This window comes from Ursus arctos, unplaced genomic scaffold (genome assembly GCF_023065955.2).
Source record: "Ursus arctos isolate Adak ecotype North America unplaced genomic scaffold, UrsArc2.0 scaffold_31, whole genome shotgun sequence".
NCBI classification, from domain to species: Eukaryota; Metazoa; Chordata; class Mammalia; order Carnivora; family Ursidae; genus Ursus; species Ursus arctos.
This window is the reverse complement of record NW_026622997.1, coordinates 18,681,726-18,753,814: the sequence shown is the minus strand read 5'-3', so window position 1 is coordinate 18,753,814 and position 72,089 is coordinate 18,681,726.

The window sequence follows — 72,089 nt, the reverse complement described above, 5'->3', positions numbered from 1 at the left end:
CTGAGATCCTGACCTGAGCCGAAATCAAGAGACAGATGCTTGACCAACTGAGCCACCCAGGCAGCCCCCCTTTTTTTTCTTAAAGATTTATTCATTTATTTTAGAGAGAGAGAGCACAAGTAGGAGGGGGCGAGGGAGAGGGAGAATCTCAAGCAGACCTCTGAGTGTGGAGCCCACCTGGGACTCAATCTCAGGACCTGGAGATCACAACCTGAGCCAAAACCAAGAGCTGGGCACCCAACAGACTGAGCCACCCAGGTGCCCTTCCCCCCAAACATTTCTCATACAGACAAGGAAGTGGAGTCTGACCTCAATACACCTCTCTTTCACTGTGTAAGTATTTCTCATTGGTTTTTTGAACACTTCAAGTGTTTTTGCTTTGCTATATTTCCTTGCTGGGCCTCAGTGGATCATCTTACACATATTCTGGGCTGTAGGCACTTTACTTTGGAGACCGCTACATGGTTTTTAAACCGGAAGCATGCAAAGTCCCAAGGGTGTAAGTAATTTGTTCTGCTCTTATTAATGCTAGGGAAGAATTATTACTATAGCGGAAACTATCAATTTACTTACACCGAAACCTACAACAAAGTATAAGAAATATTGTAAATATTGTATAGGAATTATCCAAAGCTGTTTTTTTTTTCCCCAGATGAGTATTACGCTGGCAAAGTGACAAGAAGTTGAACACGTGCATTGTTTTCGTTGTATTTCTCATTGTATACACTTGTTTACTATCACTGGTAATCATTACTGCATGTAAACTTCCAGGCTGGCCATGTTACCAGCAAGAAGACACGGAAGATCTTCTTTCAGACTCTGTTTGATGGCAAATGAACAAACGTGGTGGGACCAAGTCATGGGGTTACTTGCAAGACATTGGATACGTAATCCTCACGTGGAAGAAAAATATTCCAACCTTTATATGTGTATCTATGTGATATTAATTATCTGTGCTCTAGGAACTTCTCCAGATTTTAGACGTTCCTAGATGCAGCCTTCCGCAGGGAGACCTCCTCTGACCGGCACACGGTCTGCTTAGATGTTCCATGACTGGAGTTGGCCTTTCTCGGCTGCTCCCCCAGTCGTGTTGGGAGGATTAGTGTAATTAGAGCCCGTGCTTATACAGCACGTTGACATTCTCAGATGAAAAGTGCTAGATGAGCGTAAAATTTTATAACTGTAATGGAATCCAAGCAAATAGCATTGTAATAAATGGGTCTTGCTGCTGATACTGCATTTAAGAGTCCCCTCTTTATTATCTCATGTTTACTATATGTGATGAACCGAGGTGATTAATAACAATGTTAATAATTACTCCTACAGCATTTTATGCTTTCAAAGGGCTTTACAACTTGTTCATTATGTAATCTTTAATCTTCACAGTTGCTACTGTGCTAAGTCAGTATTGTTTTTTTGTTGTTGTTTGTTTCTTTAAACATTTTTTCATAGAAAAGGAGAAATCTGAGAATGAAGCGTTCAAGTTCACACAACAAGGCAACATGGAGCAGCTCGATTTCCATTTGCAAAGTAAAGATGTCTCATGAACTCCAAGAGAGAGGGTGAGGCGGGTCGGGGAGAAGAGGCGGACGCCGGACGGGGCTAGCGGGCAGATCGCTATGCTCCAGGTGTAAGGGACTCAAGCAGGGGTGTTCGGTAAGCAGAAACAAAGGGCAACTTGAATCAGAATCTGGAAGTTGAGGTTCCCACCCCCACGGCCCCCGCTGGTAAGGCCTCGATGCTCCAGCAGAATTTCTGTGGTGGCCTGTGTTCCTTCAGCTGGTACTTATCACCTGGTCAAGGTTGATCAAGGGGAGTAGGGCTTTATGGGGCCGCTAATTGGGTGCTAGGAGGAACAGACCCCCAATCTGTAGTGTCAGCAACTGTGCATTGCATAATCAGCTGCTTCGAATGCCCGCGGGGGGATTAGACCGAGATAAGCGAGTGCTGTAGGTATCTGTAAGACAAGCAGTGTGTCAATTACACCGTGGACGGCCAGATTTATGTGCTCTTTGGCAATGCCATGGAGCTATTAATCATGTCTTGTGGAACAGGCCCCATGTAAACCAGAAGCAAATGGCACATCTCGTGGACCGTCCCAGCAAAAAAAATAAATAAAATAAAAAATAAAAAAATTAACGTTTTCTCCTCTGTCTTCCGCGGATGTCCGAGGTACTAAAAATCAGAACAGACACACAGAGGCATGAAGCAGTAATCAAGTACGACCTACCCATTTCTTCCTTTTCTTTTCTCCTTTTTAAGAAAGGAAGACCTAACTATGTTTTCTGAGCTGGGGAGACCAGCTTCCTAGTCAGCATCTGGAAATGGCATATTTCACATAAAAATGCACCCGTTCCAACATTTTCTTCTAATGACAAAGTGAGGTTTTCATGGCTTCCTTCTACTTTTATTACGATGTCGACGAGATGGGCCATACATGTAGATTTCCTATCACTTGCTGAGCTACGTATCTCGTGAAGTCAGTACATCTAATGTCATAATTAAATGTCGTCGGGCTAATGTGTATGAGTGTTTTGAGCTTTATCACTAATTGCTGTGTTAGCATGAATTAGACAGTGAAGTAATTAGATGCCGAAATGCATCTGTGTCTTGAGGCACGAGTGCAGTTTCTGGGGTGGGCTCTGTGTTTTGTGTACGTGCGAGAGAACGTATGCCTGTGCAAACCCGTGCTTCCCTCTTTCCCCTTGTTCCCGAAGGCCTCGAAGTGCTTGCTGGTCTCTCCTGTCTGTGCAGAAGTCTCTGAAATGATGTCCAGAATGGAAGCCATTGTCTCTAAGAGGGATCCCACTTGCTTTAAATAAGCAATCTTCCGTAATCAGTCAGCAGGGAAAAAGCTTCCCTCTGAAAACCAGAATTAATGCCAGACAGGTTTTAGGGTTTCAAGAACGCATGTTTATCTTCGGGACAGATTAGTCAGGATCCTGGTGTGCGTGAGTGTCGGAGGGAGCTGTGAGTTGGATGAAGCAGAAACAGGAAGGCATTTGTTTTCAGCTTGAGATCCTCACTAATCTTCCCGCATTCGTCAAATCCTCAAGGATCCATCCTGCTGACCATGTGACAATTGAACTTTTCCTCTACCTCTTCCCCTCTGCCCTCACTCCTTCTTGGCTTGGTACTAAACAGGAGTCAGAGGAGAGGCCTGTAAAAATCATGTTCTGGCTTCCGTCTCCCGTCCCCTCCCAGGGGGAAGTTCCAGACACAAGGCGAGGCCTTCCTCACGAAGGCCCTGAGTCCAGGAGAGCCCTTGACCTTGCCCTGGCCTCCTCCAACGCGGGGTTCCTTTGCAACAGTCTCCAGTCAATGGATACCTTTCTTGTGTGTGTATTAGGGTGTGACTGTCTCCACCCTGCAGCCGGTTTTAATCCACCGTGGAGCTCAGCAAGACAATGTGACAGCCTCAGGGAAAAGTCTATCCTCCAATAACTTTTATCTGCCGGCAGGCCATTACCACCTGCTTGATTTCTCAGGCCATTTTAATTCATGGCTGCCCGGCGATAGGAAATCTAAGAGACAGTCCTTCACTCTATTGAGTTACCCCATAGGCTGTTCCCACCGCCCCAAGATACACGGTGTGCTTGGCCGGTACCTGTTTTATTCATCGAGATATTTTTTTTATATGACGGATTTATGCGTCGGCCCTGCTAATGTCTGAGCAGCTTTTCACTGTGGTTTTAGCTCTTGTCCTGGAAGGATTGGCGTAGCCCACGGAGTTGTTCCCCTCCTCTGGTAGGAACAGAAGAATGAGAAGGACCCTGCTGCTGTCTGACAGCTTTGACAAGCCTTGTCAAATTCCCATTCCCAAAGGTGCCTCTTGTCCATTAGGAGGCTGATTGCTACGGGGAGTCTCCTGAATTCCAACAGAGACAAGATCAAGGTCTAATGTGCCTCCTGCACGCGGGGCCTCCCTCTCCTTGACCAACAAATTCTGACAGAATGGCTTGTCAACAAATAGGCCTGGGGTAGGAAGATAAAGAGTTGTCATTTAGAAATAAATGCTGTTATTTCTCTGCACAATTTGTAACCTCTTTTTCAACTCTTTCCCTCCCCCTCTCTTCCGCCCCTCCAGTCCTCCAGTCCTGCATCTTGCTTACCAGCAAAATGCTCCCACAGCTGCACGGGGACGGGGACTAGCCTCATGCTTCCCAGGTGCGCACCGGTGTTGGCTCCTGCTGTGGGTGCTTCTCGCTCCTTACCTTCCTACACAGCCCCCTTCCCACTTTTAAAACAATTCCAAGGCAGTGTGAAAGCAGGTCAGAGGCAGATCACAAGACCCCCACTGTGGTACCTCTAAGATGGGTAAGAGGTATCTTTCGTTTGTCCCTCTTTGCTTGGCAGGCGATGGTCACCATTCCTTGCATATTTAGTGATTTCTAATTTAAATCACTTATATTTAATACAATAGTATGGACTCTTCTTCATTTGGCTATTTATCTGTCAAGCCTCCAGTGTCGAGGACTTTGTGTTATCTCTTCTCCCCCCCACCAGCGTGCTCACCACCTTGTGATGATTTTGGCTGTTTTCTTGTCTATATTGGCACATAAAATTACAGGCTTCAGGAGGGCCGGGACTACGTCTGTCGTATTCATAGTTGAATGCCATCTCTAGCATCGGACTTGGTGTACACATGATGCTCAACAATGTTAGTTGAGTGACTGCATGAGTGAATGTGTGCTTTGCTATGCATAAGACCTTGTGCCAAGTTGCTGACCCTTATCTTTAAAAATTTATTATGTGGGGGACACCTGGGTGGCTCAGTCAGTTAAGCATCTGACTCTTGATTTCGGCTCAGGTCATGATCTCAGGGTTATGAAATTGAGCCTGGGTCAAGCTCTGCACTGGGCATGGAGCCTTCTTTAAGATTCTCTTCTCTCTCCCTCTCCCTCTGCCTCCCCTCCCCCTGCTCCCTCTCGTGCACACACACTCTGTCTCTGTTTCTTTAAAAAAATGCATTATGTGGTAAGGCAGATGAGACCCAGGTTTAGAAATCCTGATAATAGATTAACGAGTAAATTACAAATTTATGAGAGAATAAAACAAACATCTATGTTGGTGGTAGAGAAAGGCAAGAGGGGATCAAGAATGTTCCTTGGAAGATGCAGCATTTAAGTTGGGCCCTGAAAGATGGGTGGGGGTCTTGACAGGTAAAGATGGGGCAGAATAGAGGTTGGAGGAAAAGGAGGGTGTGATGGGCATGTGTTATTTTGGGCCATCCACATGCATTTGCCTGACTTTTAGCAATGGCTCTTGGTTTTCTTTTGGGTGTCACAAAAGACCCCCCCCCCCCCGCCCGCCCCTCACTGGGTCCAGTGGGGCCTCGGAGGTAGCCAAGGATCAGAGCTGGCCAATAAGACTTGTGAGACTCAGGACTAAATATTAAAGATGAGGGACTGACACTTCACAGAACAAGAGATAGCAATGGCAAATAAGTAGGTGAAAATATGCTTTGTTAGCCTTTGGGGTTATGCGGATTAAAGCCAGTGAGGTGCCACCACACAGCTACTAGAACAGGAAAAATTAGGGGCACCTGGGTGGCTCAGTCAGTTGAGTGTCTGACTCTTGGTTTCAGCTCAAGCCATGATCTCATGGTTGTGAGATTGAGCCCCGGGTCGGGCTTTGCACTCAGCACAGAGTCTGCTTGGGATTCTCTCTCTCTCTCTCTGTCTGACCCCCCCCCCATTCTCTCTCTTTCAAATAAATAAATAAATAAATAATTTAAAAATTTTTTTAAAAAAAAGATTGTATGTATTATTTATTTGACAGAGAGAGAGAGAGAGAGAGAGCAAGAGTACGAGCGGGGGAGCAGCAGGCAGAGGGAGAAGCAGGCTCCCCGCTGAGCAAGGAGCCCGGTGTAGGACTCGATCCCAGGACCCGAGGATCACAACCTGCGCCAAAGGCAGATGCTTAACCACCTGAGCCACATAGGCATCTCAATAAATAAAATCTTAAAAAAACAAAACAAAAACCAGGTGAATGGATAAATGGAATGTGGTTGTCCATGCATTGGAATGCTCTTCAGCAAATAACAAGGAATCCAACAACTGGATCAATCTTAAATGCTATTTTGCATGAAAGAAACCACATACAAAATAATACTTGAACCCATTTATATGAAGTTCAAGAACACACAAAACTAATTTAAGGAGATTGAAATCAGAATGATGGTTGCCTCTGGGCAGAGAGGGAGATTGATAAGGAAGGGCCACTGGAGGACTTGCTTGGGTTCTTGGTGTATATATATTTGGGTCAAAATCCACTGACTAGGGGCGCCAGGGGGGCTCAGTCATTAAGCATCTGCCTTCGGCTCAGGGCGTGATCCCGGCGTTCTGGGATCGAGCCCCACTTCAGGCTCCTCCTCTGGGGGCCTGCTTCTTCCTCTCCCACTCCCCCTGCCTGCGTTCCCTCTCTCGCTGGGGGTCTCTCTCTCTGTCAAATAAATAAATAAAAATATTTTTTAAAAAATCCACTGACTGTACACTTAAGATCTATGTGCTTTATTGCAGGTAAATGGTACCTCAATTTTTAAAAGCCAGAAAATGTACAGAAAGTTAAAAGAAGAAAAACATTTTAATAGTTCTACCACCCAAAGAAAATCACTATTGACATTTTAGCACAGTTCCTTCTAATATTTTAATTTTTTGTTTGCTCATTTAAAAAAGAGTTTTAGCCATATTTATGTCTAATGTTTTGTTCCTTTTTCAGTGAATGTGACATTATAGGCATTTCCCATGTTACAATATGAATTTCAAAACGCACGCTTTTTCATGGCTACGTGCTTGTGTGAGTGTTCCCATGGCTCACGTCATCAGCGTCTCTTGCTGTGTCCTAACTGAATGGTGTTCCCATTTCTGGCTTCAGCCACCAAATCACTGCCTTATGACACATTCCCAGAGACAGAATAGCTCAGAGAGAACGAGCACTTTGATGTTTCTTGATACACTTGTACCTTCAACATTGGTTTTAGCATCTTAGGAAGATTCCAGCACACATGTCCAGGGCTAAAACAGCGAAGGAGCGTCCATACTGTAGTTTTCAAATGGCTCTTCTATATAAGTCACTAACCCAAATTCACTTCTGGATCTCTAGTTTGCCCTTGTTGTCTATACTGGAGCCAAAGGGACCCGGGTGCATCGCGAAGTGAATTATGCGTTGGCATGTGTGGGTCTACCTCAAATGCTCGCACAATGCTCTCAGTCTCGTTTTAATTTGTGGAAATAAAAAAGTAGCCATGTCGAAGCTGTTGGATTAGCATTCAGGAATCCCCAGTCGTCCTAGAGCTTAGCGCTCAGCTTGACTTCTGTCTTACTGAGCTGTGTCCCCTCTGCTCACAAACCCACTCTGGGGACAGCGTGTGACCTGGAAGCCCGCCCTTTCTTGTCTAGGGCTCTTGCCTGCTTGGCTTCCCAGTGTCAGTTCTTCCACATCCGGGGACTCCTCACTCCATCTCACCTGCGGGGAAGGTCATGGCCGACGCCGGAAAGGGAAGGACTGACCCTTTATTCTGTGTCACCCGCTTTACATGGATTTTCTTATTTAATTACCACAAGCAGCCCCAGGAGGTGGCTGTTGGGATTTCTCTTTTACCAGAGAAGAAACCGAGGCCCAGAGAGTTCGATAAGCGGCTCATGTAGAAAGTTTTGTTCAAATAACCGATGTTTATGGTCTGGAGTTAACAGCAGCAAGTCAAATCTTGCACTCCCCCCCCCCCACAGCCCCTCCCTGGAGAGGCCCCGAGGCTCCGTGCGGCCGGAGATAAGATACCACAGCTTCCAACAGACCCGCACTAGCAAGAGCCACGTCAAACACCAGGGTGTCTGCCGGGTGGGTGTTCGAGAACAAAATATTTGTGGGGCAGGCTGAGACTTAGGCCCCATCTTCGCTAGCTGCTCATGGCGGCCCCCTCTGTCAGACCGAGGTTCCGTCGAGATGGCTGGATTTCCACGAAGTTACTGTGACACCGAGAGAGAACAGCTGCCCCCCCAGGTTCTCCCCCGGAGAACCCCCACCGGCTTCTCTGCCGAGCTGCCCCTTCACAATGGCGTGATTTTTTCCAGCAGGAACTGGAAGAGTGGAGGGCTGTAGAGAGTGTCAGGTCCCTCTCAGAGAGGGGACGGGACGTGCTGCAAGTTTAATGACCACACCAAGTCTATATTTCGGACTTCCTATTCCATATTTTTCCCAGAAGAGGATTAAGTATCGTTGACTTCTTTTGGACCCCTCTTGGGGTCTTCTGGGGGAGTGTTTTAAGTGACACCTCTATTAAATGATGGGCCTGCCCATTTGCCTCCCCACTTGAGACAAGCAGAGCTTTTATTTATTGTATTTATTTATGTATTTATTTGAGAGAGAAAATAGCACAAGCAGGGGTGGGGCAGAGGGAGAAGCGGACTCCATGCCGAGCAGGGAGCCTGATGTGGGGCTCGATCCCAGGACCCCAAGATCATGACCTGAGCTGAAATCAAGAGTCAGACGCTTAACCAAATCAGCCACCCAGGCACCCTGAGCGTGAGACTTTTGATCTCAGAGTTGTAAGTTCGCGTCCCATGTTGGGTGGAAAGATTACTTTTAAAAAAAGAATCTTAAAAAAAAAAAAAAGTGCCAGCAGAAACATTGCACCTACTGTCTTAGCCTTAGGGTAAATGGTTTTCAGTACAAAAGCCAAGGATAAACTCCTAGGGTTAAGGGATATGTATTTGTAATCTCCCTCTTTCCTTCATGAATTGAATAGATGAAAAAAGAAAGTTTGAACTAACATCCTGGATTTACAATCGTATCTTTATATTGATGGGAATACTACCAGGTGGGGGAGGGGAGAGGGACAGAAAGAGACAAAAGCAGAAGGAGGAAGACAGATGGAGGGAGAAATTGCATTTTACCAGTAATATTCAGAATCACTCATCCATGGATTATAAACCATTGACAAATTTCCCTGGAATTGTCCAGCTTTAAATAATGTTCTGGGTACTATTAACACGAATCCAGTATCTAAGCCGATTATGAAAATTGGTGACAACTTGAAACAATGTGTAAAGAAGGGACATCAGAGTCGGGAGATCTGGGTCCAAATCCCAGCTATGTTACCTGTTGGTTCTATGACCACAGGAAGTTGTCCAAACTTGGTGCCAAATGGGGATGATAATACCCACCTTGTGAGGCTCTTCTGTTAAGTGAGTGAGAAAAGGCATGTGAAAATAATAAGTACATTATTTAATTGGATGTTCAACCCACATAATTCTCTGCAGGGTAGCTTTATTCTAATATGGTCTTGTGCTGCGGCCCTGATCTTTTTTTAGAGAGGGAGGGGGAGGGGCCAAGGGGGGAGAGAATCTTTTTTTTTTAAGATTTTATTCATTTATTTAGAGAAAGCAGGTGCAAGTGGGGGGGCTGGCAGAGGGAGAGAGAGAGAGAATCTCAAGCAGACTTGGGCAGAGCAGGGAGCCCGATGGGGAGCTCAATCTCTCGACCCTGAGCTCATGACCTAAGTCCGAATCAAATGCTTGCCCCCAGGTGCCCTGTGGCCCTAATCTTAACAATGAGCTTCTCTTGGCGCTTTGGTAATTGCCAGAGTCTTTAAAGCAGTGTCCAGAACAGACCTAACTCACCATAAATTTTATACTTTCACAATGAATGTTTCAATGAGGTCTAACTTGACAGTAGAGAGGCTGGAGGGAGGGGTCGTATTTGTAAATGCAGGCAATCTAGGTTGTTCCCACGAGCGTACCTGTTCATTTCCTGTATTCTATAAACGAAAAGGACTCCCCATGAATCGCTGTGTCTCGCCACAGTCCTGGGAAGGAGCCATCAGCAGTCCTGTGTTGCAGAGAGAGAAACTGAGTCTGGAAGAGTAAGTCAAGGGTCCCAGGTGGCTCTGCTAGGAAGCAGAAGAGCCAGGATGCCAAGCCAGCTCTTTCTGATACCAGAGCCTCCCCATTTTTTGGACTGAAAATGTGTACTATTTGAATACAGCCCCATAATGTAGATGTTCCTTACCTTTTATTGTCAAGGTGATGCAGCTCTGCAGTCAGAGGACGTCTTCTCTTCCACGTGCTCTTCAGACACAGCGCGGAGTGTGAAAGCTGAGTACCGGAGACACCTCTCTGGTCTAAGTTAAAACAGAGCCCTGGTGTAAGAAGAAAGAAGAAGGTTAGTAACCTCACCGGAGTCACCACTGTTGACATTTGGGCTCACGCACATTTTTATGTTTCAAACATTTATTTTGTCTTGTTTCAGAGGTGGTTTTTACCATTGATTACCAAGGGGGAAATGGGACAATCCCGATGCTAGAATCTCACAAGCTTCCTACATTTTTTTCCCTTTTTTCTAAGATTTTATTTATTTATTTGAGAGAGAGAGCACGAGCAGGCAGGGAAGCAGGCTCCCCGCTGAGCAGGAAGCCCGACGTGGGGCTCCATCCCAGGACCCCGGATTATGACCTGAGCCGAAGGCAGACGCTTAATCGACTGAGCCACCCAGGCGCCCACAAGCTACTTAAGTCTTGATCCATGATTGGTTTTCTTGTTCCATTCCCAGATGGCGATTGAAAATCTTTCCAGTGCTTTTATTCCTGCATGGTTTTCACCTAACCGCCAACCCTCAACCCTTCTGACCCACCTCCTGGCCTGCAGTCCCTGAAGTGGGTCCATCTTCCCCACATCTGCAGCGAGTTGCCCTCGGGGCTCACAGTGCCTACCCCTTCCTAGGTATCTCTGAGCACCTGTAGGCTGGAATTCCTGCCTGTCCGGAGGAAGGGCATTCCCTTGGCATTTTCTCTTTTGTAAGCCATGGAAACATACCATATATTTTTGAAAAATTCTATTCCAAGCTAATTATAAATGTAAAAAGATTTGGCTTTAAAGAGATAGGTTTTAGATCTACGAAGTTTACTTATGCAGAACATCTCATTCCCAAGAAAAGGGAATTCGCTCATGAGCATGAGAAACAACCCGAGCTTTTGTGCTGCTGGGAGGGTTTGGGAAACTGAGAAACCTGGGTCTGGAATCCTGGATGGGCCGGGACATATGAGGCACGTCCCTTAACCACCCTGTTCATCCATCTTCCAAATGGGAGGTTGGTATGGATCCCACAGAGATGTGGCAAGGGTTAAATGAGATGGTGACTGTAGACCCGGTCCTATGGCTTCAGGCCCCCGCAATTGCTCAAAGGACAGTCCCTTATATAATCAGAGCAAGTAGTTCAGAGGCTGAGACGGGCCCTTCTCTCTGCTAGAGAATACCTGGGTGGAAGAGCCTGAAATGGTAATGGTTCATTATTTAGCTCTCCCTGGAGCCCTGTCCCGCTGTGTCGGCACTTCCCATTTGCTCTGCCGAAGGACGCAGAAGAGTTAAACGGGAGTACCGTTCCTAGGCTGTTGTGGAGTTTTTCCTCTTTGTTCAACATCAAAGTGGGTCCACGGTCCATTTTGCCAGTTTATACATATTGTTGCATTCAGAGAAAGGCTGGAGGAGCTGAGCTGGCTGCCTGATTAGCTGTGACTCCCTTGCAGGCCGGCTCAGGAGGCCAAATGGAGTCTACCCCTGTAATGTTTTAATGATAAGGGGGGGTGGAGGGGGAGCTCCCTCCCTTTCCGAAGGAGACTTTGCGGAGGCCCCGCTAATAAATCATTTGTTCCCTCTAAATGCACTCTCTCATTCACAGAGGCTCACACACTCAGATGGTTCCCACTTGAAATTTCTCATCAAGGGCAAAGAGCTCCCAACCCGGACAGCCGAGCAGCTCTCCAACCTCCTCGGATGACGCGGCTTCAGCTTGTGACCAGCCCCCGGAGCTCGTGAGTGTACAAGCCCCTGCTGCAGGGGGAAACAAAGTCACAGGGCCACTTTGTCTCCCCCCACGCCCCAACCCATTGCACTCGCCTTCCCCCTCCACTCTGAATCGCACTCTAGAAGAAAACCAGCCCCATCAAGGATTTGGAAGCTGGCCCCTGCTGGCCCGCCAATCCTTGCAGTGGCCTGACTTCCCCCCCACCCCAAGCCTGCCCTCTTCCAGGGAAGCCTGCAGAATGAGGTGGGGGTGCCGCAGGTTTGCCCAGGTCTGAAGGAAGTGCAGGGGCTTCGGCAAAAAACGGGGCTGGAAAAAGTCACTGGGCCGGAGAGCTGGGGATTGCACGGTCTGAATGGAATCCTCGCTGGGAGAGCCACGTGGCCACTTGCGGGCCAGGCTCCCCTGGGCCTGCGCCCTTGTCCCTCCTGTCCGGCACCCCGGGGAAAGCTGCTGGCCCGCCCCGTCAGCCGGAGTCATTTGGAGCCCGCCAGGTTCTGCTTCCCGTACAGGTGTGCAGCCGGGATAACCGATGATTAATGCATGTGTCTGGCCGGGCCTTCAGGGTAATTCGATTTGTTTGATATCCAGAGTGATCCCCCCCTCCTTCCTTCCTCCTCCCTTTCTTGCCCTGACTTTGCGGCAGTGTTTACCTTAGTTGGTGTTTTCAGTTGATGAATGACACTTGTTTCTGGCGTTCGTTTCCGCCCAAGTTGTAATTAAATTTTGCATGAGGCTTCTGCAGTTACGGATCGGGGCCTCCCTCCCCCATCGGGCCTCTCAAAAGTTCCCCGGCATTGAGAACTTCCCCCGTTTTCCTTTCCATCCTCCTCACCAAGCAAACCCCAGGGCTGATGGGCTGGCGGGAGGCCCCCCATCACTGTGACCATTACCTCCGGATTCTATGGTTTGTGACGGCAAAAGCCACATCCTGCTCCTGATGGGATCCGTTAGGCTGGAAGGACGAACAGAATCCCAGAAAGACAAGCTTGTCTGCTGGAGGCGAGCTGGGTTCTGCCCCAGGTAAGGGACGTCTGCAAAATCAGCCCTGTGCGTAGATGCTGCCTGGCCTTGTGGGAGGGGTTCTGTCTCTTTATAAAGGGGGAGGCGAAGCTGTGTTTTCTTTTTTCCTTTTAAGAGCTCGGTGGAGAAGGAAGCAGCCTGTGTGCGTTCCAACTGAAAGAATGCCCACACAGCCGAGCCAGCAAGAGCAATGATGAATTCATGGTCCAGGAAACAGATGAACGAAACCAACCCAGGTTACTATCTGTCTGCAAAGTCGAGATAAAATTAGAGCAAGTATGTCTGGTTCAGTTTATGCTGGGTCCACACTGAGGGCCAAGAAGTAAACTGAACATGCTTCTGGGGTTGGAAAAATTGGCTAAGTTTCTTCAAATATATGCTCCCACTGCTTTTGTTTTGGTTTGCCTAATTCCCTCTTAGAAGACTCACAAGGAAGACAGTCTGCATTGGGAGAGGTGAAAAGTTTATTCATAAGAGACTGTTAAGAGAAATTTGAGGCCCGTGCGGATAAGGGGATGGTCTAGAAACACCTTTAGGGTTTCAACGTGGGCTTAGTAATACCATGCTGGGTTTGTGAGGACACACATGACATGGGCTGTGGCCCTTGTCTGCCCCGGGCGGAGCTTCAAACCCTGTTGGGGACAATGGAGACAACCTGGGGCTCCGAAGGAGAGAAAGGAGCTGGTGTTAGGTCGTGGATTCTGTTCCCTCCTCCGCAGCTCATGAGTGCTGGGACGTGGCTCAGGCTGGGTGTCCTCGCTACAAATTAAGGAAGTCGAATGAAATAATCTCCTGAAGTTCCTTAGAGCTTGACTCTTCACAATGTCATTACCACCCCCAGCAGCTCTGTTGCATAACCAAGCAATAAAGGGAACGATGCGGACGAAGGCTGCTGTGAGACGTGTTGGGCGGTAGGAGCGACCACTGCAGGGCTGGGGCTCACACCGGACAGAGAGGTGGGCAGGAGATCCAGTAGAGAGGAAGCGAGGGAGTGTTTGGAGAACAGGGAGGAGGCCCAATGGGTGCAGAGTGTGCGGAGGTGGGTAGTGAGTGAGAGCTTGGAAGTTTAGACCAGATGGGGAGGGTGTTGAACTCTGGCCTAAGTTTTAGACCCTGAGCTTGTGGGCAAAAGGCAGCCGTGGAAGATGTGTTGTACCAGAGGGAAAGCCTGGGCAAAGTGTGTTTGGTGACAGTGTGGAAACAGACCAGACTTCATTTTTTTTTTTTTTAAGATTTTATTTATTTATTTGAGACAGAGACAGAGACAGAGAGCATAAGGAGAGGGAAGACACAGACACAGAGGGAGAAGCAGACTTCCTGCTGAGCGGGGAGCCTGACCCAGGGCAGGGCTCGGTCCCAGGACCCTGAGATCATGACCTGAGCTGGAGGCAGACGCCTAACTGACTGAGCCACCCAGGCGCCCTGGCCAGCCTTCATTTCTTTGGCATAAGTACTGGCCTCTCAGTAGAGACAGAAACTTCACCTTGCCATACTCCAATGTGCTCCAGAACATGGCTCTTGCCCTGCTCAGTGGTGCTCAATCATTCATTGATAGAGGACTGGGTCAGAGAATGGGATGGAAGGCAAGTAGCAGCCTGCAGAGAGTGGTAATTGCATTTAAAAAATTTTTTTTTATTGTGTTAAAATATCCATATCATAAAATTTACCATTTTGGCCACTTCTAAGCACGTAATTTGGTGGTATTTAGTATATCCACATTGTTGTGCAACCATCGCCACCATCCATTTCCAGAACTTTCTCCTCTTCCCAAACAGAAACTCTGTACCCATTAAACAATAAGTCCTCGTTGCTCCCTCTCCCTAGCTCCTGGGAGCCACTATTGTACTTTCTGTCTCTATAAATTTGCCTATTTTAGGTATCTCACACAAGTAGAATCATAAAATATTTGTCCTTCTGTGTCTGGTGTCTTTATTTTTTTTTTTAAAGATTGTATTCATTTAGTTGAGAGAGAGAGTGTACCAGTGGGACCAGTTGAGGGGGAAGGGGCAAAAGGAGAAGGAGAAGCAGACTCCCTGCTGAGCAGGGAGTCCGATGACACAGGGCTGGATCCCGGAACCTTGAGATCATGACCTGAGCTGAAAGCAGTCACTTCACCGACTGAGCCACCCAGGTGCCCCATGTCTGGCTTATTTCATTTAGCATGATGTCCTGGAAGTTCTGTGTTGTGACGTGTGTCAGAACTTCATTCCTTTTAAAGGCTGACGAAAAATCCATTGGAGGTGTAGACCACATTTTAATCTGGTGTAGGTGTAGACCACATTTTAATCCGGTGTAGGTGTAGACCACATTTTAATCCGGTGTAGGTGTAGACCACATTTTGTTTATCCGTTCATCTGCTGATGTTTACTTGGGTTGTTTCCACCTTTTGGCTCTTGTGAATGATGTTGCATCTAAAATTTAAAATCTGGCTGAGAAAAGTCTTATTCTCTAGAAGGTATGCCATGCATTGAAAAACATTTTTCCGTGGAGAGCTTAGAGCAACTGAGATATCCCTCGATGACCCAGGTGGTTGACGTGGAGAACAGGACCTGGGGCTGCAGGGGGTGGGGAACTAGAATGACTTTTTTGGACAGCTACTCAAAACTCTCACTATGGTCATTTGAGAAGGTCTTGGGAGGGGAAGGAAGGCTTCCTGGGGAGACTCCTCTGGAAGGAGGCAGAGAATCAATTTTCTGCCCTCAGTCCCTCCCCCTGTGTCTCTTCTCAGTTTTCTCTCCTACCCTTCAACCAAATCTGCTCATGAGGAAGGATTATTTGCCGAAACAAGGACTAACTGACCTAAAACCAATTTGTCGGTAGAAGTATTTGCCTTTTCAATCTCATCTCTTCTTAGGGAATAAGATTAGAGTTTCTTGTCAAATGGACCCCAGCGTTGGACACTCAGGCGGAAGAGGTGTGGAAGTCTTTCCAGACCTCCTGCCTACCCTGCCATAAATCTTGCTCAGGTGTCCTTCCTCTCATGCACCATTTGGGCTTGAGGAAGAAGGTCCTGGTTCTTTGGGGAAGACTTTGTCCTCACAGGAGAAACGGGAGAAGGAATTCGAAATCCAGAGGGCGGGAGAAGCATCCCCTTGCTTTTGCTGCTTCTTACCATCACATTTGTTAGTGACAATCCAGGCATTGTCCCAGGCGTCTGTGTAGAACTTGGAAGTTCCTGCACTTTTCTGAGATGGGGCAGTTGAGGCCATGATTCCCCTTCTTTGGGGACTCTCTGGAGATTTTAGCATTGGGGAAATTCCCCTTCATTGGTTTCGCGAGGCATGACTGACATGCCTGGATAAGGGACACCCCAGCTGTTTGCATGCACAACTGCAAGTGATTGAACATCCATCAGCTCTCTGAACGCCCGTGTAGCTTTCTGGTGATGAACATCGCCTCAGGGCTCCCTCCACACGTCCAACCCCCGAGACTCACAGGAGGCTTGCGTTATCCCAGGGAACCTCACAAAGATGTGACAAGACTTGGGGTTTTGTGCTTCAGCAGGAAGGAGTAGAAAGAGAAGGGCTGGACGATCAAGCAGCCACCGTGACAGGGTATGCTCAAGGAATTTGCGAAGGGTTCTTTCTCTTTGGATCCCCAGTGAGGAGGACAAAGGTTGTAGCATGGCTATCAAGTATTCAGTCAGCCAGTAACATCAAAAAACATTTATTGAGGAATGAAGCATGAGAGACTATGGACTCTGGGAGACAAACTGAGGGCTTCAGAGGGGCAGGGGGTGGGGGAATGGGATAGGCTAGTGATGGGTAGTAAGGAGGGCACGTATTGTATGGTGCACTGGGTGTTATACGCAACTAATGAATCATGGAACTTTACATCAAAAACTAGGGATGTACTGTATGGTGACTAACATAACATAATAAAAAAAATTATTAAAAAAAAGCAATCCTGAAATTAAAAGCAAATATTTATGAACTGCTGTAGGAATTGAGGCATTTTGTATAAATAAAGATCACATTTGAGTATTAAAAAAAAAACATTTATTGAGTACTTCTTATGTACTAGGCATACTTCTTTTAAGAGATAAAGGAAAGCTCTGTTTTCCGTGTGCACACAGGTCGAGGGGAAAGGCAAGTTCATAATTAATTATAAAGCAGAGAGTAGCAGATTGTATTTCTCCAAAATGGCCATAGTAATTATTCTAAAACATAGTATATTACTAAAAAATTTAACGTATGATAAGGCTGACAGATTAGGAGACTGAAAAGTTTCCTTTTAGTACTGAAAAGATAGTTCAGTTGTACTCACAGATTTCAAGAGGAGGGGGCATGCCGGGGCATGAGGGGCTACCTGGAAAAGCACCAGGATCATCAGGAGAGGAGAGAAAAACTGGGGCAAGAGTCTCCATTGTGGGGACGCCTGAGTGGCTCAGTTGGTTAAGTGACTGCCTTCAGCTCAGGTCATGAGCCTAGGGTCCTGGGATTGAGCCCTGCATTGGGCTCCCTGCTCGGTGGGGAGCCTGCTTCTCCTTCTGCCTGCCTCTCTCTCTCTCTCCTTCTCTGACAGATAAATTAATAAAATCTTAAAAAAAAAAGAGTCTCCATTGTGGTTTCAGAGGGAAGGCACCCACCAAGCAGGGTAGTCAGGCTTAGGTTTGGCTACTTAGGTGATTTCAGTGGGCTCTGAGGCGTATGGACTGTCTCTAGTTGTCTGGGACCTGGCCCTGGGGTGATGAGGGTATGGGGATAGTAGCTCAGAGTGTGACAGACCAATAAAGATGCTGGTTATGTGTGGGCTCTGGATTGGTTGGTTTATATTTGAAAAGTATGCTCTTGGGTAAGTAGTTCACTATCTGTAGGAATTGGTCAACCCCGAGAAGGGCAATCTCTCCAGACATCAAAGCCTTAGGATACAGAAAATAAAAGACGTAGTTCATACATTGGTATTTCGGGTTCTACGTGTTTTCCAGAAACTTGCCATTCCTCCATCAAGAAGGGGAATCTATTTCCTTGCACCTTGAGCTTAGAGGACCTTTGTGACTGCCTCAGTGAATCGACTGTGAAGGAAGTAACACTGTGGCTCCCAAGGTTGGGTCATCAGAAACAATATGGCTTCCACTTGCCTCTTTTTTGGTTGGGATACTTGCCCTGGAAACTTAGACACCATGTTGTGAGGAAACCTGAGGCATGCAGAGGCTACATTTCTGAGTCTGAGTGAGAACCCCAGTTGAGGTCCCAGTTGCTAGACTGTATCAGGCACTGCGCGTATGAGCGAACATTTAGATCCCAGCCCCCAGCCTTTGAGCCACACTGGCTGGTGCCAGCTAGAGCCGAGGTAAGCGGTCCTCAGTGAGCCTGCCCAAGTGCACATTCATAAGCAGAATAAATGATGTCGTAATTTTCAGCCTCTAGTCTTGGGGTAGTTTTTTGCACAGTGGTAGATAGTGGGGCACACAGGAAGATAAGATCATGCTGGGTCGGGGAGCACAGGGTATTTTAGGTACACGTGGGGAGGGTAGGACGGGTAAGGGTGGAGACAGGTCAGAAAACCATCCCAGAGATAATGATAGCCAAATTTGAGAGCTTACTGTATGCCCGGGCACTATTTTAAGGACTTTATGTCAGCTTGAACTATTTCTATTCCCAATACTTCTGGCACCAAATGTGGGGCTTTTCCTCATACCAGCTGGGTGTCCCATAGTTGAAATCAGTTCTGACAGGATCTGGAGTTAGGGCAGACATCACAGGTGAAGGGCTCAGTCCCACAAGACCACTCCCGCCACCCCATCACTGCAGACACTAATTACAAGTCCCACGTTATGATCCGTACTTCTGACCAGGCAGCTATGAACGACCCCCTTCTCATGTTTGATAACTTGCTAGAATGGCTCACACAGCTCAGGAAAACACTTTACTTCTTACTGTTACCAGTTGATTATAAAGGCTAGAACTCAGTAAGAGACAATTGGAAGAGATACGTAGGGCAAAGGATGGGGATAGGGAGGTCCATGGAGCTCCCATGCGTTCTCTGGGCACTCCAGGCTCTCAGCACTGTGAAAGGTTCACCAGCCTGGAAACTCGCAGAACCCATTGTTTATGGGTTTTTATGGAGGTTCCATCACATAAGCGAGATTGATGAAATCGTTGACGGTTAAAGATTGAACTCAATCTTTAGCCCCACTCAACTCCCTGGAGTTGTGGGGTGGGGCTGGAAGTTCCAACCTTCTTACCACAGGTTGATTCCTCTGGCAATCAGGCTTCTTCCTGAAGCTCTCTAGGGGTCCACCAAGAATCACCTAATTAATGTAAACTCACGTATGGAAAGAGTTATGAATAACAAAAGATGCTCCTATCTCTCAGGAAATTTCAAGGATTTTATTTTATTTATTTTTTTAGAATGTGAATTCCAGTGTGGTTGACATACAGTGTTATATTAGTTTCAGGTGTACAGTGTAGGGATTCAACACTTCCCTACATGACTCAGTGCTCTTCATGACAAGTGTGCTCTTAATCCCCATTACCTATCTCACCCACCTCCCCGATGGTAACCATCAGTTTGCTCTCTACAGTTAAGTGTCTGTTCTTTGGTTTATCTTTTTTTTCCCTTTTGTTCATTTGTTTTGTTTCTTAAAGTCCACATATGAGTGAGATCATATGGTATTTGTCTTTCTCTGATGGACTTATTTCACTTAGCAGAACACTCTCTAGATATATCCATGTTGTTGCAAATGGCAAGATTTCATTCTTTTCGATGCCTGGATAGTATTCCATTACTTATACCACTTCTTCTTCATCCATTCATCGGTGGATGGACGCTTGGGCTGCTTCCATAATTTGGCTATTGTAAATAATGCTGCAATAAACATAGGGTGCATATATCCCTTCAAATTAGCGTTTTGTATTCTTTGGGTAAGTAGCCAGTCGTGCAATTACTAGATCGTAGGGTAGCTCTATTTTTAATTTTTTGAGGAAACTACATACTGTTTTCCATAGTTGCTACACCAGTTTGCATTCCCACCATTCCCAAAGGAGGATTCCTTTCTCTCCACATCCTCGCCAACACTGGTTGCTTCTTGAGTTTTTGCTTTTAGCCATTCTGACAGGTGTGAGGTGATAGCTCACAGTGGTTTCGATTTGTAGGAAATTCCAAGGATTTTAGAAGCTGTGCCAGGAACTGGGGAGAAGACCAAATATATATTTCTTACTGTATCCCAGTGCATTTATTCGTGCGACCCTTGGACTAACCCTACGGCGTTCGTACCATTCCTACTGAGAAGGTGAGGAAGCCAAGCTCAGAAGTCACACAGCTAGAGGAGTGTCTAGAACTGGGGTTTCAGTCGGGTAGTCTGACTTCCAAATGTGTGCTTTCCACTGCAAGCTTATGTCGTCTTACTGATTCACAGCCTCTCTCTTTATCACAGAAAAACAGGGACCGCTCGTTCACTCGTTCAATAAACACTTACGGAGTGCCTACTTTGTACCGAGCAACGATGCACGAGCTGATCTGAAGAATGTAGAAGAGTTAGACGCTATATATGTGAATGGTGGTGTTCTAGCAAAAGAGTTAAAGACAGGGGAAAACCTGATGCATTTTCTTTAAACCTTTGTATTTTGGAATTAAGACAGATTCACAGGAAGCTGTGAGGAAAAGGTACAGGGAGGTCCCATGCCACATCAGCTCTCTTGCTCAAAGTTGGCATCTCGGGGCGCCTGGGTGGCTCAGTCGTTAAGCATCTGCCTTTGGCTCAGGTCATGATCCCTGGGTCCTGGGATCGAGCACCGCCTTGGGCTCCCTGCTCAGCGGGAAGCCTGCTTCTCCCTCTCCCATTCCCCCCTGCTTGTGTTCTCTCTCTCGTTGTGTCTCTCTCTGTCAAATAAATAAAATCTTAAAATAAATAAATAAATAAAGTTGGCATCTTGTGCCCTGATAGCACAACACTGCTGCGATGGAATTGACGTTGGTACAATTCATAAGCTATTCGGTCTTCACCAGTTATACACGCGCTCGTGTGCGTGCCCGTGAGCGGGCCAGACTCATCCCCTGTGCAGTCTTGTCTAACTCTCACCACAATCAAGACATACAGCTCTGCCTTCACCACGGGCCTGGCGCAGGGACTGGGATTGGGATGTAGGGTTGGTGGAGTAGAACGATGAACTGGCCAGAGAGGCGGGCAGAAGCCACGTCCTGGAGGATGTCCTCACGTTGGGGGGCTTGAAGATTAAATGGAAGGTTTGAAACAGTGATAAGGGTTAAAACAGAAATACCTTTAAAGAGAGGCAATGGGGGGGGTGGTTCTTATGTTCACCCTGAGGTTGAAGTGGCTTCTGTTACAGCCTGTCCTGAGAGTGGACTTTCGGAGCTGCGAGAAAAGCGAGAACAGGGACAGTGGGGGTCTGTGTGTGGAGGTGGGTGGGTGCAGGCGACCGGCACCCCAACTCATGCCCGGCCCCATGCGTCTTCCTCTGCCCCTTCGTGGTCACTGCCTGCTGAGCTGCCCTCGGGCCTTGGGTCCCCAGGTTCCCTCACCCCACCACCCTCCGGCCCGTCTGACTCTGGAAACATTCGCACAGGATTATTGTGTTTGGGGTTTTTCTGTAATATGGAATGAAATATACAGCACACCTTTACAGCTTGTCTCATTTTCTTCCTGCCACCAAAGCAAAGTGTTAAGAAGAGTAAGTCATTTTACAGTTGCTGTTACTGCTACTGCATTTAGATGAGAAAAATGATTTGCTTGAGCAAAGTGGCAATCAGATAAATCCCAGGAATTTGTTTCTTAAAAAAAAAAAAAAAAACACAAACGCGTTGGCAGGGCTGCTGCTGCCTTGCTCTTTGAGGGGGTGGATCCAGGATTCCTTGGCTTCATTTGGAAGGAGTCCTGTCAGTTCTATCACCTTCTGAGCTGCGTTGGGATAAGAATTATGGAGGCGTTGCAGCCCTTTAGAATCTGATAAAACCCTGTCCTTTCTCATGATCTCATTTAATCCTCCCAACGAGGTAGGTAGGGTAGGGTGGGTTCTATTATCTCCAGTTTATAAATAAAAAAGAATGAGAGATGAACCCACCATCGCACAGCCAGCAAGGAGAGGGTGCGTCTCTCAAGCTCTCCACCTACGGAACAGCCTCGACTTTTTGGATGACCCATTGGAATACATGGGATCCAACCGGTTTTCAGATGAGGCTCACATTCCAAGGAGAAGCAGGGAAAGGCACCGGGCATCGATTCTGCGCTCATCTTGTGTGGGGAACAGAGCAAGCGGGGTGGCTTACTTTTGTTATCTCATTTAATCCAAGATTGGGGAACACTAGAACCCAAAACAAACAGGAAAAGCATTCTCCAGGGCTGGCTTTTAATAAAGCCATGAGTGATCACAGTTGCTTTGGTGGCCTGGGCTTCCCCTGCATGAAGTCTTTCTCTTTCTTCTGGGCTGTATCCTGTCTCTCCCCAGCAGGGAAAGGCACCATTCCCGTGGCTGTTTATTAAATCCGGGTCGAGCTCGCATCCTGTGGCTTGTGTTTCTGCAGCCTAGACATGGGGTCCTTGTTCCTGCAGTCACTCACGCTCATGAGCAGTTATTCACGGGTCCTTGTCCGAACGGATTCGCCAGGACCTCCAGCCTCCGGGGAATCCCCACGAGGTATTTCCGAGAATGCGTGGGGTGTCCCACAGGCGCTACCAGCAAGCCTGTCGGCATTCTGACCGCTGTCCCCATTGGGGGGCCAAGGCTTTGGGTGTCCACGTCTTGCAGTTCTCTGTGGAAGGGGTGGAGGCATACGCCCGCTGCCTTCTGTGTGGCTCCCTGCTGTGGGGTTACCCCATCTAGGCAGCTGGGACCCGTGTTTCTCAGGATTTCAGCAACAAAGCTCTCTCAGCTTCTTACAGCACTCCTGGTCTCCTTAAGACACGGTTACACTGCCAGGTCTTTAGGAGGATTACGCCAACACTGGGTGTGCTTGGGACACACACTCCTGAGCGACCACTGGCACCAACGCAGGACTCAGGGTTCATCCGCTTCTCTGCAGTTGACCATGGCTGGTTATTGGGTCAAGCTCAAGGGTCTGGCTCCCTCTCCGCTCCAGGCAAGTGTTCTCAGGATCATAAGCGAGAGAGGGAGTGTCAGTTATTTACCCCCCAACCCCACCTTAAATACTAAAATGGGAGTCGCTGATGAAAAGCAGTCAAAAACTGTTGATTATCAACACCGTGCCAGCCGGCATGCTCCCAGGTTTATGTACGTGATCTCCTTCTAATCCCAGAATTACCCAGACAGGCCAATTCACTGTGATGGGATCAGAGGTCCGTAGGAACCGGAGCGTGCGCGGTGCCCGTGTTGGAGCCTTACCTTCTTGCACCTTAGTCCCTCATCTAGAAAATGAGACAGACTACAGGTTCTTTGACATATTTCTGACTCTAAAATTCAATTCTGTTGCCACTCTGAGGAATATCTGCAACCCAACAGAAGTCAAAACTTGAAACCCCCCAAAGCCAGAGGACCGAATGTAGAAATACATCTGTATGTTTCTACATATCCGTATATCACTGGGTTCTTATTCTGCGGAGGGAGTTGTTGAAAATGATCAGCTAGGGTTTTTGTTTTTGTTTTTAAATTTGAAGTTAACCGAGAGCTCACCTCAGTCTGGTTTAGAGAATTAGGGGGTCTCACTGGCTCATTTCTTAAAGGTCTGGAGCTGACTGCGGTTTTCCGCTCTTTATGGCTGCAATTTGCCGCTCCTGCCTTTGCCCGTGGTTCCCTTTGTCCTCAGGCAGTGCTCCTTCACCAGCAAGCTTGGTCACCAGCAGGGATGGAGGTTTACTCCCACTGGGGGGAGAAAGCCCTGCTTTCCCTAATCACTGAACTGTTATTCTTTGCTCACTGATCGGCTCATCCTTGAACTGTTTGCAACGAACACAAGGAGTCAATTCTCATGGGCCTAGGTTATTAGCCAGACTTAGACCAGTCACTGCGACAGAGGGGGTGATGTTAGACTGACTGGTACAGACCCATCGGGGTCTATCCCTTAGAGCTGGGGGTAGATTTAGATCTACCTAAGATTGCTTGAGGTGCGGCAGAGTCTCCAGAGGAAATTCTGGGCAGCGTATCTGGTCAGGATAGGGTGGGTTGTGCCACTGTAATAAGCAAGCCTAACATGTTAGTGGTTTAAGACAATCAAGACATTTCTTGTTAATTTTTTAAAAAGATTTTATTTATTTATTTGAGAGAGAGAGCACAAGCAGGGGAGCAGCAGGCAGAGCAAGAGGGAGAAGCAGGCTCCCAACTGAGCAAAGAGCCTGATGTGGGGTTCAATCCCAGGACCCCAGGTTCATGACCTGAGCCGAAGGCAGATGCTTAACAGGCTGAGCCACCCAGGTGTCCCCTTTCTTGCTAATGTTTGATGCAGGTCAGCAGGAAGGCTCTGCTTGTGGTGGTCACTCCTGGGCCCAGGCTGATGGAGTCTTTCTCTATGGCTGCGGCAGGGGGAGAAAGCTGGGGAGACCGACACCAGGAGTCAAATGCTCCCACCTGGCAATGACGTGCACCACTTCTGCTCCCATTGCGTTGGTGAAAAGCAAGCCAAAAGGTGAAGTCTAGCTTTGAGGAGCCAGGAGCGTGCAGTCCGCCTGAGTGCCTGGAAGGAGAGGGGAACGGTGTCAGTGAAGAGCAGTGACATCTGCCACAGCGAGAACAGATGCAGAGAGGTCATCAGCGAATACTCAAGGCCATACTTTTGAAACCGTGACCAAAGGAAATGGCGATGAACCAGAAAGAGTGCCAACTTTGAGTCAGGACATCCAGGTTGGAGTGTGATTGAAATTTCCTAGCTTCGTGTCTCTGGGCGAGGAGTCTCTGAGCTTCCGTTTTCTTAGCTGTAAAAACAGGGATAACGGTATTTATTATGCGGGGTCTTACGCCGTTCGATGAAAGAATGTGCGTGAAGGTCCATTGCATAGTTGTGACTGCTGTGAGTTACCCAAGAGTTATCTTAACTCTTCTTTGATTCCTGCTACTTATATGAAACCTTAATATCAGCCCTTGTCAGTTCTGGAATGAGCTTGGGAAGGCAATTGCTGACTCTGCCTTTGACCTCTGCTCATGACTCTGACCCCACTGTGCTCTCTGAAAATGTAGAAGGATGGTGGGGATGGTCCTGGTTTTCCAGATAGTCTCCAAGGGGAGAAATGTTTCTCCGTCTCATTTGTGCTTCCATTGCACACCTGTGTCAGTGGACTATTTCCTCACCCGCGAGAGGTAGTTTACATTCCCGAAGGGTTTTGCTAGCGTGAGCTTTCTGAACCACTCAGGGGGAGCAGGTGGGCCGGGACATGGCGCAACGGCAACTACTCCTTCCTGAAAATCCAAAGATCTGGGTTCTGCGTGGGGCTTTGCTACCTGTAAACTGCACGGCCCCGGGGAAGTCAACCCACACGTTCAGCCTCATTTTGCTGATTTGTAAAGTGCAGATAAAAATTCCAGCCACATCTTCCACAGAGGGCCTTTGAGAGGATAAAGGAATTAATATCCCCTTCTATATCCCCACATACGCATCGAATACTTTCAAGGTGGGAACAAGGCGCGGAGCCAGGTGCTGAGGGGAGATCAGTTAATTGGATGTGCGAGATGCGTGCGTGCCCGTGGCCTGCTTGGCTCTCCAGGGAGGGGGTGGGGGCTTAACCCGGCCCAGCAGCGAGCGCTCTGGCTATCCCAGGTAGTGCAGACCCGGAGGCAGCATGTGGGGTGGGAAGACGGGTACCCCGTGGAGACCACACTGGCTGCTCCCCTCTAGGAACCCCTCCCCACTTTGGGGGCCCCATCAAGGGTAGCTGGAGGTAGGCGACTGTGCATGAGATAAGGGTATCCATACAAGGGCCCCAGCTGGCATATGGGGTGTACCCCAGGGGTGGCGACTTACCTGCACAAGGAGGAAAGGAACGCTTTCCTGAGCTTTTGCAAATCACTCTTCCGACCCAGCTTCCCAATCCTGAGGGGGGCGAGGGGGAGAGTCTTACAATAGCCTTTTCCGTGGGAGCGGGGTCTCCCCCGCTGCTGGATGGGTGCTGCGCTTCACGCCCTCCCGGGGCGCCCTGACGACGCCTCTGTCCCTTCCCAGCTCTGATTCAGCCGCCGGTTCCCCCAGTGGTTTTGCTGGAGCAGGACTTTGGGTGAGGGCTAATTAGATAATGCCTGTGAAGCACTTGGAGCTCCTTGGAGACGCGCTAGCTCTCGATGTATTATTAATAGTGGTGAGCACAGTGTTTCCAAACAAAGACTCGCCTACTTAAATACCCGCTGGTGGGGGCAGAGGGCGCAGAGGGGAGGCGGGAGAGCACAGCCAGTCCAAGAGCGCCCGTCCTTTGGGAAGGCCTTCAGCCCCATCATGTGCTCTGGGGTCAGGACAGAGGCAGGGCCTGGCATTCCAAGATGGGAATTTGTGGGGCATCCCCTCAATAGGCGGGGGACAATGGGAGCTGGACAAAGGGTCATTCTGGCTAAACCTGTCTGTGACGGTGATGTGGGAACCGAGGAGAGAAATCAGCCGGAGTCCCGGCCAGGCGGTGACCAATCAAGGTTGTTTCCAACCGAGGGGATTGTGCCAGCTTCTAGAAGCACCGCCCGAGCGGGCTGGCGTTCCTGTGAGAGAGGTCAAATGGCCAGGTCATTAAAGGACTAATTTGGGGGTGTCCCCCTGCGTTAGGGGTTGTGACGCTCCTCCCACAAGAGGATTTAGCTTGGAGAACTCACACCTCTGTCCCTGGTGACCCCTGTGGCTGCTGCACCCATGGGCGGGTATCCCCTAAACGACCCAGCGAAGTCTCTTATGGACCGGATGTGTGTATCCCCTCAAAATCCCTATACCGATGTCCTAGCCCCAGACGTGATTATGCGTGGAGGTGATTAGGGTTTGGAGGTGAGGTCAGGAGGGCGGGCACGGTTGTGACGGGATTGGTGCCGTTATAAGAAGAGATAGTAGAGAGCTCTCTCCCATTGTCTCGCCACCATGTGAGGAGGGCACAGCAAGAGGGCAGCTGTCTCCACACCAAGAAGAGATCCATCAATCCCTCACCAGAAACTGAATCGGCTGGCACCTTGATATCGGGCTTCCCAGCCTCCAGACTGTGAGAAATAAACGTCTGTTAGTTCAGCCCCCCAGTCTGTGGTATTTGGTTAATGGCAGCCGCACTGACTGAGGCCAAGTCCTCTCCCCCAGTCCCTCAGGAGGTCTTATTTGGAAATGGTGTTTTCACAGAGATCGATGAAGTCACTGCTTGAGGAGGGCGGGCCCTGATCCAGTGTGATTCTGGTGTCCTTGTAAGAAAAGGAGAAGAGGGACGTCTGAGTGGCTCAGTCGGTTAAGCTTCTGCCTTCAGCTCAGGGATCGAGCCCCCACATGGGGCTCTCTGCTCGGCAGGGAGTCTGCTTCTCCCTCTCCCTCTGCCTGCCTCTCCCCTGCTTGTGCTCTCTCTCTCTGTCAGATAAATAAATAAAATCTTAAAAAAAAAAAAAAAAGGAAGAAAAGGAGAAGAGGGGCACCTGAGTGGCTCCGTCAGTTGAGCGTATGACTCTCGGTTTCTGCTCAGGTCATGATCTCGCAGTCGTGGGATTGAGCCCCTTGTCGGGCTCTGTGCTCCATGCTGAGTCTGCTTCAGATTCTCTCCCTCCAGCTTGCTCTTCTCTCTTTCTCTCTAAAATAAATAAATAAAATCTTTAAAAGAAGAAGAAGAAGAAAAAGAAGAAAAGGAAAGAAAAGAAAAGAAAAGGAAAGAAAAAAAAGAAAAGAAAAGAAAAGAAAAGGAGAAGAAATGCAGGCGTGCACTGAGGGCCGAAGGTGAAGACCCACAGGGAGAACGCCATGGAAGACGGGGGCAGACACTGGAGTGTTGCGTCTCCAAGCCCAGGGACGCCAAGCATGGCTGGCAACACTGGAAGCCAAGAGAACAGCGCAGAACCGATTCTCCCTCAGAGACTTCAGAGAGAGCATGGCCTGGCTGACACCTTGATTTTGGACTTCCAGTCTGCAGAGCTTTGAGAGAGAACATTGCTATGTTTTAAAGCACCCAGCTTTCATACTTTGTGACAGCAGCCCCTCAGAACAAATACTCTGGGGTCTGACGGTATCTGGTTCTTTCCCGCTGACTGCCAACACCTCCATGGCGGAGCAGGCCTCGGCCCTCTTTGTTCCTCTCTTTCGGAAAGTCCCTCCGCTTGGACTCTCGGGTTCTCACACTGAGGCCAGGCCTTGTGCTGCCAAGTCCTCACACAGAATGTTCCCAGATACAAAAGGGCTTAGAAACCCGGCAGCGTGGGGCCGGAGAAAAGCAAAGCCGCCTTCCTGTTTGGTGAAAGGACAAACGTCTCTGAATATCAAAAATCACACATCGTGATTTCTCCTCACGACTCATCAGGTGACATTTTATTAGAAGATCCCCAGATTTCATGTTAGGTCAGTCCCATCACTTACCAGGGGGAAACGGGTGGGTTCAGCATGGGTTAGTAAGACCCTAACACACTAGACCATGAGGCAGATTTGGGCGTTGCGACGTCTTCGCCGTGCGTGGCCATCACCCCTTCGCCCCAGGGGGTGGGGTTTACACACCTCCCAGTGTCCCCTTTCTCCCTCCTCTCCTCCAACTCCCGCTGAACAATTCCCAATCACAGGGCCCAAAATAGGTAACTTTCAGGCACCCAAACCCCAGCTTCTGTTTGTCATGTGTGTGAACAAACCCAGCAAAATAGGTCATGTTACCAAAGCCAGTTGTACCGTGCTATTTAAACTAGTAATTAAGAGTCTTAGAGCTGGCTTTCTACAGCCACTTAACCACGAGCACCCCCTTCCTGGTTCTGGGCAGAGGCGACAGAGCGGCAGGGGAAGCTAGGCCGCAGACACCTGGCATTCGCTTGGGGTAGATCGCCTTTCAGAGTAAGTATAAACCTCCAGCGGCCTCAAGATCAGAATCAACCTCTAGAAGGCCTGTTCAAAATAGCGCCCTGAGGCTTTGCCTTCGGGGAATGCCCTCCCCCACTGGCATCCTTGCCTCGCTGGGAGGGGCTGATACCCTTAACCCCAGGGAAGAAAGCCTTCTTTATGTGGGTCCGTGAAGCTGCCCAGTTGACTCAAACCAACCGAGCTTTCTGCCTCCAGATGTTAAGAGCCAGCACAATGTAGGGGGAGAAGAGATACAGAAACCGGTACGGGAATAACTCATTTTTTCAATTTGGGTTGCCAAAGGCAGAATGGCCCCAAGGCATGACTTTTGGTTATTAAAAATGTTCTCGTTTTTAAAGGTCTGCGGATGCTAATAGAAACCAGTCCCCATGTTAAAAACAAAACACAAGTATTAATTAATGGGGGTAGGTAAGGATTTTATTTAGAACAGGCAGCCCGCGTAGGTTTTTGCTGGTGTGGGCATTGAAAGTATTAAGAGGAGGCATGAGTAAGGTGGGCTCTTGGAAAATTTATGGGTAGGTTAGTTCATTGGGGAAACTAGTATTAGGTAGTTACCGTGGAGATACCTTGTGCGAGGCACTGAGGGGGTAAGCGAGGAGTCGTTCCTACTAAGAGCGAGGAGGCGTAATGACTTTTGTGGCATCCCTTAGACAATACTCTAACTGTATCAGCATATCAAACCTTGATTATTCCCACAAGAGCCGTGGAGTAACTTGCTGGATTTCCGTGGCTGGAAAGGCCCGGGCTGCCACGAATCCAAGTCAGCTTAATTCCAAAGGCCTGGACACGTGCTAGCCCTCACGCAAGGTGGAGTGTGATAACCAGTGTAAAGCCGTCCAACGGAAGCCCAGGGGGAAGGAGAAACCGATTCCAACTGGGAAAGTCAGGCAAAATTCTATGGTGGGGGTAGCATGGGAGCCGGTCTTTCAAAGGTAGTGGGATTATAATAGGCAAAGGTAACTGGGGGGTATCCTTGGTGGACAGCAAACCGGCTCCAGCAAGAATTCCAAAGGAGGCAAGTGCAGGGTTGTGTAAGGCGTGGGAATGACCTGGAATAGCAGGTCTGAAGAATGTGTGGTGGAGATGGTCCGACAAAGGTCATCTTGTCAAGAGTCTTGAATGCTGCCCTAAGGGACTTGGAATTTATCCTATTAAGCAAGGGGTAGCGATGAGATCATATCTAAAAAGGAGGGTGTAATTAGAGCTGTTTTCTGGGGAAGATAATGCTGATAGCAGAATTATCTGATGGGTTGATGGGTTGTCAGGGGCAAGACTGAGACCCAGAAAAAGCAGTTAAGAGGCTGATGCAGTTGGCAGGTGTGAGCTGTTGAGAGCTGGAACCAGGACAATGGGAATGAAAGAAAGGACAGAATCCAGCATAAGTTTGAATCCACAGGACTGGACCACTGGGAGACTGGAACAGGATCAGCTTTGTGGGTGTGAGACTTTGAAAGGCCCTGAGTTTGGTTTGCTGCTCTGCTGTTGTGTTTTGAAATTCTCAGTCATTTTTGAATAAGAGATCCCCACATTTTCATCTTGACTGGGTCCCACAAATGCTGTAACTGGGCCTGTGCCTGGAGATCCCTGCTCTGTCTTTCATAGGCTGTGAGGATGTCAGCGGGTCATATACTTCCTGTCTTCCTCAGTTTCCTTGTCTGTAGAATGAGATTAATAATCATTTTAGGATTCTCAGCAAGACAGGAGAACATTGTGTTAATAACAACCATTTTTGAGTGCTTGCATGATCAAATTTAATCATTACGACAACTTATGCCGTTGGTACCATTTTTATTCTGATTTTATAGGAAACAGACTCAGAGGGGTCATGCAGCTCCTTAAATAATTTTTTAAAGATTTACTTATTTATGAGAGAGAGAAAGACAGAGAGAGAGCATGAATGGGGGAGGGGCAGAGGGAGAGAATATCAACCAGACTCCCCATTCAATGTGGAGCCCGATGTGGGGCTCGATCTGACAACCTATGAAATCATGACCTGAGCTGAAACCAAGAGTCGAATGCTCAATTGACTGAGCCACCCAGGTGCCCCTTGGGTCATGCCACTTTTAAGTGGGGGAGCTGGGGTTCAATTCCTGGTCTGCCTAACTCCAGAGCCTGTGCTGGCCCCATGCTCAACATTGTTCAACTGTGTCATTGTCACTGTAGTTTATATTAATGGGTGTGGGTGAGGAAGGGATAGCAAAGAGGCAGAAATGACCTGAGAAAGAGGAAGGGCTGCCTTTCTCTGCAGAGCGAGGAGAACCCAGGAGAACTCCCCAGTTGGGGTAGGGATGGAATGATGAACTTGGCTTTCGGTAGCCTGCCTTGAGACATTCTGGTTTCTCGTTCCATGCATGATCTCAGCTAGCTCTCACAGTAACTCTAACATGCACATTTTATTTCTGATGGTTCCTAAGGTATGAGCTGAGTCAGCTTCGTGGGTAACGCTTCTAGGGAGACTTCCTGTTACCAGGGTGACCGGGAAGCTCAAAATGCCACCAAGAGTTGGGAATGAGTCCTATTGGTGGAAATGAAGTTATCTTCATATGCCAGGAGACTGGCATGCTTCCCACCATAACCTTGTACTGTGGCTGGTGACTAGGTCTGGCTGCATCTTCCCCCCAGAGACACGTATGAAAAGCTGGATGACTTGTGGAGGTGTCTGCAGGTGCATGGCGCCAGAGCACACAATTCATTTCTTCCCCCATCCTCCTGATTCATCATTTGCAGCTCAGTGGGAGGGAACTCATTAGGTGCCTTCCAGAGATCAGGGTGTGAGCAGCTAAGGGGCATGGGGAGATGGGGAAGTGCCAAACATTAGGGTGTATTGGAGGCCAATGGGGAGTAGGAACAACATCCCACCAGTCAAGGAAAAGGGCCCAGGACAGGGAGGAAAGATGACCTGCTTTCTGACACCACCATAGAGAACAGAGCTGGCCTTTGTGGCTATAGCATCAATGAGTGGAGGGCACCTAAGGGTCTTGGCAGACAGAAGAGAGGGTGCACCCAGAGATCAGCATGTTTGTTCCTGGGCCTTTTGCAGGTGCAGTGGAATCACCCTTCCCTGCCAAGTGTGTTTTTGGATTGCTTAGGACACTGTCAGTCTGAGCTGACTTTTTGCATACTTTTCTAGACTTGTCCAGCTCCTCAGGAGGGTGAATGACAGTATATGGAGGCGGAAGCATTGGGAAGTCCTATTACTCCCAAAGGGGCCAAGTCTAGGAACGCCTGAGCTTTAGAATGGTCCAGAAAACTGTGCTGGAAAAAGCAGTAGCGGGTGCCTGGGTGGCTCGGTCAGTGAAGCATCTGCCTTTGGCTCAGGTCATGATCCTGGGGTCCTAGGATCAAGTCCCACCTTGGGCTCCCTGCTCAGCAGGGGAGTCTGCTTCTCCCTCTCCCGCTGTGCCTCCCCCTGCTCATGCTCTTTCTCATATAAATAAATAAAATCCTAAAAAAAGAAGTTAGATAATAATAGCGACCATTGATTGAGCACTTATATGATCCAGACATAATGCTAAGCACTTTGCATGAACGATCAGATTTATTCCTCCCAAAATCCCTATATCCCCCTATATCTCTAGATGGGGTTTAATGGGCTTAACAGTGAGTATGCTTTTGGCTGCAAGTAATGGCAGACCCAACTCAAAGTGGTTCAAGCAATAAGGACATTTTTTGACTCACACATCTCACAGGAAGTCCAAGGGCAGGATGGGCTTTAGAGTTGATTGGTCTTAAGCCCATAGGAATGACTTCAAAGACCCAAGGCCTTTCTTTCTTTCTTTCTTTCTTTCTTTCTTTCTTTCTTTCTTTCGGAGAGAGAGAGAGCTGGGAGAAGGGGCAAAGGGAGAAGGAGAGAGAGAACCCCAAGCAGACTCCATGCTCAGTGTGGAGCCTGATGCAGGGCTTGCTCTCACGGCCCTGAGATCATGACTGGAGCTGAAATCAAGAGTCAGATGCTCAACCAGCTGAGCCACCCAGGTGCCCCTGACCCAAGTTCTGTCTATCTCTCTGCTCTGCCATTAGCAGTGTGGACTTCATTCTATGGCTGGGTCACGTCTCGGTTGAGGGTTGGTCATCAGCAGCAGTCAGAGCTTCTTGCTTTCTTCTTCTTTAGGTTAAGCCTATGGGAGGGAATTGCTTCTGGAAATTGTCTTAAAGGAACTGCCCCATAAACTCTGGGCCAATCCCCTTGTGTTTTTTTTTTTTTTTTTTTAAGATTTTACTTATTTATTTATTTGAGAGAGAGAGCGAGAGCACGAGCAGGTTGAGGGGCAGAAGGAGAAGCAGACTCCCTGCAAGCAGAGAGCCGGATGTGGGGCTTGATCCTAGGACTATGGGATCATAACCTAAGCCGAAGGCAGACGCTTAATCACCTGAGCCACCCAAGTGCCCCACCCATCCCCTTGTGTCTTATTGTTCTGTTCTGTATCATGCATCATGAACTGAAACCACTCTGATTGGTTCTGATGAATCCAGACCCACACCCAGAGCTAGAGAAGTGGTTAGCCTCCCCTGAGTCACATTGGTGGCATGAAGGAGAACAAAATCAGGACTCTGTCAGGAAAGAGGAATTAGGGACGTGAATGTTGGGTAGGCCACCAATAATATCTACTAAAATGAGGTTAACTAACTTGTCCAAGATTGACCTTGAACAAATCAGTCTTATTCTTAACTGCTGTACCATATTGCCTAATGTCTCTTCCATCTCAAACATTCCACATGTCTCAATCAATTGGAAACATTTCAACCAGTAAAAGGAAAGAGTGTAAATAAATGCTGTTTTCATCCCTGACACATTTAACTTCTCTAGATAGCCATTTTTCAAATACTTTGTGTTCCAGTTAATGCTGAAGAATATTTTGGCATAAGACATCTGATTGTCAGTTTATGAATGGGGTATTTCAGTTTCTAAGTTCCAGATCTCTTCCTGATCCCAAAATATGCAAGTGTACAGGATTTCATTCCAAACAAGTCCTAAAACTAAATAGTTGATTTATAATAAAAGCTGGGGAAACAAAACAACATTTATCTTCCCTTGAGTTCACTTTTCAAGACAAACTCCCCCAATTCACCTTCAGCTGGGGAAAAGAATCGGAAGCAACGTATGAATTAGACAGTTATCAGTTTCAATACAGCAGAAGCTGACTTAAATAATTAATGGAATATATTGACTTGCTTCTACCGAAAAACCCGGAGCTTAGCAAGCTTCCTTTAGCTCAGTAATGTCACCAAAGATCCTGTTTATTTCATTCTCTCCCGTGTGTCTCCTGTGGTTATTCTTTATTTCAAGGCTGGCTCACCTCAGGGTCACAAGATGGCGGCCTGTAACTCCTAGGCTACCTTCCTCTTCACATTTGTTGACAAAGGGTATCCCTCAACAAACTCAGAGACTTCATTCCCCAAATCCCCAGCAATGTCTTCTTGAAGCTCATTGGCCTGAACCGATCTATGTGACCAGGGGGAGGGCATAGGCTGATGTGCTTACCTTATATCACAAACCTCACCATCAGGCTTGATCCTCAGAGGCCAGCCCTGACCCAGGACCTATAGGAAAGGGACAGGGAAATGATGCTGGGAATGTAACCCACAAAGGTCAACTGCAGAGTTTACAGGAGTAAGTGCTTGCCTCTAGTTGATCAACTACCCCTCACAGAATATGCCTCCCAGTCCCAGAAGTCCCAGAAACAGTGTACATGGTGGCATAACAAGAAAGCAGTTAGAGGAGAAGAAAGAGAAAGAGAACAATAACCACATTGTAGGCACAGGTCATTGGGATGTAGCAAGAGTTCTCTGGCCAACCCCTAAGTGTCTGTGGGTGGAAAGTTGAAAATCATGTCCTAACAAGGCTTGCTCAGGCATCTCTACCCCCAAAGCCTCCACCCTCCTCCGTATTGTAGGGCATTCTCTTCCAAGCCTCTCTGAGAGTTTCAAACTCAATTTTTCTTACGTGTATCTGAAGCTCTAGCCACGTCCAGTGAAGGGTGGCTCTTGCCTGAAACACTTCGTTAGAGGACACCCACTGAGGATACTCGGTTCTCAAAAGGCAGGGGATTGGCCCGGAGTCATCTTTAAACAGTGTCTCTTGAGTTCACAGCCAGCTGCAAACAGAAAGACTCCAATCCTACAGGGCCTGCAGCTGTTTGGTTCGTCATTCATTCATTCAAATTCATTCATTCATTCATTCATCCATTCATTCATTCATTCCCTCATTTTACAAGTACTTATGAGCATCTACTATAGGCCAAACATTATTCTATGCACTGGATTTACAGAATTAAATAAAACTGTCAGTCTCTGTCACACAGAGCTTTCATGGTGGTGGAGAAGATAAAATTAAAAAATATATATTTATACTATAAAGTTAGGCAATGATAAATGTGTTGAAGAAAAATCAAGCAGGATAAGGGCAAAGAATGCATGGGGGGGGGGGTTGTTCTTTTTGATAATGTGGTAAGGGAAGGTCTCCCCGAGGAAGGACCAGCATACAGTGCCTGCCAATACTCAACACACAAGGGAATCCCTGAATAATTAATTAATTTGTGACCTGGTTTTATAGACCCAGAGTTGGGGCTCTCTCAACACTCTCCCTGGAAGCAGGCCTGTTTTGTTTACTCCAGAATGAGTACAAACTCTTTGGTCTTTAAAAGAGGGATCAAAAAAACCATTCTATCTTAAAGGGCAAAAATGCAGAGGAGCAAGTATATAAATACTAATTTGCCTTTGAATTTTTTGCACATTTACAGATAGCTTTATGAGTGGAGAGTCGGTCCTTAGGGTTCGTCTGCCTGTTTGCAAATGAGCATTTTCCCCAAACGGGCCCATGCAGACTAGCTTCCCCTCACTTGTGGGCTAGTTAGCGAAACCCACGTGGATACGGAGAAAGAAAAGCACCGATCTGACCCAAGCATTCTTTGATCTACATGTTTATGTGGGGATTAAGAGTAGAATGAGTTGTCACTGAAAATATGTGCTTTGTGTATTTAGAAGATAAGTATTTTTTATTGCTGATTAGCGTTGGACTCACACACATTTGTCACGTTGGTATGTCAGATGCATTTGTTCTTTCAAACCCAACTGCTTTAATTAATCTTCTCTGTCCACTCTCTGTTGCAGTCTGGCTGGAGCTCAGACTCCGAGGCTCTCTGGTAACGGGATTTCTACGCAGCAGATCTTGAATTTCAAAGTGAAATCCAGGGCACCTGGGTGGCTCAGTTGGTTGAGCGTCTGACTCTTGATCTCAGCTCAAAGTGAAATACAGAGTTGGAATCTTGTTAAAGAACCCACCATTTGGTAAATCGAAGAACTAGCCTTCCCCATAGAGAATCCAGGAAATGGGGAAATATTGTATTACTCAACATTTTCTAAGTCTTGGCCTGGTGTCATTTTCTCCATTGAAGCATTTCCTGAATCCACCCTCTCTCCCCAAGAATTGGACAACACCTCCTCTTTTGTGCCCAGGAAAGACCTTTACACACAGGTATCAGAGTGTCTCTGATCTTATTTTTACTTTTATTCTATTGCAACTGCTTATTAACCCATCTACTGTCACAGCAACTCTCTCCTACCACTCAGCTTCTAGAATACAGAAATGATGCCTCATTCATCCATGTGTCCACAGCACTTGACATCTTTTCTGGCAAGATATTCTTTGTGAAATGGCCCAAAAGAGTAATTCCTTCAGGGCAAAATGAAATGCTTAATAGTTTTAAATCAGGTCTCATCTGACTCATATGACTGTGACGATGGGTGGAATTGGACCCTAATGTTTAAGAAAAATCTAATTGATGGCTAAATGTAGTATTGATAAAATTCTGTCGCCGATTGAGCTTTTTTCCTGGAGAGTGAGAAAGATTGTCTTTGTTCAATTTTTTTTTTTTAAGATTTTATTTATTTATTTGAGACAGAGTGAGAGAGTACAAGCAGGATGGAGGGCAGAGGGAGAGAGAGAAGCAGACTCCCCGCTGAGCAGGGAGCCCCACCCAGGGCTCGACTGCAACACCCTGAGATGGTGACCTGAGCCAAAGGCAGACATTCACCGGCTGAGCCACCCAGGTGTCCCATCACTGCTCAATTTTAACAGCCGACCGTCTTCTGAAATGTCATGCTATCATGATAATACAATTGGGAAGTGTTGTCTTAACAAATCAGTATTCTCCTATAAGTAATATTCTGACCTTAAAAATAATAAAAACAAGGATGACATTTGTATATCATTTTACTGCTTCCAGGGGCCATCCTATCTATTCTATGATCTGACCCTGAAAAGCACAATCAGAGGCAATGATAATTATGACCATTTAAATAATGATGCAAGAGAGATGAGTGAGGTTGTTCCAATTCACACATCTAGCAGGTAAAAGAATTGGGACAGAGGCCTACAGACCCAGGCTCAAAAGCCACGGGTGCTGTTCTGAGTGTGCGTGCGTGCCTGTGAGTGTGCGTGTGCGTGCATGTGCGTGCATATGTGTATGTAAGGGGTGGCTCCAATGGTCAGAGAAGGGGACTGCTGATGTCTGGAGGCCTTTCCCAAGGCGATGAGCTTCAGAGCGTTTCCATAGTTCTAATGAGGCTGTGAGCGGACGTGCAGACCTGAGGAGTCTGGCGGGGACGCCAGGCAGGGCCAGCAGGTGAAGGTTGCAAGACCTACAGCGTGTCTTCACTGCTATTCTGTCTGCCCTGGCCGTGATGAGTCCTTGCTGATCTCTGGCCCCTGGTGGACCGTGGTGATAAGGCTGAGACCCAGGGAAGGGGAGGAATTAGGCCACGTGCTGGGCCCCCATCTCCAGCTGACTTGGCTCATTTCCCTTGCCCCAGGCTGGTGATTTTACCTGCCCCGACAAAGATTTTTCAGCGACCATAACCAGGCTGATCCCTCAAATGAGCTCAAGCTAAGAATAGACGCCGCCCCAGGGAACGTGGTCATTAAACACACCTGCGGCAGGATCGTAGCAACCACAGGCCCACAGCGCCACATCCCAAATCCTCGGGGCCAGATGGGTTTCAGGACACAGAACATTACCTAACACCCCTCGTGGAGAGTTTTGCGGCATTGTGTAATCAAACATCTTATTAAATCTGCAGCCAAAGGGACGGACTGCACACTGAATGAGATAAAGACTATTCATAGGCTCACATCAGTCCAGGTCAGCCCTGGACACCAGTGGGTTAGGAATTAACTCGTGGTTTGAGGGAGCTTCTTGAATTTCAGAAATGTGGATAAGGAATGACAGACTGTGACTTTTTTTTTTTTAAAGAAGGTTCCACGGCCAGCACAGGATCCAATGCAGGGCTTGAACTCACAACCCTGAGATCAAGGACCCCCCCAGCCAAAATCAAGAGTTGGATGCTCAACCCACTGAGTCGCCCAGGAGCCCTAGACCTGTGTCCTCTTTACGCCATTGCCATCCCCTTTCTCCTTGTCATTCATCTCAAAGACAAATATATTCCTTGGCTTCCTGGGGTTGGCAATGGCCAGCATGAGTCTCCTTGGAAAGATACTATGTCACCACCCTCTGGATACACCCCAACGTGTGAAGGCCAATTTTTTGAGCCTGAAGAATAGCCTTTAGATGTCCATAGCTAGAGGTGGTTTATGGAAGTTTGGCAAATGAGCGGCTTCCCCAGGAATGCTCGAACTTCTGTAGCCTGAGGGATCTTGGGGGCAGTCCCCCATGTGGCGGTGCCAGCAGGAGCCTGTGGGCAGGAGTGTGGCTCCATGGAAGGGACAGACAGGGGACAGGAGGGCTGCCAGGGCAAGATTTGTGTTGGGCAGAAGTGATTTGAGCTGGATGCCTGAGGGCCGGGATTCAAAATGAAGGTTGGGGTTGTAGGTCTTAAATAATGAGAAGTCGGTAAAGGTTTTGAGCAGAGACCGACAGGAGGGAAATGAAGCCCAAATAATGAAGGGCTCCTTGTTTGCTGCACCTGTCAGCTTCTTCCAGCATCTGGAGCTCGGCTCCTGCTCGTCCTTTGCCTGAAATGCCCTTTCTGGGCTCCTTCCTGCCTGGGCACGCTCCCACTCATCTTTCAGGACCCAGCTCAAATGTCACCTGCTCCGGGGAAGCCTCTCCCTGACCCCGGGGAGCATTAGGGCTCCTTTCTCTGTGACCCCACAGGCCTTGTGTGCACCTGATGGCACTTGTCTCATCGACTGCAATTGTCCTCTGCGTCCTTGTCTCCCTGAGCTGAATCATAGGCTCCCCTAGGGAAGGCACTATATCTCTGTTTTTGGACTGGCACCTGGCACAGTGCTTGACCCGAAATTCTTAATTGGAAAAACAATGCTTCTATGTCTTCTGCCATCCTATAATATTCTCTCCATTCCCGTTTTCCTTTTTCTTAAAAAAAAAAAAATGGTTAACAGGCGCCTGGGTGGCTCAGTCAGTTAAGCCCCTGCCTTCGGCTCAGGTCATGATCCCGGGGTCCTGGGATCAAGCCCCACATTGGGGTCTCTGCTTAGTGGGGAGCCTGCTTCTCCCTCTCCCTCTGCTGCTCGCCCTGCTTGTGCTCTCTCTGTCAAATAAATAAATAAATAAATAAAATATTTAAAAATAATTGATCACATCTATGTAATTGGGGTAACAAATCTTACATAGACTAAATTTTGGGGCATAGCAGTCACCACCCTCCTCTGGTGAAGAACTGTGCGATTGTGGGGAAAATAAGACTCATGAAGTCGTCAAGACTGGAAGTCATTAGAAGCAGCAGGGGGTTGTCTCCCCAAAGATGTGACCAAGTTCTAAACCCCAGTACCTGTAAGTGAGACCTTATTTGGCAAACGGGTCTTTGCCAATGTCATGGAGGGAAGGATCCCATGATGAGATGGTCCTGGATCGGCTGGGCCCTAAATCCAGTGACAGGGGTCCTTATAAGAAGCAGAGACACAGAGGCACAGAGTCACACATGACCTTGAAGGAGGAGGGCAGAGATTGGAGCTACAGGCAGAGGAACACGGACGATTGTTGGCAGCCACCTGGGGCCTAGAGGACAGAGCCTCCAGAGGGAAGGAACCCCACAGATGCCTCAGTTTTGAACTTCTTGCCTTCTGAACTGTGAGAGAATAAATTTCAAGATTGTGGTAATTGTGGCAACAACACGGGGAATCTAATACGGATGCCACTGAGGATTTCAAACAGAGTCACCTAATGGCCCATGGGGATGCTGGAGAGCAGTGTCGCATCATGGTTAGACACTCAGGATTGGTGTCAGGCGGCCTGGGTGTCTTCCTAGCTCTACCCTTAGCGCCTCAATTCCCTTGTCTGACAAATGGGGGTGACGACATGTTACTCCCTTATTAGTGCCTACCATGCAAGGCTCTGGCAGGCAGGGGAAGGGTCATTGAGACGGTAGATGAAAAGTACTTAGGGACACCTAGCTGACTCAGGCGGTAGAGCGTGCGACCCTTGATCTCAACGTTGTAAATCTGAGTCCCATGTTGGATATAGAGATTACGTGAAAATAAAATCTGAAAAAAAAGTACTTAGTATGCACGTGGGAGACACTCAGTAGATGTTATAAATACCAGAAGAAGACAGGAGAATAGTTTAGTGGCCTGCAAATGTTACCTGCAACAACGTCAGTGTATTTGAAAGCGGTATTCAACTCTCAGAACTGCCGAGAACCAAAAGCATCCCACTTTTCCACTTTCTGATAGGTGTACAGCCTGCTTCCTTTAGGTCCTACCTTTGTGCTGATTTGCAGGTATCTCTTAATCAGAATAACTGAATTTTAGAGTTTATTAGTCATCAGGTGAAATGTTTTCCACCCAGATGCCTGAAGGGCTCTGGTCTTTAAATGTGGTAATGGGAGTCCTGAAACTGCATCATTTATCTGGGGGAAGAGGGCACAGCATAACTGAAATGCTAGGGGTTTGTTGTGTGTGTGTGTGTGTGTTTTCTTTTTTAGTTCTTACTGGAATGATATTTGCTAAGTGTGGTAACGCTGGTTGTATTATGGGAAAATGAGTTTACACATGCAGTTTGTTTCAGATAAAAGTTTACAAAATATGGGGAACACAGGGGAAACAATAAAAGTGTCTTTCTAATGCTTGCCAACCACTTAATGTTATGTTCCGTTATGTTTGTTATGGTCTCTCTAGGACAAAATAGAGGCCCTGACAGGTTCAGTAAATTGTCTATGGTCACAGTTTTGTAGTAGTAGAGATGAAATGATTACACAGGATTTGACTCCCATTCCCAGATTCTTTCTCAAAAAACCTCCTATTTCGCATGTCTTCTGAGGATTCTCAGATGTTTGGTCTTTATTGTGTATCCATTTGTTTGGCATACAGGTGTGAATGGGACGACCCCCGCTCCACCCCCCATTCACAGAGCTCCTAGTCCAGGTGGAGACATACCATAGGAACCCTTGGGCAGCAAGAAGCAGAAAACCAGCTTTAACAAGAATGGGGATTTATAGTGAAGGTCTTGGGGGTACCTCATGGAACCCAGTGGCAGGATGGGGGACAGTTACCAGAAGCACCAGAACCAGGGACTCCCATTGTCACAGCTTTTCTCTGTCCTTGGCCTCTGACCTCCATGTGTCTGCTTCATTCTCTACCTTCTACCCTCCCAAAATTGGTTTCCTCTAGCTCCTGGGTCCACATGGTAAATATACAGCTGATGCCAGCAACAAGGTGACCTCAAAAAAGGTAAGTTTTTTTTTTTTTTTCCTTAAGTAGGCTCCAAGCCCAGTGCGAAGCCCAACACAGGGCTTGAACTCACAACCCGGAGCTCAAGATCTGAGCTGACATCAAGAATCGGGTGCTTAACCAACTGAGCCACTCAGGTGCCCCTGATTTTTTTTTTCTTTTTTTGATGGGGGCTATATGGAATGCTATTTAGAGCACCAGAAAAGGGCGATTAACTTAGATTTGCCCTGAGAGCTGACGTTTGGGTCGGGATTTCTACTACGTATTTTGTAATTATGTTCCTGTGGAAGAAAATACTGGGCCGCATCCAGTTACTGTTCAAACCCTGTTGAGTGTCGAGGGCAAGAACCTACTAGCCCGTTGCAGGCAGGGACTCCAGGCCTGGGTGAGCTATACAACCCTGCTGCTTTCTCCTGAAATACTTCTGATGCTGATCAACCAACAGGGAGCCTTGCTGTCCTTGAAAGTGAGGGAAAGGCCCTCATGCTCCATGGTGCCTGCCATTCTGGGATGCTAGCTGTCACCAGGGAGGGCTGATTCTAGTCTTTTGAATTTGTTAGTTTGGTTCTCTATGTCCAGACCAATGTGCTCTTATTGGACCTGGTTATTCCTTCCTTCTTTTCTTTTTTTCTTTCTTTTTTTTTTTTTTTTTTAAGATTTTATTTATTTGACAGAGAGAGAGACAGCCAGCGAGAGAGGGAACACAAGCAGGGGGAGTGGGAGAGGAAGAAGCAGGCTCCTAGCAGAGGAGCCTGACGTGGGGCTCGATCCCATAACGCCGGGATCACGCCCTGAGCCGAAGGCAGACGCTTAACCGCTGCGCCACCCAGGCGCCCCTCCTTCCTTCTTTTCTGATCTATTACATCATTCAGTCAAATCAGCCTGGGGTATACTATTCTTCAGGAACTCCAACTGATTTACAATTCTGGCAATGGTCCTACGACAGCACCGTCCCCTTGAGGGTGGCAAATATTGGAAAGTGTATTTGAATTTTCCAATTATTATGAGAAATATTTTCCACAGCCATTCATTAAAATCTTTTTTAAAAATAAATTTTATTTATTTACATTTCAGAGAGAGAGAGAGAGAGGGAGAGCACGAGCAGGGGAAGGGGCAGAGGGAGAAGCAGGCTCCCTGACGAGCAGGGAGCCCGATGCAGGACTCGATCCCAGGACCCCAGGATCATGACCTGAGCCAAAGGCAGATGCTTAACTGACTGAGCCACTCAGGTGTCCCTGCTCATTAAAATCTTAAGTGCATAGCAAGAGCTATGTTTTTTTTTTTAAAGATTTATTTATTTATTTTGGGGGGAGGGGCAATGGGCGAGGGAGAGAAGCAGGCTCCTCAGGGAGCATGGAGTCCAGTGTGAGGCTTGATGTGGGGCTTGATGCAGGGCTCAATGCAGGGCTCAATGCAGGGCTCAATCCCACGGCCCTGAGATCATGACCTGAGCTGAAATCAAGAGTCGGACGCCTAACCGACTGAGCCATCCAGGTGCCACTTGATGTGATTTTAAAGGAGTATTTTTTTTAATTTTGTGAAGATTTTATTTATTGGACAGAGAGAGATACAGCGAGAGAGGGAACACAAGCAGGGGGAGTGGGAGAGGGAGAAGTAGGCTTCCTGCTGAGCAGGGAGCCCGATGCGGGGCTCAATCCCAGGACCCTGGGATCATGACATGAGCTGCAAGCAGATGCTTAACAACTGAGCCACCCAGGCGCCCCGTAAAGGAGCATTTTTAAAACCTTTCTGTTACAGACTGTTTGCCACACTGGACAAAATTCCCATGTTAGGATTCTTTTTAGGCATCAAGAGCCACCATGAAAATGCAGTTTACACCTTAGAAGAATGAATCATACCATCATCTGCCATTATCATTTAGGTTAAATTGGCTTGGCCCCATCCCCTTTGAGCAGTCTGGCTACCCCCATGTCCTCTCTTCAGGCTGCAGGCATCCCTTCCTTTCTGGTCGGTACAAGAATCACTTCCCTTCTTCCTAGGGCTTCCAATTTCCTCCCTCAGGTGAGAAGGGTAAGGCTTCGGTTTACCTGGGGGGAAGAAAGGCACCTGCCCTCTAGTTCAGCGAGCTCCAGTTGATTGCCCAAGCCCAGCAAGAAATGCTTCTTGGAGACCTTTCTTCAGAGCCTTGGCCAGGTCCTCTGCACACCAGCCCCTGTCACAGTGCAGGCCCCAGTGGTGCAAGGTCCTGGAGAGTTTGCTTGGGAAGGGGGAGTGTCAGGAGGAAGGAAACAGGGCCACCAGCAGGCCTAGCCTAAAGTCACGGAGCATGTTCGGGTCAGCAGAGCCCATATCACAACAAATGGGGCAGGCAGGGGTTGTGGGGTGGCGGAGAGGCAGGGGGAGTTCTCCCTTCCTCTGCGATCTTGTCCAGCCCCTGCCCGCCACCCATGTACGGTGTGGATTCATTCTCCGCATTCCTTCCCCATACTGGAATCCAAGGCGGGGGGCTGTCTTATATTTGGAACCATACACAGTTGTACACCACATGGATAAAAAGCATCCTTGGAGACTGAAGCGTTCTGTCATCCTGGGCAGACGTAATTCTACAAGCAACTTATGAGGTTTCAATGTCCCTTTCTCTCGGCCCACCCCCCACTCCACTCACATTTCTTCACACCATGTTTTATATGATAATCCCTTGAGTGTTCAACACTCTATATGTTTTTTAAGCCTGAAGAAAAACACATTTTCCTCTCCCCTTCATTTCTAGTTATCAAAGCACTGAGGCATTTGATTCAAAAGCAAAACAAAAAGCAAACACACAAGGCCAAATTATGCTCTCCCTGGACAGGCCCTGTGTGCATGTGAATTAAAGAACTGAGTTGGTTCACAGAGAGAAAATGACATGGATTTTTTAGAACAGACGGAAGAGGAAAGTAGGTCAAATTTTTCAACCTCTCAACCCTGTCGTTGTCCCTTTAAAACTCTTACTGTCAGTGGTGGGGGAAGTCTGTGCAAAGCCACGGGCTACTTACTGAACTCCTCTCCAGTCACAGGAGGAGCTTAGCGTTGGAGGAAGCGAGCGGGAGCCCTGGGTCTCCAAAAAGCCATGGTACCGGGGAGTCAATTACTTTTTTATTTGCGCGTTTCAAATCAGGGCTGTTGGATCAGCAACGAACATTTTGCCATTTTGGTTGCCTTCTAATATGCGGTGGGGAGAAGAATTCAAATTTAATCTTAAGAAACTTGGGCTTAGACAAGTATTTTAATGAGATATTCTCTCATTAAATAATGAGAGCTGAGAGAGCCAAGGACATAGTCATTTAAATACCATCCCACCGCAGCCCCACCAAAGAGTGAATATTGACAAGATGCCTACTATGTGTCTATTAGTTTCCTATGTGTGCTGTAACAATTAAGCCACGAACTCGTGGCTTAAAATAACGGAAATGTATTCTCCCCCAGTGCCGGAGGCCGGAGGTCCAAAGTCAGTGTCAGCCGGCTCACATTCTCTCTGGAGGCTCTAGGGGGGAATCCTTCCTCACCCCCTCCAGCTTCTCATGACTCCAGGCTTTCCTTGGCTTGTGGCTGCCCCACTCCAGTCTTTGCCTCCGTGGTCACCTGGCCTTCTTCCCTGTGTCCCTGTCATCTGCTCTTCTGTCTCTCATAAGGACACTTGTTATTGGCTTTAGAGCCCACCCCAATATTCCAGGACGATCTGCTATCAAAATCCTTAACTTAATTACATCTGCAAAGACGCTTTTTCCAAATAAGGTCACATTCACAGATTTCGGACATGGACCTATCTTTTTGAGGGATTACCATCTACACTGTGTCTGGTACTCACTGAGTGAAAGACAGCTGTGTTTGGCTGTGTCTTATTTGGTCATGCAGTCAGAGCAGGGAGACAGGGCTGTAAGTGTGTGCTTGGCGTTGGAGACAGATATAAACATGTCTACATTCAGAAGCAGGGGGGATGACATTTCTGGATGGGCTTTTCTCAGCAGAATTTATAGGAAGGACATCACCTGATCTAGGCCTTAAGTAGGACTTTTGTTTTGTCTTTATTTCATAAGAAACGTGTATTCAAGGGCACTTGGGTGGCTCAGTCGGTTAAGCGTCTGCCTTCAGATCAGGTCATGATCTCAGGGTCCTGGCATTGAGTCCCTCATCTGGCTCCCCGCTGAGCAGGGGATGCTTCTTCTTCTCCCTCTGCCTTTTCCCCTCCTCGGGCTCTCTGACTCTCTCTCTGTCAAGTAAAGACTCAAGACTCGTTCTCTCTCTCTCTCTCCCTCTCTCCCAAATAAATAAATAAAATCTTTAAAATAATAAATAAATAAATCTAAATTAAATAAATAAAATCTAAAAAAAAAGAAAGAAAAGAAATGTGTATTCAATGCAGAAATTTAGAAGTTACACAGAAGCAAACAAGAAGGAAAATTCAGTCACTAATATTCTCACCACTTGGAAAAAACTTCTATAAAACCCTTCCAGAGTTTTTCTGTGTATGTAAATATAGTTAAAATGCAATTTCCGATTAGCGAAACCAGACTCTAACACTCCAATTTGTGACCCAGGATTTTGACTTGTCAATATGGCAAGAACATGTTTCCATATTAATACCTTTATAACATGTATTCCAATTTTTAGTTGCTAGTGTTCTGCTAATGGCTGCATATAAGAATTATTTAACCAATCTCTTATTGGTTAATGTAAGTCACGCTCAGACTTTTGCTATTTTGAAGAATGTGGCAATGAACTTCTATGACATCATCTTTGCGGGCTTGTATGGCTATTTTCCATAGGGTAAATTATTGGAAGTGGGGTTGCTGGGTGCAAAGGTATATACCTCTGTAGTTTTGTTTTTTTTTAAAGATTTTATTTATTTATTTGAGAGAGAGGGAGAGAGAGAGAGAGAGAGAGCAAGTCTTGAGCAGGAGAGAGAGAAGCAGACTCCCCGCCAAGCAGAGAGCCCGACGTGGGACTCGATCTCAGGACCCTGGGATGATGACCTGAGCCAAAGGCAGACACCTAACCAACTGAGCCACCCAGACGCCCCACTTCTATAGCTTTTGATAGTTATTTTCAGAGGGTGATTTGAAAGGTTATAACTAGGGAAGCCAAGTGCTTGCTCCAGAGGCACACATAACTAGCGAAGCCGATTAAATATTTTTGTTTTTATTTTTTTTGTGTGTGAGGTGTGACAGCCATTAGGTCTCTTCCAGCTTTGAAACTTTGTGACTCCTGGATTTAGGAGTGCTGGAAGGTCTCCAAGGGAAAGTTGTTGGACTGGAAGAATTCTAACACCTGTGGAGCCTGGATATCCACGTGGACCTTGGCATTGCCCAAGATAACACTAAGAAGTAGGACCAGAAGGTTAAAATCCTTAATTAGTGTTTGGGGCCCATCTGGGGTTCAGCAGGGACCAGAGAGGAGGAGGGGGAGAGGTGGGAAACACCCCGCTAGCTCCTGATGTCTGCCTCAGGGGTTCTGCGTCCGGTATGGCCCATCTCTGTGTTGTTTTGCCAGTTTCCAGTGCCGGGGGTTCTCTCTGTGTCTCGCATTCATATTCTCGGACTCAGAGAAGACCACAGGCTAGCTAGCATAGAGCCGCCGGCTGTACAGGTAACTTCTCTGGCTTCGGACTGACCTTTGAACACCTGCCTCTATCCAGTGCCCCTCTCCCCTGACCCCGGTCAGCTGTGCTCAGTGCCACAGGGCGCCAAGCATAGGAACCCTTGTGTGAAGAGCCTATAGGAAGGGGCAGGATGTGGCGGAGACTTAGAAACTTAGACATGTGGGGGAATTCCTGGTGTGTTCTTCCAGTTCCCAGTGACAAGAGACTCGTGAGGCAGAACTGACATAAACTGGCCATGTGGTACCGACGGAGCTGAAATAGGGTGAGGTAGTGGGCATGGAAAATCGGAAGGCGACCCTAATAATGACAGCGGGCATTTTTGGAGTCCTTCCGGTGTGCTGGGGCCTGTTCTCAGCACTTGACATGTAGAGTAAAACCAAGTGATAAATCAATATCCCATAAAACGCAATGGCTATTGGTAATTATCCCCTGTCCTCTGCCTGCCCCCATTCTCACATGAAAGCTGAACAAAATTCTCCTCGTTTGGGGAGAAGAGCCGTTTATTATAACCCACAGGCCCCACGTTAACCTTGATCTTAGTCCCTCCCTTTTCCCAGCCCTTCCCCTTCCCACTTGGCGCCAACTTTCCAAATCCGGCTTTCCCGCAGCTGCCTTGTCACACTGCCCTGCACAGTGTCACTTCCTCCCCCTTCCTGCCCTCCCCTCCCCCGCCCCTCCCCCAGCCCCGGGCACCGGAGGCACCATTTTTGGTCCGTTGCATACAGAACGTGCTTTATTAGCTTCACGTTTGTGCTTTTGGTGGCAATGCAGAAGCCCTGAAAATACTGTTTTCCATTAACTTTACCGTAACAGAAACCCACATTTTATGCCACGGAATTTTTTGGATGGTGTTTACCACCTGTGTGTTATGGGGGGGTGGGAGGGGTGGGTGTCGGGTGTTCACTCATTTGCTCCTTACAGCCATAGACGAGGTAGGCATTGCAATTTCCCCCCATTTTATAGAGGAGTGAACTGAGGGGAAGGGATCTGAAGTGATTAGGTGAGGGATCCACGGCTATTAGTGGCATCACCGGGACTCAGGCTGACTGCAGCCTGTGTGGTGACCACGTGTCGTGCCCTGGTCCTGCCTCCCAGGGACAACGTCTCACTACACTGGAGTATACATTCACTTCTCACCCGTCCCAGGCGCGTTTTCTTTCCTTCCCAACACTTATTCCAGGAGCGACTCCCAGTTCTTGGCCGGCTCACTTTCCTCCTCAGCAGTTAGCGTGTTTCTTGCTCTCCTTCCTCTTCCCACACAGCCTACGGCTCATGTCATGTGCACCGTTTCTCAGGTATGAGCTTCCAAACCAGAATTTTATACGGACCCCACCATCATCTCACTTTTTCCCATGTCCACAGCCTGTCTATATTTATTCACTAGTATTTATCTCATTTTTAAAAATCAGCTCATATTTTTATTTATTTATCATTTATTTTTTTAAAAGATTTGATTTATTGATTTGAGAGAGAGACAGAGATAGCAACAGAGATAGCGTGCGAGAGAGCACAAGTGGGGAGGAGAGGGAGAAGCAGGCTCCCTGCTGAGCAGGGCCCCATCACAGGACCCTATCCCAGGACCCCAGGGTCATGACCTGAGCCGAAGGCAGATGCTTCACCAACTGAGCCACCCAGGCAGCCCAGCCCCCAGCTCCCATTTTTAAAGCAAATTTAACAAAAAACACCTTCCTGACTGAAAATGGGCCAGACAACATGAGGGAATTATTAATTTTGTTTGGTTTGATACTGGGTATGGTTTATTTCTTTGCTTAAAGATTGTATTTGTTCATTTGAGAGAGAGAGAGAAAGAGAGCAAGAGAGAGCATGAACAGGGAAGAGAGGGAGAAACAGGCTTCCCACTGAGCGGGGAACTGAGATGGGGCTTGATCCCAGGACCCTGAGATCATGACGGGAGCTGAAGGCAGATGCTTAACCCACTGAGCCACCCAGGTGTCCCTGGGTATGATTTTATAGAAGAAGATTCCTGTTTGCTGGAATTACGTGTGGAAGTATTTCAGGGGTGAAGTGCCTCAATGTCTGTAATTCCCTTTCAAGGTGTTGAACAAAAAAGAAATTATAGATGAAGGAAATCTGAAAAATGTGAACAGCAGTAGAACTTCTGTGGTGGGGATATGGATTCTCACTCTACAACTCTTTCTATTTTTTTTTTTTAAAGATTTGAAAGCTTTCAAAATAAAAAGTTGAAATTAAAAGGGTACTTCCTCTCGCTAACATAAATGGAAAACTTCTATCGCTTGCCATGCTGAGAAGATAACTCTAGAAATAAATGTATTGAAAATAAAACAGCATCTTTACATTCAAGCTAAGTGGAGTTGCCTGATCAAGGCTCTGTGCTTATTCCCTTTGCAAATAAAGGGGATTAGTGAGTATTAGTGAAGTGTTAAAGAAATTGAGTCCCAACCTAAGAATTACTCCTAAATGATTAAAAGAGAATTGAGAAGGGAATAACTCTTTCTTTACATGTTTCGATGTTATTGAATGCCATGCCCTTGTACCTCTTAAATCACTAGCGGTGATTATGCCATGAACGTGCCATAACTGGGGAAATACTGTCCACACTGCCTTTTCTCCCCTTCCTTCTATTAAACTCACCCTGAAAAAAAAAATACCAATCCAAGATGCATCCAGCTTTTCAGTCTCATCATCTTAGGCTGTTCGGGCACTAGAGAAAACACACGTATTAGTAAGTGCTTGATGTGGGAGACAGAAGACATTCGAGAGATTTCTAGCAGAAATGGATTTAATGCAAGGAGCTGGGTACTGACAAAACTGTGAAGATGGGAAGGCCTGGTGGTCGGGGCCCTTTGGATTCATAGTCACACCTGGAATTTGGGATTCACTTGGAATTTTGGAATTCAGTTGGAAGGAATTGCTAACTCTGTTGCCATGTCCAACGCTGCCTTACACTTGGTAGGCTGGTGACCAGGTGATGGAATGCACTGGAAATGCCCACATCTGCTGAGCTTGCTTATCTCGCGCCGCGTCCTCCAGCTTCCCAGTATCACAAAGGGGCACCTCACTGCACAGCCTATGAACGAGTTACACTGAGATTTCTACTTGCAAGGGAATCTGAGGAATGTGGCTTTCACTCTTCTGGCCCCTGGAATATGGCGGGAGAGAGGCGGTAGAAGAAAGAGGAAATGGGTGCTGGGTGCCAACAACACCTAATGTGGTGGCCTGGTCACCTAAAACTCAAGGTCACCTCAACGTTAAGGTCTCCCACAGGGGTGCGCAGATGGCTCAGTTGGTTAAGTGTCTGATTTCAGCTCAGGTCATGATCCCAGGGTCCTGGGATTGAGTCCCGAGTTGGGCTCCCTGCTTGCAGGGAAACTGCTTCTTCCTCTCCCTCTGCTGCTCCCCCGATTGTGCTTTCTTTTGCTCTCTCTCCTGCTCTCTGTCAAATAAATAAATAAAATCTTAAAAAAAAAAATACATAAGGTCTCCCATGTTTCACTGGGCCCGTGGTGCAGCCAGACTCCTCCAGTCAGGACTGTGTTCTACTCACTGTTCTCTCAAACTTCTCTCTTTAGACTTTGTATGTTGGGAGTATCTGTTGTTTTATTTTTTAAATTCGGGCTTGGGGTGCCTAAGTGGCTCAGTCGGTTAAGCGTCTGACTCTCGATTTTGACTCAGGTCATGATCTCAGGGTTGTGAGATTAAGTCCTGCTTGGGGCTCTGCACTGGGTATGGAGACTGCTTAAGAGTCTCTCTCTCCCTCTCCCTCTGCCCCTCCCCCCCGCACACCCACACTCTTTCTTTAAAAAGAAAGAAAGAAAGAAAGAAAGAAAGAAAGAAAGAAAGAAAGAAATCCAGTCTCATTATTTTTTTAGCTCTGCTTTGTAATTTTTAACATTCAATCCCTTCATCCAAATTCAGCCACAAAAATTTGAGGACATTAAATAATAAATACATTCTAGCCATTATTACTTTATTCCTGATAGTTAACACACAGATCTATCTTACTTATTTTTGTATATATACATATTTATACTTGTGTTTCTTTAATGCGTGTGACAGAATGTCTATTTAAAGACAGATTGCCAAAGCAGAATTTGCAAATCCATTCAGTAGACTAGGCATGAAAGACCTCTAGTTTCCCCAATGCACGGGAAATCACAAATCTTTATGTATAAAGAACAGAACAGTAACGTCTATGCGGGCAACTGCAGACAGGATTTAAATTTGGGGCCAGTAGAGTCATGGCAGCAATGAAGTCCAGAGGACTAGAAAGACGATTCTAGAGAAAGTATTCCCCTGGCGAAAATAATTGTTTGCCCTATGAAGAGATTTAGCACAATTATACTTTTAAACCCATCATTTAAGATAAGCTCAACTTGCCCATTCTTTACCTTTGTTCTTCAGCCTCTATAGTTTGCCATGCACTCCAAGGGGGTGGATTTCCTGAGGAACTGAGTTAAGTACCACCTCCTTCCCTTCTTACGCTACGGAATCTTGCCATCTGGCCGTGGAGGGAAGTCAAACAGACAGTGTGTTAAGTGCCTTATCTACCCCTCCAGTGCTCTGTGCGAAGTCTATCTTTGACTCATCGGTGGGAGGATAGAAAATGTGGGTAAGGTGTTACATTTTGTAAGAATAAGTGCTTTCCCCTTCACGCTTCTAAATTATATGGGAATGTTGCAGAGAGTTATACCCTTGGTATCTCTTTATATGCCACCTAATTCCTGTAAGCAAAATTAATAACTGTAAGAAAAAAAATTCTTCAGGGGCTTGATGGCCCGTCCTGACGAAAGAATTCTTTGCTACAAAGATGACGATTTTACACAATCCGATTCAGCCTCTAGTCCGTCTCGGGCCAAACACCAGAAATAGAGAACAGAATAATTGAGGTGAAGAACATTATCATCACTTTACTATAGTTAATGGATGGAAGGCTATGGAACAAACAGATAGTACGAACCTGAAATCCGGGCCCATGGAAGAAAATGTTAGCTTCTGGAAACGAGGCTCAGAGAATGGATGGAAGGAGCTGGAACTCATCCCCCTCTGTGATTTGGAGATAGCTTACTTATGAAATTAAAGTGCCAGTAAGCAACAACCCTAAAATGTATCTAATGTCAGATAAGATGTAATCTAGGAAATTGTAATATGCCCATCACGAGGTAATGTTGTAATGGCAGTAGCTTTTGGGGGCTGATAAGGAATATTGCAAAAGGTGGCAAAGTGAGAGAATGACGATTTTTAGTTTCTCAGGCAGGGACCCCACGTGCCCTGACCACTGACTCAAATACGCTTTCCTGGGCGGTGGGCGTACTGCTGCTTTGTGGGCAAGAGCGGATCGGGCTTTCAGTCTGGAAAGCTGTCCCAGGACCTCTTCTCACTCCTCTCCAGCCGCACCTGCACTCCTCCAGCGGCTGGAAAATCTGAAGTGGATTTCCCAAGTTAATTCACCTGCTGGCAGGAGAACGCGCGGAGCAGCCTGGGAGGCGGAAGTAGGCGTGGAAAGAGTGTACTGGTCGGAATTCGGGGGCAGGTGATCTTCAGTCAACTCTCCCAATCCATTTGCCTCTCTTCTGCCAAGCGAAGATGACAGTGCTTTCCACACGGAGTCCCGTGGAATGTACACCAGGTAATGCATTCAAAAAGCTTGCCGCCTCCCCCCAGCTCCATCCGCCTGAAGATGCCGGTTAGTTTGGCGCTGTTATTTCTCTAGGTAGATGAAAAGGGTTGCACTCTGCTTTTGTTCATTCATTCTTTTTCTGCTCGCTCACACGTCGGTCCAGCAGCTGTTTGGTAAACGAGGCTCCCGTGAGTTTGGGCGGTGTGAATTGACCTTCCGGCTAGCGTAATGCCATCCTTTTGAAACACAATGAAGGCCTTTGGTCTCTGTGGTGGGCGTCAGAAGGCACGAGGCTCATGGGGTTGACTTCCTTCTGGAAGCCTTTTCCTCTGTGCTTTCCCCAAACTCTGTGCCCAGAGAGGCGGGTCGGCATAGAGGTGGAGAACGTGGGTTCTGGGGCCAGGTTGCCTGCATTCGAATCCTCGCCGCTTCCTAGCAGACGCTTACTCAGCCCTCTCTATAAAGTGGGGAGAATAACAGTACCCCCCTCTTGGGGTTGCTATGAGGATGGAGGGAGTTTGTGTGCGAAGAGCTTGGAGGCTTACCTGGCACATAGGAGGTTCTAGGCACGAGTTAGCTATTGTAAATTACGTTAGGTTGAATCATATGAAATTCCCGCTTTTCATGGGTAAAAACGACCCAGTATTGGCAACTTCATTTGGTTCAGCCTGATGCTTCGTACCCTGCTGCATGCTTACAGCTTGTCCCCCACGTTGGGGCTGCTGGCAGTACCTGCTGGCTCCGCGGGAGTGTCTGTGTGCTTCTCCGCCTTACCCTGGGGACTTCCAAGGCAAGGCCAAGGTCAGAGTCCCTTTTCCTCGGGCCAGTTTGGCGGTAGAACAGGCAAGGAAGTTGCACAATGGCCCGCCCAGCATCATGTCACAGGGTGCAGGGGGGTGGTGATTCTGCGCTTGGGGAAAGGGGAGGAGAGGGAGCTCCTGGATGGTTGAGCCACCAGAGAGCTTGGCCCTGGCAGGAGGCCAGGTCACCGAGCCAGGCTGTCATTTGAGTACCTACTCTTCCATCTGCTCTCCCTGTCAGCTGCCTGATGGCCTCTCGCTGGGGGCAGACCCTTATCCCCGGGCATTTGTCCTAACCTTGGAGCTGGGCATCTCCAGCCTTATGACCAGAAGTGTTGAAATGTCCCTCTCGGATGTCCGGTGCAATCTTTCCTCTGGCTCATGGCAAGAACAGTCCAGACCTATACCTCTCCATCCAGGCAAATCAATGGACAACCATAAAAAACAAATAAAAGAGGCGCCTGGCTGGCTCAGGTAGAAGAGCATGCGACTCTTGATCTCGGGGTCACGAGCTCGAGCTCCTCCTTGGGTGTAGAGATTCCTGAACTAAATAAGTAAATAACTTAAAAAATACGTAAAGTTTAAATGCAAATCTTTTTGTTTGGCTCCGGGCAACAGACACGTGATAGGTGTTTATTTCCAGACACGGGGACCATAGCTATTCCACGATGTTTAGCCAGGGACAAGAAGAAACCCCACACAGTGGTCCAGTGGCTCAGCTGTCACATCCCTTGATGGCCCCGTACTTGTTCCTTGCGAGCAGGAGTGTCTTATTCATCCTTCGTGTCTGCAGTGCCAAGACTAGTGTCTGGCATGACATATGTGATCAATAAATAATTACGGAAAGACTGGAGAACAGGTACTCAGGAAATGCATGTTGGCTGTTCCTCATGAACTCTGGTATAATTACCTTCTCCCCTGACCTGAAGCCTGGCAACTTTGGGTGTGTGGCCAGGGGAACCAAAGGGTAATTAGGTTGTACTCCATCCCAGTTCACGTGTCAGCATGCTCTGAGCAGGAAGTGCTCAGAGAATTGACTTGGGGTTTCATGGCTCCTCTCCTCGGGAGGTAATGGCTGTTCATTTTAGAAAGTTCTCTTCCTAGCTTCCAGAGAGGCTGGGGGAGACAGAGGGAAGGGTCCATCTCAGCCTGCTTCCCCCCAGTCAGGCCCTTCTTGTGAACTTCCCTCCTCCTCACCCCATGTCTCCAAGAAAGGGGAGGCATCCGTTCATTTTTTGAGCTCCCAGTATGGGCCAGACTCTACAGGGGGTTGAGGAGACATGCCCTCTGCTCTCAGGGGGCTCATAGCCTCAAATGTGGGAACTTAGGATTTTGAGAAGTTAAGAGTCCATGTCGAGTCATGAGGAGGGAGGCGAAGCAAAGCAAACAGCTATTGCCACCGCCAACCTCCAATCGGAATAACAACGCACATGTTAAATTCATTCTGCGCTTTTCGTGCTCAGCGTTAGTACTTGTAAAACCACATCTGTTCCTAGATTTTAGCTCCAGGGGATATGTGAAACGGTCCATATTTTTAGTCCAAAGCACTTAGGAGAATGTTATGGACTGAACAGTGTCTCTCCAAAGTCTGTGTGTGGAGGCCCTCACCCTCAGTGGGACTGTTCTTGGAGATGGGGCCTTTAAGGGAGGAAGTATGGTTCATGAGGTCGTAAGGATGGGGCACTCACCCAATAGGACGGGTGTCCTCATAAGAAGAGGAAGAGACACCAGAAATCTCTCTCTCCCTGTGAGCACGCAGAGCAAAGACCATGTGAGGACATGGCGAGAAGATGGACGTCTGACGACCGGAAAGAGTCCTCACCAAAAACCAACTCCACTGACATCTTGAGATTGGGCCCCCAGTGTCCAGAACGATGAGAAAATACATGTCTGTTGTTTGAGCCCCCCAGTCTATGGTATTTTGTTCTGGCCTCCAGCGTGGACTAATCTAGACCAGTTTTACCTTTTTCATCAGTGCAGATGCAGAAGTAGATAAATTTATGTCTTTTTCTCTGCAAAGTTTGTTTAGATCAGAAAGCTATTTGCCAATATCCGAAAGGTCACTCAGTCAACGTAAGTATTCAAATAAGGGATGCAACTCAAAAACCTTCCTCTCCTTCGTCAAAAATGCTAACATCTTTCCCTGGTTCCCCTCAATCTCTCTCTATTTTGAAGACATTTTATTTTATTTTTTTAGTAATCTCTACACCCAACACAGGGCTCGAACTCACGACCCCGAGATCAAGAGTCACACGCTCCTCCAACTGAGCCAGCCAGGCGCCCCTCCCCCGACTCTTTAAGACACTTTCCTAACAAATGTGTTTGGAAATAAAGACGCAATTCCTGCATCTTATATGTAGTTTCAGTGGCATGTAATGCGTGTTGATTTAATGCACGAACACAGATTTTTATTTATCCACTGCCTTGTGGGATCAGGGATGGGCGCAGGGGAGCGCCAGGTGAATAATGTGATGGTACGCAAATAACATCTGTTCCCCAAAGTCAGACAGCCCAGTCCCGCGGCAGGCATTGGGGGGGGCCACCGGCGGGACACACACCGCCTGATCCTGACCAGCTTCTCTTCATTTTGTTCTCGCACGTATTGATACATATTTATATACTACTATGTATATTCAATCAGAATTTGCTGAATTGAATTATGTAAATGTGCACTTGCCCGTAGTATAAAAATGATACTGCCAGGATAGGCGCTCTCCAATCCCGCGGTAGGTCTTATTTATACACCTCATAAAGAATGCTAAGCTCCAAGGTATCTGTAGAATCACAGCTTTCATTTATTGCAGGGGGAAAATATTTACAAGCAGGAATGTGCGCTTTCATTTGTTTTGACATGTTGTGGGAGGTGCTCTCGGAAAGGTGTTTTGAGAAAGCACAATGTCATCTACCATTGATCTTCTTTGGGGATCACCAGACTGCGGGGAAAATGAACCGACTGTCTTCCAGGACCCTTCTGCAGGGAGCCGGTGGCCCTTCCCTCCGCTGCACAGAAAGCCAGCCGTCCTGGTCTTTCCTCTCACTGCCTCACCTTCTTTCTTTCATCTCTTCGTCTTCCTTTCCTCTTCATTCTTCTTTTTTTTTTCCCCTCCCTTTTTCAAACCTTTTTATTTGTCTTTTGTAAAATAAGAAATTGTTGGGTTGTTGGTCAAGCTCAGGGGTGCATGTGTGGTTGTGTTTTTGGGAGGTAACCATGGGCTGGGAACAACCTGGGAAGTGGGAAGAATGAACAATTGAAAGTATGAGTATACATAAGCTGCACGTATGTGTTTCCTGCGTAAAACTCTGTGTATGTGTTTCCTCTGAACTTTTGGGGAAGATTCTGTTTCTTGCTGCTGGCCTGGTTGCCCCCCCATCCAGGTGGATGACTAGAGAAAGCCTTGACTGATTTATTCCTGAAAGAGCTTCAGAAGGGAAGGAAAAAGAACAGCTCCAGGGAGGATCCTGGGGCAAAGGCCCAGAAGGGGAGAGGAAGGAGGATTTGAATAGGTTTGCGATCCTCCCTTCAGCTTCTATTTTTCTACTTATTTACTAGTGAAGATTTTATGTTTTTTTTAAGATTTTATTTTATTTATTTATTTTAGAGAGAGTGCGCATGTGAGCAAGCTCGAGCAGGGGGAGGGAAAGAGGGGAGGGAAAGGGACAAGCGGACTCTGCCTGAGTGCGGAGCCTGACGTGGGGCTCGACCCCAAGACCCTGAGATCATAGCCTGAGCCTAAACCAAGAGTCGGATGCTCAACCAACGGAGCCAATGCTCCCCTAAAGATTTAATTAATTAATTAATTAAAAAAGATTTTATTTATTTGAGAGAGAGATAGCAAGAGAGAGAGCACAAGCAGGGGAGAGAGGGAGAAGGAGGCTCCCCGCTAAGCAGGGAGCCCGACATGGGGCTTGATCCCAGGACCCTGGGATCATGACCTGAGCCGAAGGCAGATGCTTAACCAACTGAGCCGCCCAGGCACTCCCCCCTTCTTTTTGAGTAGTATCTACAGGACACCTGGGTGGCTCAGCCAGTTAAGTGTCCGACTCTTGATTTAGGCTTAGGTCATGATCTCAGGGTTGTGGGCCTGAGCTTGCCTGGGGCCCTTGCTCAGCACAGAGTGTGCTTGAGGTTCTCTCTCTTCCTGTCCCCCTGCTCCTCCCTGTGCCCCTCCCCCCACAAATAAATAAACAAACAAATAAATAAAGTCTTTAAGGAAAAAAAACTAAACATAAAAGACAACCCACCTCCACCCCCATCCCAAACCACGGGACACAAATGATATGGAGCCTAGAGACTGTAGTTTTTTAGAGAGGAATAGAAGCAGCCCCTGTAACATAGTTACATACATAAGCTTGGACTCTGAGAGTTGTTTAGAATTTGCTGTGCAGGGCGCCTGGGTGGCTCAGTCGGTTAAGCGTCTGCCTTCGTGCTGTCTCTCTCTCTCTGACAAATAAATAAATAAAATCTTAAAAAAAAAAAAAAGGAATTTTGGGGCCATAGGTCTCTTGCTTTTCCCAAAGCCTTCTCAAGGTCAAGTGGTAAAGGTGAAGGGAGGCCTTGGTCCATTTTGGGGGTAAGAGGAGGTAGGAGAAGCTGGTCTGAAGGTGGCTAGAAGAGCAACGGGTTTGAGCCAGATGCTGGCTGGTGGCAAGCGATAGCCAAGGTGGATTATAGAACTTCTTGGCAATCCCTGGTGTTGTCAGCTGCCCGGAAAGGAGAACTTGATAAATAGTTGAACCTAGGATGGGCAGACAAGTTAGGTGAGCAGTAGAGGGAAATGTAATCTCACAGGGTTGGAAATCATCACTGTAAGAATGATTGTCAGAGTAACACTAATTCCCATTGAATGAACACTCACTGTATCTCTGGTATTGTGCTTTGAGTGAACTCATTTAATCCTCCTGACACCTTGTGAGGTCTCCTACCCACTGTATAGATGAGGGAACTGAGAGTCAGAGAGGTTACGTGACTTGCTTAAGATCACACAGATGGTAAAGGTTGGAGCCAGGATTTGAACCCCATTGGTTTGATCCTGACACCCACATTCTGGGCCATAATGCTGGTACAGGACCACCAGGAAATCAGCAATTCCTGGTGGCACAAATCATATCTCAGTTGTCATTCGCCTTTGATCCTTGCACAGTTCCAAGTAAATAGCAGGTGCCTAATAAATGATTGTTGACTCAGTTTCTTTGCTCAAGGGGATTATATTCTTGTTGGAAGAAAAATGCTATCATGCCTGAGAAAGAAAATAGTTTAGGACAAAATACCCAATGCCAGAAAACCATGGGAGGGTCATAATGGAAGAAAACATATAATCATTTAGCAGATTGGATCCCATTAGCTCCTTCTCTTACAGTGAGGAAACCATCAAAAATCAAATTAAGATCAGAAGGTTGCTTGATGAATACAGAACCCAAGCAAAGGAAATTGGATTTCCTAGAGGGTATATTTTCATCACATGGTGACTGCCCCAGTGAAAAACCCTCCTTCAGCAAGGATTATGTTTGCCCAGTGGACTGGATGTTTGTGTTGGCCAGCTGTGTTCTGTCCTGGTCAGTGCTGGAAAAACACCTACTGTCTCACCCTCCAGCTCTTTCTAGACTCCATGGTAACTCCCCACTTTCTGTTTGCACTTGTCATTACGACATCTCCCTCTTTGGTTTCCATCCTCTTTTCACATTACAATTTCCATGTCTACAGTTTATTTTACATGGATTAGAGTGCCTGCTCTTCAGAACAGTGGGCAGCTTGTTTCCTGATCACATTGTAGGGGTGCCTCCTGGAAATGGGTACTTGTTAGCCTTAATCAAGACGCTAGCCTGTTCTGGGCTTGCATCGTTTTTACCTTTTCCTAAAGCCTGCGTTAGGGCTTATCTTTCTTTTAAACCATGGCTCTCTGAAAAGCTGAAGGTGAATTCCTTCTCTCTCTACTTATTTTTTACTTATTTAAATAGGTATCCTTATATAATTATGATATATTTTATAATAATACTATAATTATAACAATTTATTTAAATATATAACTTTTGTTCTGAGATCATTGTAGATTTATACGCAGTCATGAGAAATAATACGGAGAGATCCTCTGTACCTTTTCTCTAATTTCCCCCTATGGGAACGCCTTGTAAAACTATAGTATAATATCAAACCAGGATTCTGACCTGGAAACAGCCAGGATAGAGGACATTTCCATCAAGAATCCCTCATGTTGCCCCTTTTTTAGCCACACCTGTTTCCCTCCTGTCTCTAACCCTTCCTTGACCCCTGGCAACCCCTCATCTGTCCTCCATTTCTATAATTTTTTCATTGAAGAATGTTATTTCAATGGACTCATACAGTAGCAACCTTTGGGATTGGTTTTCGTCACCCAGCATATTCTTTGAAGATTGTCCAGGTTGTTGCCTGTATTGATAGCTTGCTATTTCAGGTTTTTTTTTTTTTTTAAGGTAATCATTCAAAGAAATCTCTTCAGATAATTTTATTGATTGATGGATGGATAATTTAAAAAAGATAGTTGGTTATTTTATTGCTGAGTACTATTCCACGGGAGTGATGTACCACAGTTTGTCTGACCACCCATTGAAGGACATCTGGGCGCTTTCAGTTTGGGGCTATTACAGACAGAGCTGCTACAGACATTCATGCACGGGTCCTGGTGTGGACGTACATCTTCAGTTCTCTGGGATAAATGAGTAAGGGTGCAACTGCTGCGTCTATGGTAAGTGTGTGTTTAGTTTTTTAGAAAACCGTCCAACTATTTTCCAAATTGACATCCCCACCAGCAATGTAGGAGTGATCCAGTTTCTTCACATCCCCATGAGAATTTAGTGTTGTCACTATGTTTCAGTTTGGTTATTCTGGTAGACAAGTAGCAATAGCTCACTGTGGTCTTAATTTGCATTTCCCTAATGGCTAGAGATGTTGAACATCTTTTCATCTGCATGTTTGCCATCTGTGTATGCTCTTTGGTATGTCTCTTCATGTCTTTTGCCCCTGCTGTAATTGGATTGCTTGTTTTTTTACTCTTGAGTTTTGAGTGTTCTTTATATATTCTAGACTCCAGTCCTTTACCAGAGACGTGATTTGCAAATATTTTCTTCCACTGTCTAACTTGTCTTTTCATTTTCTTAGGGGGGTCTTTCATAGAGCAGAAGTTTTCAATTTTGATGAAGTCCAATTTATCCATTTTTCCTTTTATGAATCATGCTTTTGGTTTCAAGTCTAAGAACTCTTTTTATAGTCCTAGATCCTGAGGATTTTCTCCTGTTATTTTCTAAAAGTTTATAGCTTTAAATTTAACATTTAAGACCATGGCACATTTTGAGTTAATTTTTGTATAAGGTGTGAGAATTAGATTGAAATATGTATTTCATTTTATTTTATATATTTTTTAATGTCTGGTTGCTCTAGCACCATTCGTGAAAAGGCTATTTGTCCTACCGGTAGAGTATATTTGCATGAGTCTCTTTTTGGGTCACTATTCTGTTACACGCTCTATATGTCTATCCCTCTGCCAATTCCACACAGTTCTGATTACTATAGCTGTATATCTCAAAATCTAGTAGGCTGGTTTTCCCCTTTATTCTTTTTCAAAATTGTTTTAGTATTCTAGTTCCTTTACCTTTCCATATAAATTTTAGAATAATCTAATCTATACTTACAAAAATATCTGAGATTTTAATAAGAATTTCATTAAACCTGTTTATCAGTTTTGGGAGAATTAGCATCATTACTATGTTGAGTCAATCCATGCCTCTCCATTGATTTAGATCTTTTCTGATTTAAAAAAAAACAGCATTGTTTAGCTTTCATCACACAAATCCATGTTTTGTTAGCTCTACACCTAATATAAATGTAAATGACTTTATATTTAAACTTTTCTTGTGCCCACATGTTCTTTGCTAGTATATAGAAATACAATATATTTTTGTATATTTATTTTATATCCTGCAACCTTGCTGAATTATTATTTCTTTTCCTTTTTTGGTAGATTCCTATATAGACAATCATGTCATCTGCAAATAAGGACAGTTTTATTTCTTTCTGATATGTATGCCTTGTATTTCTTTTTCTTGCCTTCTTGCACAGGCTAGAACTTCCAACACCATGTTGAATAAGTCTGGTGAGAACAGACATCATTGCCTTGTTCCTAATATTAGGGGAAAACATCCAGCCTTTCACCGGTAAGTAAAATGTTAGCTATAGGTTTTTTTGTGGATATTCTTTTTCATGTTGAGTAAGTTTCCCTCTATTTCTGTATTTCCAAGATTTTAAAAGTCATGAATGGATATTAAATTTTGTCAAATGCATTTTTGCATGGACTATGATCATGTGACTTTTTCTGTCAATATTGTGGGTTATATTAATTGACTTTCAAATATTGAACCAGCTTCTTATCCGTGAAATAAACCCACTTGGTCATGGTAAATAATTTTTCTTGTATATTGCTGAATTCTATTTGCTATAAGGATTTTTTTTTACATCCATATTCATGAGGGATACTGCCATGTAGTTTTCATTTTTTGTACTATCTTTGTCTAGTTTTGGTATTAGGGTAATATCAGCTTCATAAAATAGATTGGGATGTGTTGCCTCCTCTTCTGTTTTTGTGTTAGAGATTGTGTACAATTGCTGTTAATACTTCTTTAAATATTTGGTAGAATTTGCCAGTGAGACTGTCCGGGCCTGCCTCTCTTGCCCCTTCCTCACAATTTAAAAATGTACCTTGAAAAGTATTAAAATCTATATATCTGTATATAATTAGTACATCAACTACACGATCAATTACTTTTAAGGGACAAAAATCAAGTTTCCTGAATGAAACATGCTTTTGAAGTTCTGTTTACAAAATTGCCCTTCACAATTTGGGGCTGAAACTTAACGGTCAAAGCTTCATGTCTGCTTTAGTCCCTTCTCTGTTGGCAGAGCAATCTGGTGGGAATCTAGGTAATATCTGCATATGGCAGGTGTAAGACGGAACTGCGAATGTCAACAAGATTGCCTCCCTGCCTCACACACACCATCTATGGCTCAGGTTATCCTAGTCTCACACTTACTGCCGTGTGACCTTGGAGAATTATCTACCCTTCCGTTTGGTTTTCATCCTGAGAAAGGGGATGATAATTGGAGAGCCGCTCGCCTTATAGGATGGTTGGGAGCAAGGTAAGTTCTCAATAAGTCCTACTTGTTGTTATTCTGTCAAAGTGAAGGGAATGACTTCTTTGAACTGGTCCCTTTAAAGTGGGGAAGAGAAAGTCGCTCTGGCACTTTCTTTAATGTTTATTGGCCCAGAGCAGGGTTTCTCAATCTCAGCTCCACTGACATGTTGGGCTAGATAATTCTTTTTTGAGAGGGGCTGTCCTGCTCATTGTTAGGAGGTCTCTCAGCCTTGTCTCTATCTACATGCAACACTCCCACCCCACAGTTAGGACAACAAAATCTCCCGATATTGTCAAATAACCCCTGGATATTTGCAAAATCGCCCCTGGTTGAGAACCACTGGCCATAGTTATGTGAACTCTCACTTAAACATTTTTTGAAATGAATACATACTTGTGGGGAAAATAGGGAAAACACTCGTAGTAAAGGTAAAATACTAATTTAAACCACAGCTGGCTGCAGCTGTTTCGGCCCCTCGAGGAGCGGCAGAATTCCTCTCTGGAGTAAATAGCCTTTTGTTTCGCAAAATACCTTGACAGGACACTTCAAGGGTGACATGCTAGCAGGCCCTTCGCCCGGGCCTGGTAGAGGGAGGTAGGGAGACACTGCGGCAGTTAAACTGCTCCGCATAAGAATGAGTGATTCGCGGGTGGAGAGGAGGAAGGTGGCAGAGGTGTGCGGAGCAGGGGGCTGCAGGGGCGGGTGGGGGATGGGCTGAGCTGCGGTGTGGCAGGTGGTGGCCAGGGGCGGTGCAGACGTGGGCGGGGGAGGAATTCACTGGCGTGGGGGTGGCTGGAGGAATTTTAAGTGCTGTGATGAAATGGGCATCCTTTTCTGCCCCACCCCTCACCAATTTCCCACACCTTCTCTGGAGTCTGTTACACCCACAGCCATGGTGTTTTAAGAAATGGCGGGGGGTGGGGGTGGGGGTGGGGGTGGGGAAAGGGAAGGGCAGGGAGAAGACAAGAACTGAGGGAGGTGAGATGTCAGTGGGACTGAGACTAAAGGGGGATAGGAAGTGGGAGAAGCAGATCTGAGAAGCCAAGCCCTCCGGAATTCTTGGGGATGGGGGAGGAGCTCAGACTTCCTCCTGGACGGTGGGGGGAGGCACTGAATGAGATTTCTGTACATCTCAAAGGAAGCAATGGTTTAGGCTGTTCTCTATGTAGAAAGAAAACCCTTTGCTGTATTTCCTTCCAGTATTTTTTTTCTTTACCATTAATCTTGGTGAATATGGCCATTTTTCTTGTGGGCTGTACCAGACCCCAGAGGAGGCGGAAGCCATTTCTGTGGCTGCCAATGCCACCATTTAGAGCTGGTGCTGGAATGGCAGCCGCCTGGTACCTCTGGAGCTGTTGGGTCCCTGCAGGGCAGGGCTGTCCTGAACTGCCCCAACCAGATGGGTGTGCGTGTTGGGGGGTGTGGAGGGTGTTGGTCGTCTCTCTCCCTTCCCACCTTTATGATACTCTCATCCCCAAACAGGGTTCCCAAGGTCTCTGAGAGTTGAGTAAAAAGGCCTTCTGTTTTCTCATTCTTACTTCTCTTCCTGTGACTCAGGCAGAAGTCCTCGAGGACTAGGCTTGAGGGTTCTCTGGAGATGGGGATTCCCCAAATAGACTCCTGGCAGGACCACCAGATGGGTTGAATTCTAGGATGAGCACAGCTTACATTTAGGTTTAAGTTCAAACTGTAGGGAAGGAAAAAGGATTTTCCTTCTACCTTAGATGGGTAGCTGAGAAGGTTCTGTGACCAAGATCCCCTGCAATAAAAGATGAACAATAGGAAAAGCAAAAAGAAATTTAAAAAACATGTATCCCTGGGAGATACCCAGGAAAACTGAATAAAACTCCCTGAAATGGCCCCCGACTCACCATCTTAAATACAACCTTCAGCTAAAGACAAAAGAAAGACGTTGGGGGGTGAGGAGGCCAGTTGAGGGAGGTTACCTGGAAAAGCAAGGTAAACAAGGACAAGGTTGTTATGCAGATTTAAGTCCAAGTCTTCTCATTAATAAGAGTTTCTGGTGATGGAGAGTCTCCTTCTCTTCCTGGTAAACGGAGCAAGACACTTACAAATGAGGAATTCCTTTGTAAATGTAAATGCCCCTTACAAAAGGCTAAATTCTACTCTGTTTTCAGAGATTCTCCGGCAGTTTCTCAGGAATTATCATCTCAAAATAATCCTATGCCAAAGAAACAGATTTTGGGCTTGCTTATCTGTTACCCTTCAAAGCTGTGACAACCTTTTCTCAACCTTTGCTACCACCCCGTAACTCACACAGGCTCACACAAATATGTATTGACCCATGGAAAAGACAGTCCTTTCAAGATAAAAATGGAAAGCTAATTAAGATTGGAGGTGGTGGAGACCCCAGCTAAAACTGTGAGGGAGGAAGTGCGGCATGCCGCCATCTTAGTCAGAGTTCATCAGCCCCCACCCCCTCCTTCTCTCTTTGTGGTCACAGCTTTGTCCCTAGCTTGCTGTGTTTATTCTTCAAAGGTAGTGCAAAGGTTTTGGTTAACTGAGGAAGCTTGAAGACTGCTATGGACTGAATCGTGTCTCTGCCACCCCCCCATTATCACCCCACAACCCGCATTCATAAATTGAAGCCTGTAGGGGAGAAAAACTTTTCCTCTACTCTCTTCTGTTCTGCAAAATGGAGGACTTCAAATTAAGCTGACAAAAGACAGACTGTCAGAAAAAAAGCTTTATTTGCAGGCATATGGAGCTAACAAAAGGAGTAGCTGGCTGGTTAAATGGTTAAAGTTTGAGGTTTATATCCCTAATTTAGTAGGGGAAAGAGAGTGGGGAAGAAAAGGCTTTTATGGAAAGAACAAATAGATTTCTTTAGGAGTGACAAATGGGTTTTTAAGAGAACAAATGAGAGATAAGAAAGTTCGTGATAATGTTTGTCTATAAACGAGTGTTCTTTCCCTCTCCTTCCTGGCTGTTGACCTCCCATGGAGAAGGGAGTTGGGGTTTTCCCTTCTGGGAGTCAGTTCACCCTGAAGAGGAAATTTATGGCAACCTTATTTTACAGAACTTGCTGCTTTTCAGTCAGATAAGGGAAGATCCGAGAAGGCTTTCTGTGTTTGTTGATTCCCAGTGGTCTTTAGCACAATATAATCCTTACACCAAAGTGGTATATTTTGGTGGCACCTCCTTTAAGCCCTCACCCCCAATGTGACTGCATTTGGAGTAGGACTTGTAAGGAGGTAATTAAGATTAAATGAGGTTTTAAAGGTGTGGCCCCAAATCAGTAGGGTTACTGTCCGGATAAAAGGAGGAAGAGACATCAGAATCCCCCCGTTATCCCTCCTCCCCCCCCCCCCCCCAGTGAAATCCTTTGAGCACACAGCAAGATGGTGGCTGCCTACAGCCCAGAGGGAAAGCTCTCATCAGACACCAACCTTGCGGACACCTTGATCTTGGATTTCCAGCCTCCAAAACTGAGAAAATAAATTTCTGTTGTTTAAGCCCCCTGACCCCGTCTATGGTATTTTGTTATGGCAGTTCAAGCAGACTAAGACAAAGACTACAGCAGTCTTCGAAAACCAAAAACCTAACTTTAGAAAATGGTAGAATTGTAGTCTGGGTGTGATCTTAGACACTCTACAAACATACAAGGCCCACCCTGGTAAGGCAGCTCAATTTTTGTCAGAAGTTGAAAAAAACTAGGGGAAACCGGGAAATCACATGTGTGTTTCTAAAAGATAGGAGTTGCATTTCTTGAAGTCCTACCTTCTGCTGACTTCCTTTCTGTCAGAAACCACCTGGGCCCTGTTCAAAGACCCATGTTACCTGCTGATGGGTCCACATCTCCGACTCCAGCGTCGGAACCTCCTGCTGGTTCCCCATTTCACAGGGCCTGATAGAGGGGAGCGCTGCCAGAAGAGCATAATCAGATGCATGCTATCATCTGGAAATGATTAATCCTAAGGACAGATAGAAGCCATGTTGATAGCATTGATTGGTTCCTTATTTCTTGAGTTGGGCCTGGTTCATTGTTTAAGATTCCACCCTAATTTGTTGGGATTTTCTCTTCGGCATTGTCAAAAGCAAACTTATTTTGCTGGATGAGAACAGAACCTTTTAAACCGGGCTTTGAAGTTTGCAGCTTTGTAACGTGTCAGCCATCTGAAAGTCTCTGCTCTCTTGCCAGCTCCAACCAACCCACAGCCACGATTAGCATATCAAAGAGCAGGGGGGGTGTCCTGGTGGGGGCTGCCGGAGTGGCGCTGGGCCCACGTTTAGGATGTGAAAAGATACAGGGCCTCTCTACACGCGACCCGCTGCTGGGTGGCTACTCAATTCACCTTTAATTCCATTTCCTGTCTTCTTCCGGCTGAACACTTTGGACAATTAAGAACACACACACACACACACACACACACACACACCCCTCTCCCTCTGAAAGAACAAAAGGAATTAGAAATGGAAAAAGAAAGAAAGGAAAGAAAAAGGAAGGTTGGCGTTTTAGGGGGTGTAAAACCCTATTTTCCTCTAACCCTCTCTACCATCCAAACAGCTCCCACAGATAAAGACCCGGACTATTCAATAGTTATTTTAGTGCCTTCGTGTTGACTAATTGCTGGGTTGGAAAAGAAACTTCAGAAAGGTTGGCGGAAGCAATTCAAAGTAAAATTTTACCGTTGCCCTGAGGTGACATCCGAAATAATTGCAACTCTTAATAGCCAAGCCGAGCAGGGTGGTGGATGGCTTGGTTACTTCACCCTAACGAGGGGCTCTGGCCCCGCCGAGGAAATCCTCCTGCCTCTGAGGCCTGACCAGCAGCTGTAATAAGTCCTGGGGACCCCCAAACAGGCAGGCAGAAATGGGTGACCCTGAATACAGATGGGGAGAGAGGAGAGAACATGGATAGAAACTAAAGACTCCCAAGAGAAACACGTCATGGAAATAAACCAGAGGCGGCAGCAAGGACAAGAGAGGCAAGAGAAAGGTCCCTCTAATGAACTGATTTTGAATGAAAATCATTGGGATGCTTTTCATGTTGCAAGTATATACACATGGGTATCATGGGTGAAAGTGGTCAAAAGGTACGGACTTCCCATTATAAGATAAAGGTTTCCGGGGGTGTCGTGGACAGCGTGGTGACCCTAGTTAATGGGTATGTGAAAGTCGTTTAAGGGAGTAGATCTTAAAAGTTCTCATCACAAGAGAAAAAATGGTAGCTGTGGGTGGTGATGGGTGCTAGTTAGACTTGCGGGACTCATTTTAGCGTATGTAGATGTATAAAATAATTAGGCTGTGATATTGCTGTGCGTGTAACCTAACACACAACCTGCTATGTTAAGCATGTAACATAACATACAACAGGGTGCCTGGGTGGCTCCGTTGGTTAAGCGTCTGCCTTCGGCTCAGGTCATGATCCCAGGGTCCTGGGATCGAGTCCCACATCTAGCTCCTTGCTCAGGGAGGAGCCTGCTTCTCCCTCTTCCTCTGCCACTTGTGCTCATTCTCTCTCTCTCTCTCAAAAATAATAAGTAAAATCTTTAAGAAAAACCCCATAGCGTACAACAATGTTATATGGTATGTCAATTGTATGTTCTACGCTGATTTATCTCAATAAAAAAAGCAACAGAAAAAAAAGCATGTCTAATATAGAACTGTCTTCTTTTGGGGGGAACTACATTGCATGAATTTTATTTTTTCGAAATCCCTAAAATATGTAAGGGAGGCTATAGTAATATATTAATTGCTTCCCAAAGTTTCAGCTGTTCTTGAATTTAAAAAAAAATCAAGAAGGAAATTCATCGAAGTATTATTAGTAGATATGCTTGGGTAGATGATAGATTGTTTTATTTATTTATTTATTTATTTATTTATTTATTTATTTATTTATTTATTTATTTAAATGATTTTATGTTTAAGTAACCTCTACACCCAACGTGGGGCTCAAACTCACAACCCTGAGATCAAGAATCCCACGCTCTACTGACTGAGCCAGCCAGGAAACCCTGTTTTATTTTGTTTTTATACTTTTTTGTATTTTTCTAAATTTTCTACAATGGACATGTACTAATTTTACATAAATAAATATCATGGACTACATTTGAAATTGGGGAATGGGGGAGTGGTTGTCTTCCCACTGGTGTGCAAGTTATGAACACAATAGAATTTAAACCAGAAAGAACTTCGAGTGGTATTTCTCCCTCTCAATATAAAGGGGAGGGAATTTAGGAACAGGGAATTTAAATCCCAGGTCTTGTAGCTCGTTCTCCAGAGATCAGAATCTAGAGCAGAGCTGTTCAGTTCAGTAGCCCCCAGACACTTGTGGCTACTGAGCACTTGAAATGGGGCTCGTCCTAATTGGGATGTCCTGTGAGTGTAAATATACTTGGGTTTTGAAAAATCTTTTTCTTCATGCATGAAAAAAATAGAAAATATCTCAATAATTATATTCACTACATGCAGAAATGATGAATTTTGGATATAATGGGCTAAAATTAATGTAATCTGTTTCTTTTTATTTATTTTAGTGCACTACTAGAAAATTGAAAATTACGTACATGGTTCTCAGTATAGATTCCTATTGGACAACACTGATGAAGAAAACAAGCCTCGATTCTCAACCTAGTGCTCTTACAGCCTACATTGAAAGGGAAGATGTCAAAAGGTAAGGACGAATTTACTTCTCCTTTTCTAGAATTAGTTGGTGAAACATTACTCAAAGTGACAATATTATTATTGATTTTGTAATTTCTTGTTTTGTTGAAGATACATAGTTTCTCTCTTCCGTAGATAATGGAGGATTGTTTATTGCATAATTGCACATAGATATTCATGCCTGAGGTGTTTCCTTGGAGTTATTTTTTGCTGTTATGCATCATTACCACTATGGGTCAAGTTGTTCTTCTTGCCTCCTCCTCAAAAAGACTCAGAACAAAAAAATAAATAGGCATTCAAAACCGAACTTCCAGAATTGAAGGAAGTTAGTTTTAAATGATGGTTTACAACTCCTTTTTTTTTTTTTTAAGAGAGAGAGAGAGAAAGAGAGAGAGCGCCCGCACGTAGGGGTAGGGGGTGGGGGAGTGGGTAAGGGGGTGGGGTGGGCAGAGAGAAAGAGAATATTAAGCAGGCTCCACACCCAGTGCAGAGCCTGATGCAAGGCTTAATCTCACGACTCTGAGATCAAGACCTGAGCCAAAATCAGGAGTCAGATGCTCAACAGGCTGAGCCACCAGGAGCCCCAGGTTTACAATACTTCCTGCAGTTATGTGAGCATTTTCGAAATCTGCTGACAAACCTGTTGTCTCACCTAATCTTTGGTCACTCCCAGTCCCCTCATCCCAAAGTATTCCACCCCACAAAATTGTTGCTTTGGCATAAAGATTGTTTTGTGTTGAAGGCAATTAACTCTCTCCCCCTTTCTGTCTAAAAGCTGGGTGTCAATTTTGCTTTGTAAATGTAACATACATTTTCATTTGTAAGGGTGTCTCCTCCCAGATTTGCAAGAGGACAATGACTCTCAGTCACTAGAGAAGATTCTCTCTGGAGAACACACTACTTGAGTCTGCATAACAAACCTTACTAAATAACTCTTATCTTCCAGTAGTTTCTACTCTATATTTACCTTCCCACAATTTACAACCCCCAGAAGCTCCAATTTCCCCACCCTTCTCTTGTCTAATTACTTCTCCAGAATTTATTGTCCTTTGTTAAAATGGTGTGTAAGCATCCACGACTAACTGCTCCCTTGGAATTTCCATTTCTTTTCTGTGGGACCTCCTGTGTGCATATAAAATAAACCTTTTCTTCTGTTAATCTGTTTTTTGTCAGTTTAATTTTCAGGCCCCAGACACAGAACCTAAGAGGGTAGAGGAAATTTTTCCTTTCTTACACATAGTACTAGACATATAAAAGCTTCCCCCACCCCAATCAGTTGACAGTGCGACTGATTAAGTGTAAAATATTCATTGGATTTTTTGGGGGAAAATTCAATACAGATGATCTTTTAAACATACGTATTTAATGGTATCCCATAAATTATATTCCAGTAGAAGTTATTTTGGCATATTGAATTAGATATACTTTTAAGAAAGCAGGAATTTGTAGACACAGCCGCAGTGAACAGATTGTTCCACCACCCTGGCACGACGAAGACCTGTTTCACGTCCCACTGAAAGATTCAAGAAGCTAAGGAGTGTCATTCTTGGGAAAACCCTATGTGCTAGGTCCTATGGGGTGGGAGGGGGTGAGGGGACAAGTGAAGATGGCCTTGACCATCAGGGAGCTATAATCTAGTTAGGAAACAAGAGTAAATCTCAATCTGCCTTAAAAAGCAGTGTGGCCGGCTCAGTCGGGGGAGTGTGCAACTCTTGATTTCAGGGTTGTGAGTTCGAGCCCCATGTTGGGTGTGCAACCTACTTAAAAAAAAATTAAAAGAATAATAATAACAACCCTTGAGCAGTGGGACTGGAGCAGGGGACAAGGAGATACTTATACTTTATTTCAGACACTTGTCTGTCATTGGAACCTTCTAAAAGACTATGTTACTACTGTAAATAAGAAAAATAAAAGACTTGTAAAAGAAAAAAAATTAAAAGAAAAGAAGAAGAAGATGATGAAGAAGAAGAAGAAGAAGAGGAAAAACAAGAAGAAAGAAGAAGAAGGAACTAGAAAGAAGAATAAGAAGAAAGCAGTGTCACTTAGCACTGGATGATGTGGGGGAGGCTCCAGGTACCAGGACTGTGAGGGAAAGGAAAACTCAGAGCAAGATCAGAGGAACCTGGAGAATAGTAAGGAGTTTGGACTTGAGCTGGACCTTAAACAGAGGGGTTACTATTTGAATGGGAAGGAGAAGTAAGGAGGGACTTTTCAGGCAGTATGGGCAGAGGCGCAGAGATGAGAATTGATCAATTGTATGAGCCCTAAAAGAAGGCTACTAGAAGACAAGCACGGCATAAGCAAGTACCTCATCTCTTTTGTTTACTGCTGTACCCCAAGTGCCTAGGACAGTGCCCGGCGTGCTGGAGGCAGCTGCTAGTACTTGCAGGAAGGAACGAACAGCCTGCTACTCTTTCAAAACTCTCTGAAGGGCAGAGAAGGAACGTCTCAGGGCCTTTGTCTCTAGAGGAAAGAGAGGCAACTTCTGGGGTGTGCTCCAGGGGTCCCAGAGATGAGGTCTGGGGTACTAGATGACAGATGCTAAACATGTTCTGAGTGGGTGGCAGACTGTCCAGAGTTGTTTGCCTGAGGCTTTGTTTTGGAAAGTGACCCGGCCTGGGCTCAAAGAATTAAAAGAGGAAAGGGTGGGGAGGGGGGCAGGAAATTGAGATGGAGTTTGACTCCCTTTCCTACCCATATGCGTATGTTTTGGGTGCTGGGATTCTCTTTAAGGCTTTAAATAATTTATAGGCCACTCCAATGAGGTGGAGGAGAGAGAAGACATCACACGTACGGAGCATCTCCTGTGTGCCAGCATTTTTACTTTATCCTTTCATTCTCTCAAAGATTAAATGAAGTGAGCATTTTTTTCTACCGTGGTAAAAAATACATAACATAAAATTTACCATTTTGACCATTTCTAAATGCGCAGTTCAGTA